The 71,663-nt window shown below is 45.9% G+C and overlaps 2 protein-coding genes and 1 non-coding gene across 3 annotated transcripts in view; all 3 read right to left on the minus strand.

The window, feature by feature from the left end:
• Positions 1-983: 983 nt before the first annotated feature.
• On the minus strand, positions 984-31,252 carry PPP1R8 (protein phosphatase 1 regulatory subunit 8). Its single transcript, XM_044998065.1, has 7 exons — positions 31,105-31,252; positions 20,427-20,487; positions 8,310-8,463; positions 7,297-7,517; positions 6,635-6,779; positions 5,526-5,590; positions 984-3,518 (listed from the first exon to the last, which is right to left on the minus strand). The coding sequence occupies exons 1-7, from the start codon at positions 31,158-31,160 to the stop codon at positions 3,165-3,167; spliced, it is 1,056 nt and encodes a 351-aa protein (XP_044854000.1). The 5' UTR covers positions 31,161-31,252; the 3' UTR covers positions 984-3,164.
• LOC123355613 lies at positions 17,945-18,109 on the minus strand. The gene has a single exon (XR_006575161.1).
• An 18,263-nt stretch (positions 31,253-49,515) lies between the features above and the next one.
• STX12 (syntaxin 12) overlaps positions 49,516-71,663 on the minus strand; it is a 40,272-nt gene continuing 18,124 nt past the window's right edge. Inside the window, exons 2-9 of the mRNA XM_044997978.1 lie at positions 71,639-71,663; positions 63,080-63,179; positions 56,196-56,333; positions 55,118-55,161; positions 54,004-54,106; positions 53,375-53,447; positions 53,063-53,145; positions 49,516-51,101 (exon numbers count right to left, since the gene is read on the minus strand). The exon at positions 71,639-71,663 is cut by the window's right edge and continues 45 nt beyond it. Of these exons, the coding sequence (XP_044853913.1) occupies positions 51,009-51,101; positions 53,063-53,145; positions 53,375-53,447; positions 54,004-54,106; positions 55,118-55,161; positions 56,196-56,333; positions 63,080-63,179; positions 71,639-71,663 (659 nt within the window). The 3' untranslated portion in view covers positions 49,516-51,008. The remainder of the gene's footprint in view (positions 51,102-53,062; positions 53,146-53,374; positions 53,448-54,003; positions 54,107-55,117; positions 55,162-56,195; positions 56,334-63,079; positions 63,180-71,638) is intronic.

The following is a 71,663-nucleotide window of genomic DNA, read 5'->3' on the forward strand; positions in this document are numbered from 1 at the left end:
CCTTCCTTTGGTAGGCACCCCTCCTACAACCATCTCCAACTTCCCCACACCTGCTCTAGCCTGAATCCTCACTTCCCCGCTGTGTCCCCCTTTGATCTGGCTGACCTGCAAAGCCTCACACAGGCTTCCTCCAGCCGCCCCAGTGCCTCAGCCCTGGAGTGCTTGCTGCTTCCTGCCCCGCGGCTGCAGGAGTGCGAGTTGCTCGGCCTTTAAGGATTCCTAGCCAGAGATGCAATAGCAAAGGGCCACGTTTCCAAAGGAATCCAGGACAGGTTTCCAGGTGCTCAGCCCTTACAATTGGGGCCTGCACCTTGGTGGTACTGAGCACATGCTCCTGTTGCTTTAGCTGTAGAGCCATTGCTGCCACTAGAGAGACAGCGTCCACATCCCTTCCCAAGCAGGAGGATTCTTGGGAACAGTTCCTGGAAAGACAGGGTCTAAAACTGCAAGTATCAGATTGAGACTTGGCAGAAGCACTTAGAGCAGCAGGCCCCAAACCGCTCAGTGCATTGGGTGCACACTGACATTCTGATCCCCAGTTGCACAATGGGAGCAGAACGCTCTGGCCTCAGTTGTGAGTGCTGTCCCCTGCTTGGGCACGTAGCCCATAAACTATCGGTCCTCTGGCAGTGAACACTCCCAGGATGGCCTCTCGAAGGCAGCATTGCCCAGGCTTTTGGGAGCCTTTCAGGAAAACAAAGATCCATTTGGCCAGAGGGTCAGAAAATGGAGAAGGGCAATTACTGTTTGAGGACAATCCGTGAGACACCATTCTGCGCGACTGGGTGCAGGCCACGAGCACAAGGCATAGGAGGCAAGATGGGAATCAGACTTACTCTTCTTTTAGGGCAGAGCACAAGCCAGTCTGCTAAGCTTAGGGCCTCCAATGACAAGGGCATTTTGCAGTGACAAAGACCTTCAGGATGTAAACTCCCAACTGCAGCAGGGATCTAGGCTGGGAAGGAACACACTAAACTCCAAAATGACAAAATTTGCATTTAATTTACATAGTAAAGGTTACAGGTAAAAAGCTAAACAGAAAGTGTGAAAAGGCCTATTACACAAATGTACAAACTTCTGTACAAAGCCCATGGATTTCATGCCATCCCCTCCTTCCTGGCCCATAATAGCCACAGAGCTCTGAAATAACGAGAGCTTGTACAAACCCAACGAGGAGAAGAGCTTCAAAACAACAAGCAGGAAAGTTCCCCTTCCCCAGGGAGATCCTGCAAAATAAAGTCTGTTCAACTTTTACTTGCCCCAGCTGGTCACATCCTAAAGAGTTGCCTTCATAACACAGACAGGCAGGAAAGAGAAAAATCCTACAGCCTGGGAAGAAGAAGAACTGAAAATCTAGGAAGTCGTAAGTGGACTTTGGAGGATTTGGAATAGGAACGACTAAAGAGGAACACAAGCCGTTTAGCATGACAACCTAAAACATGGTGTGTTACAATCATACCATGGAGAAATGGCACCAGGAAAAGCTCCAGCATCTAGTAGTTTGAGCCAGACATGATGGAGAGGGGGAGGGAACCAGCCAGGCCATAAGGGAGGTCAACCAATCCTGGCTGGGGTAGTTACTAGCTCATTTTTATACCACAAACATGATAGAATTTGTCATTCTGCGGAAGCAAACATTACACAGATTTTGGAACATCTGTCCAAAGCAGTTCAAGGGTGTATGGCCAGATCTGATACATTACAGGGCAGCATAACTCTGATGGCTGTCAGGTTTTGGCAACACTAGTTTGCCAGGTAACTCCTCACAATGCACTACTAATGACCCACCAAGGATGTTGGGTCATATTTTAGGGCACATTCTGGAGGAATTTCCAGAAATAATATGGTGACTAATTAGATGAACTGTTAATCACACAATATAAAGGCTCCTGAATAAGCCTAGGTCAACGTAGCACTGCTTTCTCTAGGTATTTACTTAAAGCAAAATACTGAATGAACGTAAAATTTCAGTTTTAGAAACTAAAGATGAGGATTTGTAGGAGTATTTCCAGTCAAATTTCTCATTTTGTTCAACTGAAAGAAAACAAAGAGGTCAAACCAGAGCACTGTGTACCCAAGCTCGGAAAAGCTGCTTTTGTTTAGATGAGGCAGGATTTTACATTCCACTGAGAAACTACCATCATTGCAGGAATCTGCTGCTTGTCTTTAACCCCTGCCCTCTGCTGTTAACAGGGGAAAAAGGACAACATACAGAAGACTGCACACAGTTTTATTCTTTAATCATTAAAACCCATGTAGTTTGTAGGTGACCAACTCATGGCTGCTGGCTGACTAGCTGCTCCTAATCACAGACCTATGACACCTTGTATGCTCACAAATCTTGAGGGGTGTGTGTGTGTGTGTTTGTTTTCTTCAATAAAAGATATTTCATTTCAGCTGAAAGATTAAAAACCATATTAAAAAAACCAAGTGTCCCTATTTGTGTCCTCTAACACCTCGAATATTAGAGCAGAAGGGTTTTTAAAAACGAGTTCACATTAACCATTTCTTTGCTGTTTGCCTTTTGTGTTTAACAGAGGGTGATAAGTAGAAATTGACTAGTCAGTTTCACTTTTATTTCTTGTCCATTTCACCTCCAGCTTCTCAAGAGCTACCCAGATGCTGCAATGTTTTAGGTTGCAAGTACAAAGGAATGTTTACAGCCAAACTAAAAGCGTTTATGTGATTTTGTAACGGTAAAACAATAAAGCCATTCCATTTATATTACATTTTGTCATGTTTTAAAGTTACACACAAAAGCCTGATTTAGTACTGAATTTAGGCCTGCTATTCTTGAGGTAGTGCATACTGCCCTGAGCAGTCTAGCTGGAGCGAGGTTACTCATAGTAGTCAGCACTACACCTAGTTGATCTGTTTGCAGGATCAGGCCATAAACGTGGGGCTGAATTACTTGACAGTGTCCTTTTAACTTATGGAGCGTAATGGCTAAGGGAAAAGGCTGCTGGCCTTTTGGATTCAAAAGGAGGTGGGAGGTGTTTTTTTTTTTTTTTACAGACAAAAATGTTTTGAAGACAGATCTTTGAGGGACATTTCACTCCTCCAATCTTGATATTACATGTGGTTAGGACACAAACTTTAAAAGATGATACTGCACGGGAACAGTTTCTCAAGTTCATCGCTCCCACCCCCAAACAAAGCCCATCTCAGATCAGTAGCGAAGGGGTGGGCTTCTTGCCTGGCCAAGCCTCCTTTGCATATTTCTTCTTCTTCGGTTCATTCACAGCTTCAGGATTAAAGACGGCAGGGTTAGGAGCAGGGTTCATGCTAACCGTCGATGGCACAACGGGAGTCAAGTCCACCTCTGGGGCAAGATTGGGGTAGGGCATTGGCAGGCCTCCAATGAGTGCTGTCCCATGAATGCCATGCGATTGGGAACCTGCCTCATTGTGAGTGGGAGGCAGGCCACCATACAATCCTCCACCGTAGGGGAAGTTCTGCATTCGCCGTGTTACAGACTCATCCATGCCCAGCGAGCCTGGGTTTTCCATCCGTTTCTTCTGCAATTGGAGGGAAGAAAGAACTATTTAGTGAATGGTTCACAGCATGGAGGACCAGAACAAGAAGCCACTTTAACTGGATCCCAGCTAATTTTTTCACCTTCTCCTCAAACACCACAAATGGTCACCATGTACACCACGCTTAGCTTTGTCCCATATGAAGCAGTTAGCCTGTCCATGTCTGTGTATCTTCTTCCCCATCACCCCAGTTGGCTTTCCTTTGGGGCTGCCACTGAAGTCACTCCCAAAGCTCTCACTGATGCAGAGTGCAGGACAGACTGAGGGCATGTCTACAGGACAAACTCAAGTCAACTTAAGTTAAGTTGAGACACAGCCACTGCAATAATTAGTTACTGTGGCTTTTCAGGTCCACCACTACCCTCCTTCTGTCAGTGGAGCACATCCTCTCCAGAAGCACTTGCACTGACTAAACGGGGCAGTGTGCGGGGGCTGAGAGCACAGGCTCTCAGTTCCAGGTGGAGCTCCCCTGCTGGGAGCCTGAAGGGCAGCCCGGCCCCAGAGCAGAGAGTGCCCCCACCTGCCCTGGAGTGACAACCCGAGCTGTGAGCCAGGTGTGGGGTTCACGGCAGGGAACCTTCCAGACTTTCTGTCAATTTCACAGCTCCAGCATTGACAAGAATGACAGCCAACAGCTGATGCAAGTAATGCAGTGTCTACATGGACACTGTTGCCTTAACTATGCCGATGCCTCTCATGGACGTGGAGTTAATATGTTGGTGTAGTACGGCACTTACATCGGTGGGAGCAAGGCTGTAGTGTCCACACTGACATAATTCGGTTGATGTAAACTGCCTTACGTCAACTTAACTCTATAGCACAGACCAGTCCTGAGTGCTGGAAGCATTAGGTAGGGTTTAGTTTATGGAATAGACTAAGCTTCCCATCTTTGCCTCCCGAGCTTGCTTGCCCGACCTGCATGTGTCCAGAAGGCATGGCTGAGTGGGCATGGTTTCTGAAGTATATTTCTTTACCTGGATACAAATTAACAAACAGGGCTGTCTCTGGATTATGAGTGGCAGATTTTGTGTCTTGCTTTTGATCACCCAGGTCTTTTTACAGAGCAGTTCTAAATTAATTTAGAACGTAAGTAATCTTATGAGTAACTCAAAGTATTCCTTCCCATGAGCACTGCTTTGTACTTGTCAATATGAGATTTCATCTGCAATCACATTGTTAGGCTATTCTGAAGTTCCTCAGTCTTCTTTAGTCCTGAGTAGCTTACATAATGGTGCCATCTGCAGACTTGCCCACTTCATTGTTCCCTGCCTTCCCACAGAAAAAGTGAATGTATCAAACCTCACCAGTCCTAGTATGCAACTTTCTCTGACACCCACCGTTAACCTTTTCTCATGTAGAAAACAGACCATTGATTCCTATTTGTTGTTTTCTGTTCCTTAGCCAGCTTCTAATCCAGTGGTGGGCAGCCTGCGGCCTGTCAGGGTAATCGGCTGTCAGGCCGCGAGACAGTGTTTACATTGAGCATCCGCAGGCATGGCTGCCCACAGCTTGCTGTTTCTGGTCAATGGGAGCTGCGGGAAGCAGTAGCCAGCACATCCCTGTGGCTTATGTCACTTCCCGCAGCTCCCATTGGCTGGGAACGGCAAACTGCAGCCACTGGGAGCTGTGGGCAGCCGTGCCTGCAGACAGTCAAGGTAAACATTGTTTCGCAGCCTGACAGCCGATTACCCTGATGGGCTGCGTGCGGCCCACCACGGCTCTCGTCCATGACAGTATTTTGTGTCTCACCCTATAACACCAAAAAACACAGCCAAAGAATTTTTAGAAAATTGATCTTCAATTTTGTAAACACTGCCTAAATTATGAACCTGAACAGACCTGCCAGTTTCCCTTTAATCCATCTGAACACAAAAAGAAAACACTGACAATTCCACCACCCTAATGCACAATATTTAAGACAATAATTCACGCTATAGATTACAAATTACAGATGAAGTTTTTTGGTTAGATTTGGAAGTTAATTTGTACCTTAACTGGGACCACTGCTGTCTGTACCATGTTTCTGAAACGCCCAACTGAAGGGTCCACGTCCTCTGTAAGCATGAGAAGGATGAGGCGTTTAGTATGAAGGCTACAAGAGAGGGTGCACACTGCCGTGTGCACATCGCATGCAAGTGCACCTCTATATGGAAGTGTCATATGGACCTTCCCTTCAGAAAGCAGCAGTTCAGGAGCTGTATGTGCACAGTAGAGAAACTAAGATCCTTCATTCTGCTGGGGCCATCTAGTGACAGTGGGCTCCCAATTTATTCAGGCTGGGAAGAGCTGGAAGAACTGTTGACCCTTGGGGATGGGTGTTGATATTGCTTAGGTTACAGTTGTCCCAATGGTTAATTTACCGTACCCACCTTCCTTCCAGACTGACTCTGCCAAGCTTCAACTTCCAGACAAACAAATTCAAATTGGAAATAAGGAACCTGAACAACTCACGCTGGCTGATGCTTGAAGTGGGGATGTAAAAGCTTAAACGGTTTAAGCATTAGGCTTACCGTTAACTGGAATTTAACCGTTAACTCCACCCTCTGGCTGCCAGAGGGCCCCCTCGGCGGGACCCACCCCCCAGCCGCCTATGCAGATTAGCAGGGGAAATTTGAGCTGTGGATCCAAACTCGGATCTGCCATCCCTGCAACTACAGGTGCTCACAGCATCTAGGGCTAGATTTTCAAAAACACTCAGCTCCCATTTAGACACCAAAATACGAGAGCTCAGCACGTATGGTGTTGAGTTCTAAGCCTCTACCACCTCAGGGGCTGCGTCTGGGTGCTCAGCAAGTGGCTCAGGAGCTGTAGGGGTTGAGGGACCTTATGTACTCCTCTTCTCAGGAGACGACAACAGCACGGTTCAGCTGGGAAGTGCCTCGGAGGGCACAACACCGATGTGGGGAAACGTGGGGGCTTCTCTGAAGGGCCAGTCCCCTTGGAGTCTCCAACTCAGATTTCTGTGTTTTCCAACTGACTGGCTCGCTGGCCATGGGGGGAATGAGGGGGGGGGGTGGCTCCAAATATGGGCTATTAGCACGCAGGCTCTCAGAGGGGTGGGGGCGAGGAGATAGGAGGGGCAAGATACACATGCTCACCTGGATTAATGATCTCATCATCGTCGCTGAATGTCACTCTGGAGTTCTTCCGTTTTCTCTTTGGTCTCTGAATATCCAAGTTCCCTTCCTCTATGGTGAGCGTCGAGATTCTCTTGTTGTGGGCTGTGTTAAACTCTGTCAGGTTCTAAGGACACAATCAGGGAGGAAATGGTCAGTGCAGCTATAACGCAGGCAGCAGCCATTGGAGAGCTGTGAGAGTTAACAGCAGAGCACAGCACATGACTTAGCCCCAGCCTTAAACCTCAAGGAAAGAATGGGGCAGAAGTGCCAGCTGCACTTTCTCGGTCCCCGTCCTGGTCTGCCCTTCACTAACTGACTGCAGGTGATGGGGCTACAGCAGGCACGGCTTGTGAACGAGCAACAGGGCTGGGGAACTGCCAGCGACCTGGTGTGGGTCTGCCTGGGGTGGAAGAAAATAGCCCAGTGATTTTTCTGACAGGCACTCAGCCGTTATACAAGAGGTGCTGGAAAGCAGCATGAAGGTAAGCCTATTCTAGTGGCATAAGATGGCTTGTGAGTGCCTGTCTGCAGCAGGCACCCCTAAAACCATCTACAGTGCCAGGGAAATGAGCCCCAAGGACACTCAAGCCAATGGTGGGGAGTGCTATCCAGTAAGAGGCACAATGCTCTGTGGTGCTCACATCAAGCTCGGTCTCCTCCTCCGGCAGGCCCAGCAAGCCCTTCAGCTCCTCATCATCACCACCCATTTTTTCATCTCCTTTAACCGCGGATGGCAGTGTCTGCGGCTTCTCTCGCAGAGTATACGCCCGCGTAGAGGCGCCAAATGAAACTGTGGAGTCAATGGGAATCTGTTGGGGTTTGTGAGGTTCCAAACGGATGTGACCCAAGAACGTGCCATGTGCTGAGGAGAATATCAGAATGAAAAAACAGACGGTCACTGGGGAACTGGAACACTGCCGTAAGGTCAAAACCCAGGCGTGAATGGCTGGATATATACACGTCACTGCAGTAACGCTATCACCCAAACATCCCATGCAGGGGGCTCACTCCCAAACACCAAGGGGTCAGCACTCCCCTAATAACTCGAACAGAAATGACAAGTACACTTCGGTTTCAGGCTTCCTCTAACACTTCTAGCTACCCCTTGCTTGTATCCAGCTGCCTGGAACAGGCTGGAGCTCCCTTGAGTTCCCGATCCTGAGAAAGTGCCCTACACAATGGAGATGTAGCTTAAATAAGCTTTTTTTACTATTTCAAGTTATAACAGTTTTGAAGGGAAGGCCAAGTCCCTCTGTAACCTCACTGCCATGCTACCACTCTGATCTACTCCAGAGCCTGGAAATACTGTCACCAATCACTGAATGAGGGAGGGGCACTGAGTGACGCAAGGAGTCCCTCTACCCCCAGCTTGCGTCAATCTCAGAATGAACATGTTCGTTCATATCCCAGATGCCATAGTTTCCCCACATGGCAAAATGTGACTGGAAAGGAATATAGCTCTGGGGATGTTCAAGAAGGTGTGAGCATTGGGATGTAGAACATTGGAAGTGTTACAAGATCTCAATCAATAAGAAGTTAACACAAACTCAATCCTTATGCATCAAAACATTCTTTCAAACATCTTTAAAATCCAACCAGTCAAATTATCAAGTCACCCTACACCCGCTCCCTGGTTAAATGCCAAGTTACTTACTGCTGTTAAGGTCTATGAGGAAAACCCTCTTAAGATGTTTGTGATACACCAAGGCGGCATGGACCCGAGAGCAGGACTGGTGATCAATGGTAAAATCGCACAGATCAGGGTTTCTCCCAAATAGATAATATTTCTTCTCATCAATGATCAGTTTCTGAGGTAGAATATTAAATGAATACCAGCGTTACCTTATGAGATTCATACAACCTCCCAGATCGTCCTAAAACACGGACTCTAGAACATGAAGCAAACAGATCAAAACCCATCACAATCTCACAAATCTTTAGCAAACTAGTAGAGAAAGGAAAAAACTATGCATGACATAGGAAGTGATACATGGTCTCAGCATATTAAAACCTGTCGGATAACATTTCAATGTTGTCTTGAACTGATCAAAGGAAATTCAAAGAAAGCTCTGCTTTATAAAATCAGAGCAACTGGAGATGGAAGACACCTATTGGGTCCTATCCAGTCCACCACCCTGAGGCCAGTGCAAAACACAGTTTTGGAAGGGATAAAAACACACTATGCTTCAGGGCTTAAACCAATCTAACTATTAGGTATTAGAATGAGGCTGGGGGAGAGGGGAAGAGATTACCCCACATGTGCCTACTGTGGGGTTTCTCACACCTTCCTGTGACATATCTGCTACTGGGCACGGTCAGAGACCGCATACTGGGTTAGATGGACCTTGGGTCCAATGCAGAATGGCGAGTCCTATGTTCCTATGCAGAATTGTGCCTCCATTGTGTTCTCCAGAGCTTTATTTGGCCTAGTTGGTTTCTCCAGTGTGTTTTCACCCACAACCAAATCCACCTATTAGCCCATTTCTTCTGTTACTCATCTTAGCTTTTCCTTCTTACTCTGGCTCTCCACACTTATTGTATAAACAAAGTCGTTTGTTTAAACTGGATTAAGTTGGGCATGCATGACATCCCCTCTATGTAAAACCTAAAAAAGCAAGGTACCAAGTTATGAGACACTATGCCCCAATGCTAATAGAGTATTTCCACTGACAAGTGACACACTCAAAAGGAACTTCCTTCTGCCTGCAGATAGTAAGGAAACACTAGCCACCACCACGTTAATCTTCCTCATGGCATAACAAAACCTTAATTAGAACTGCAGAAACATCAGCTGATATTTAGGGTCGACATATGTGCATTGGTTAGGTATGTAATGTGGCTTATGGGGAAAGTAATTTAGAGGATTAAGGATCTGGATGGATTAAGATTTAAACAAACACAGTGACTCACAAAGTCCCCATGCCCTTCTAAGTCATGGAACTTCAAAACCTCCAACTCAAACACTGGAAGACCAGGAAATGCTTACTTAAGGTGCTGCACACCACACAACTCTGCCTCTGTGTGGACGCATATAGGACCATTACAGCACCCTAGTCAACAAAAGCCGATATTTTCCCTGTGCCTTAGCACCAATGTAGGGCTCCTATTCATACAGTCTGATGGAATGGGCAGTGGGCTGCATGGCAACATCACAGTGAATACAAATTCATAATTTTTTAAAAAGTGTTTTTAATTTAAATGATTAAAATATAGTATCTTTACATAATTTAAAAAATAAAATTAAAGCAGTACTTCTGTTGCAAAGTCTAAAATAACTTGGTGAAACTAAACTGGTGGAAGTCACTGGCTAAGCACCTGGAACCAGAGTTTGCTGAAGTGTTGAACAAGTTTTTGATGGCAGTAGCTTCTTTTGTAGGTGCAAAGATAGTTTCTTCATTTCAGTTTATTCAACTAGTTCAGTTCAACGATTAGTTCTTTCAAAGTTAAGAAGCCAATTGGGAGCTGAAAAAGCAGGAAAGCTTGGTTTCCTCTTACAGTCTATGGATAAAAACTAGGTTTAAGAGGATATCTACTAATTCTAAAGTAATGAAGGAATGGAGTATTTTAAACAAGACAAGAAGAAATTCTTCCGCTCTACTCCACGATGATTAAGCCTCAACTGGAGTACAGTGTCCAGTTCTGGGCGCCACATTTCAAGAAAGATGTGGACAAATTGGAGAAAGTCCAGAGAAGAACAAAAATGATTAAAGGTCTAGAAAACATGACCTATGAGGGAAGATTGAAAAAATTGGGTTTGTTTAGTCTGGAGAAGAGAAGACAGAGGGGACATGATAACAGTTTTCAAGTACATAAAAGATTGTTACAAGGAAGAGCGAGAAAAATTGTTCTTAACCTCTGAGAATAGGACAAGATGCTTAAATTGCAGCCAGGGTGGTTTAGGTTGGACATTAGGAAAAATGTCCTGTCAGTGGTTAAGCACTGGAATAAATTCCCTAGGGAGGTTGTGGAATCTCCATCATTGGGGATTTTTAAGAACAGGTTGGACAAACACCTGTCAGGGATGATCTAGATCAGGGGTCGGCAACCGGTGGCTCGCGGCTCGCCAGGGTAAGCACCCTGGCGGGCCGGCCCGGTTTGTTTATCTGCCGCGTCGGCAAGTTCGGCCGATCGCGGCTCCCACTGGCCGCGGTTCGTGGTCCCAGGCCAATGCGGGAGGCAGGAAGCGGCGCGAGCCGAGGGATGTTCTGGCCGCGGCTTCCTGCCTCCCGCATTGGCCTGGGACCGCGAACCGCGGCCAGTGGGAGCCGCGATCGGCCGAACTTGCCGACGCGGCAGATAAACAAACCGGGCCGGCCCGCCAGGGTGCTTACCCTGGCGAGCTGCGAGCCACCGGTTGCCGACCCCTGATCTAGATAATACTTAGTCCTGACTTGAGTGCAGGAGACAGGACTAGATGACCTCTCAAGGTCCCTTCCAGTTCAATGATTCTATGGTGACCTGAAACAATTAGTTCCATTCAATAACTTCCTTTGTTTAATAAATCAGTTTCATTTGCAAAGCATGTTTTGACAAAACGTTCTGATAAGAAAAAAAGGTTATGTATCCAGCACATTTAAGGTAGTTTTATTGAGCTAATACTTTAAAAAGTCCTGTTTTTAATTAACTTTTTATCCAGATACAGCTTAATGTAAATTAATAATTAATCTAGTAAATAAAAAAATGCATCATTCACCATTTTCTAACAATATAAAATGGGAACATTAAGAATCTGAATACATTTAAATTAAGTTATACAACTACTTAAATGAGCATGCACAGATATAGTTTATCCTACTGGTCAGCAAAAAAAAAAAGGCACTAAATTTAATGCAAAGGCTATATTTAGTAGCAAATCAACATATTTTAGTTGTTACCAACCAATGAGAATCAACCCTTCATTAGGAAAATTAAAAACTACAAAAGGTAAAACATGATTTAAATCATTGATTTGAATCAAGGTTTCCTGTTTGTTGATTTAAAGTCATTTTGACTTAATTTACACTGAGCAGCACTGATGTGGGGACATGTGCTGCTGATTGGTGGTGTGGAAGAAAACAAGTCCTCACTCTGCATTTGTTAGCAACAAGTCAGACAGTTTATTACGAGCAATTGCAAGGGAAGACTGCAGTCGGACAGGGGGCCCCCCGACCTTAGGCAGATCTTCCCCCTACAAGCAGTGTAAGATGAACATTCATACCTTCCCATTACATATATCATACATCAACGGCTAACAGTTATCCTTTGTTTATACAAACTCCCTTCAGACACTACCTTATCTCAAGATTTCTGCTTAAATGAGCATTCTATCCTTATCAACTAAAAGCGAGGCGAGAATTGAGAAGAGAAAACAGCATCTCTTACAACTCTCGTGTTGTTAGGGATACCTTTCATTCTATCCTTAAACTGACTAAACATTTACTCTGCTTTTAATTCTGCTACCACAATAGTGATCACACTGACTTGCCTTTTCTCCTTGCTGCCACCTGCACAACCACAATTAGAGATGCTAGCAATACATTAAGGATCTCTTTTGATTGTTTTTCTGCAATTTAGGAAAATATTCCCCACTGCCCAAAGAATGTTACAAGGGGTGATGTCCCAAAGAGGGGCTGCATTAAGGTTGTATTGTGTGTGAAGCAGCAGCTTAACTTGGGAAGACTTTAACTGAGCAGTTGCTGGTTTTCAAGAGCTTGAGGTTCCAAGAGCTGAAGTCCCATCTAGTGGAAGAGCACAGGGGCTTTAGGCAGAGCCCTCAAAGTTTCTTGTAAATGAATGTTGCTCTTCAAGTCACTCAATTCCTCCAGCTCCTCATCATTTAAGATGCTCTTCCTGCTCTTTTGTTTGTTAATCTTTCTAGTAATATGGATGCCTAGAACTGATCTCAATATTCCATATGCAATCTTCTCAGGTCTATAGTTGGAAGGCCTGGGGAAGGCTGACAACGTCTGTGACTAAGGACCAAGTCATACAGTGAGGGGCAGAGCCAGGAACAGGCATCTCGACTTCTATTCCTGTGCCTCATCAACAGATACAAAATTGCATTGGGCTCATTTTCTTTGCAAACCTGTCTAATTAGCTGTCCATTATCACCTTTAAGTCTCTTTCAGCATTACTGATGTTTTGGTTTTTATTCCCCATTGAATCTGTTTCAGATTAATTTTCCTCACATGGATTAACACACATTTTCCAAACTGAACCTCGTTTTGTTTTCTGCTTTTGTTTTTAAGTGCTCTGCCCATTTGTATTATGTATTTCTCTGCTCACATGGCATTTGCAGCTTCTCACAATTTAATATTCACTAATGAATGTTTAGCAAATTTCATGTGTTTATTCTCTTTTCTAGATCATAACCCAAAGATTTAAAGACAAGGCACAAGTCCTCTGCCAACTCATTATCATTTATCATCATCCCTTACCATCAGGCCTGCAGCCAGTTTTCAATCTACATGATCGTGTTCATATCAGAGTCAATTTGAACAAATGTTCTGAGCATAACTTCATGAGACATTATCAAATGCTTTGCCAAAACCCAGAACATATCACAACTTCTGCATTCTATTCACCCACCAATTGTGTCATCTGGACCTGTTGATTGGTATATGTTCACATTTTTCATATATTCCCATACCTGCTCTTTGTGAACAGCAATTTTTACAAGATCTTCCCTTACTTCCAAATTAACCAAAATATAAAAGTTTGGACAAGACAGTTTTACAAGAATATGGCGATCTTAAGCACCAAATAATACTTCGGAGGTGGCTTTTTCCTCCACCACATGCACTTCCTAAGAAGAGCTCTTCCCATTCACATTAGCCTCTCTGGCTAGTATCTTTTTGCTGCCCTTGTCTTTTTACTGTATGTCTTAATGGATTCCGGTTTGTTTGGTTACATTGGTGTTTCAGAGAGATTTTTCTCAAGAACTCATATTTTATCTGAGCATTTCTTTGCAAAGTCATATTGTCTGTTTCTTGTCCTTTTAATTCTGAGGTCAACTGCACCTTAATCATGGCAGGTTTTAGGATTCTCCAAACTTTTCACCCCAATGGATTTATTGCTTCTTCCAAAAGTGTCTTACTCACTAGATTCAGTTCCCCAGGTGGTTTTCCTGAATTCAATACCTTTCATAGAATATTAGGGTTGGAAGAGACCTCAGGGGGTTGGTCATCTAGCCCAACCCCCTGCTCAAAGCAGGGCCAACACCAAATCTAAATCATCCCAGTCAGGGCTTTATCAAGCCGGGCCTTAAAAACCAATAAGGATGGAGATTCCCCCACTTCCCTAGGTAATCCATTCTAGTGCTTCACCACCCTCCTAGTGAAATAGTGTTTCCTAATATCCAACCTAGACCTCCCCCACTGCAACATGAGAACAAGAAGCAATGGTCTGTCATCTGCCACCACTGAGAAGAGCCTAGCTACATAGTCTTTGAAACCCCCTTCAGGGAGTTGAAGGCTGCTATCAAATCCCCCCTCACTCTTCTCTTCTGCAGACTAAATAACCCCCATTCCCTCAGCCTCTCTTCGTAAGTCATGTGCCCCAGCCCCCTAATAATTTTCATTGCTCTCCACGGGACTTTCTGTAATGGGGCGGGGGGGAGAATGGACAGAATATTCCAGGTTTGGCCTCACTAGTGCCAAACCGGGGGGGTGGGGGGGGGTACTGTAAGAACTTACCTTGGAATTTTTCATTCTTACTTCTAGTCCCAAGGGGCTGGAGAAGAGTCAATGTAATTTCTCATTTACACCAGTACATAAGAACGGCCGTACCGGGTCAGACCAAAGGTCCATGTAGCCCAGTATCCTGTCTATCAATGGTGGCCAATGCCAGGTGCCCCAGGGGGAGCGAACCCAACAGGCAATGATCAAGTGATCTCTCTCCTGCCACCCAGCTCCACCATCTGACAAACAGAGGCTAGGGACACTATTCTTACCCATCCTAGCTAATAGCCATTTTTGGACTTAGCCACCATGAATTTATCCAGTCCCCTTTTAAACACTGTTATAGTCCTAGCCTTCACAACCTCCTCAGGTAAGGAGTTCCACAAGTTGACTGTGCGCTGCGTGAAGAAGAACTTCCTTTTATTTGTTTTAAACCTGCTGCCTATTAATTTCATTTGGTGACCCCTAGTTCTTGTATTATGGGAATAAGTAAATAACTTTTCCTTATCCACTTTCTCCACATCACTCATGATTTTATATACCTCTATCATATCCCCCCTTAGTCTTCTTTTTTCCAAGCTGAAGAGTCCTAGCCTCTAATCTTTCCTCGTATGGGACCCTCTCTAAACCCCTAATCATTTTAGTTGCCCTTTTCTGAACCTTTTCTAGTGCCAGTATATCTTTTTTGAGGTGAGGAGACCACATCTGTACACAGTATTCGAGATGTGGGCGTACCATGGATTTATCTAAGGGCAATAATATATTCTCAGTCTTATTCTCTATCCCTTTTTTAAATGATTCCTAACATCCTGTTTGCTTTTTTGACTGCCGCTGCATACCGCGTGGACATCTTCAGAGAACTATCCTTGATGATTCCAAGATTTCTTTCCTGATTAGTTGTAGCTAAATTAGCCCCCCCCCCCATCATATTGTATGTATAGTTGGGGTTATTTTTTCCAATGTGCATTACTTTACATTTAATCCACATTCAATTTCATTTGCCATTTTGTTGCCCAATCACTTAGTTTTGTGAGATCTTTTTGAAGTTCTTCACAATCTGCTTTGGTCTTAACTATCTTGAGTAGTTTAGTATCATCTGCAAACTTTGCCACCTCACTGTTTACCCCTTTCTCCAGATCATTTATGAATAAATTGAATAGGACTGGTCCTAGGACTGACCCTTGGGGAACACCAATAGTTACCCCTCTCCATTCTGAAAATGGACCATTTATTCCTACCCTTTGTTCCCTGTCTTTTAACCAGTTCTCAGTCCATGAAAGGCTCTTCCCTCTTATTCCATGACAACTTAATTTACGCAAGAGCCTTTAGTGAGGGACCTTGTCAAAGGCTTTCTGGAAATCTAAGTACACTATGTCCACTGGATCCCCCTTGTCCACGTTTGTTGATCCCTTCAAAGAACTCTAATAGATTAGTAAGACACGATTTCCCTTTACAGAAACCATTTTGACTTTTGCCCAACAATTTATTTTCTTCTATGTGTCTGACAAATTTTATTCTTTACGATTGTTTCAACTAATTTGCCCGGTACCAATGTTAGACTTACCGGTCTGTAATTGCCGGGATCACCTCTAGAGCCCTTTTTAAATATTGGTGTTACATTAGCTAACTTCCAGTCATTGGGTACAGAAGCCGATTTAAAGGACAGGTTACAAACCATAATGGTTCCGCAATTTCACATTTGTGCTGTAATGACTTCACAAGGTGCAAGACAGTGGCAAATCAATAACAATAAACACTAATTTTACAGCCTTTATCTGACTATGATGAAGGCTTGGTCTATACTAGGAAGTTGGTCGGTATAACTACGTTGCTCATGGATAAGAAAAATCCACCCCCCTAAGCAGGGCAGTTAAATTAACCTAAGCCCCTGAACCCCTCGTGTAGAAAGCCCTAGGACAAAGGGAGAATTCCCCTGTCAACATGTTGAACAGTGGTGTCCCCATAACTCTATAGCCTGGGGTGCTTTTATAGTGCTCTGCGAACATCTCCAGTTTGTAGCTCCGTTCCTTTTCCTTCTCCTCAGCCTCTTTGGCTTTCAGCTCCATGATTTTCTCACGTAGCTCTGTGGCTTGCCTGTGAGCCTCAGCTTCCAGTTGCTTTAGTCCCAGGGCTCATTCATAGGCTTCTCTCTCTCAGCTCTAATGCCTGCATTTTCAGTTTAATCTCTGCTTCTTTTAACCAATGCTTGCTTTCATTCTCTCTCCTTCAACTTCAATTTGGCCAAATCCATCTTTGTAGCTGCTGCACCTTTGCTCATTTTTTAAGCTTTTCTGTTCCTATTTCCCTTTCCCAAAATAAGCAAACAGAAAACAAAACTGTAACCCTTCTTTGACTGTTTTCAGCCACCACACTTGAATGTCACTTAAAATTGCTACCCCAATGCTTAAAGTGCAAACTTCACTCAGAAGGACAAGCTGTGCATATACCCTGCTCCTCGCAGCACCACAATCTGGAATGTTGAACAGTGGGGTCCCTGGAACTCTCTAGCCTGGGATGCCTTTTACACTGCTTTACTGCCAGAGCAGCCAGTCTTGGTCTGCTCATGAAGGCTTCAGTATGTAAATTTACTCCCAGCTAAATACATGAGCACTCTGACCAGTCACTCATGAATTACATATAGGGCAACACCCGCAAATTCTTTGTCCCAGTCTTGTTCCCCCAGAAATCTGCATCTTGTACTGTCCAGCACACTGCTCAACAATGCAAGCTCATAGAAAGTCCGTCAATTCATCAAAGGAAAATGATAATGTACCAACCTTGTTATGCCAAATGGAGTTTCTCCACACACTTTAATCCAAACACATACTGGTTAAAATAAACTTATTAACTACAGAAAGATTTTAAGTGATTGTAAGTGATAATGCATAAAAGTCAGGATTGGTTACAAAAGAAAATAAAAACGCAAGCTACTTCCTAAACTTTAACAAGTTAACAGAGCTTAAAGCAAGACTCTTTCACCACAAGTTGTAATAGTTCACAGACTGGATTTCCTTTCAGCCAGGGACCACTCTCCCAGTTCAGAGTCAGGTGTTCGTTGATGTCATGAGTAGAGAGATAGGAGGAGAATAGAGTTGGAGGTCTCTCTCTCTCTCATATACCAGCCTCCCCTCTTTGAGGATCTCCCCCGACCCCCCATTGAGGTGTAGATGACACGTAGTCCCCTGTGGACGTGAGGGCTGAAACATTCCAGAGATGCAATGTAAATTTCATATTCACACCTTCCCCCTGCAGGAGAATGGGTGCTTAAGCAGGTGATAGCCCACTTGACTTTACTGATACCTGTCTGGGGGTACCAGTGTGTCTGTCTCTGAAAAATGGTTTGTGGGTGTTACTCAGACTTAAAATATTTCAGTAACAATCATACAGTAGAATTTCAACTTCACATAGTTTTCTACACATATTTCAATGGGATAATAATGTTTAGCAGATTAAGAGTTTTCAAATGATACCTCAAGTCAAATTTTATACAAAGTATATCATAATCTTGTAAAAAGGGGTGACCACAACAGCATAAACTGTCACACCCCTCCTGTTGGCGTAGGAAGCATCTTCACTGAAGCGCTACAGTAGCACCACTGCAGCATTTGAAGTGTAGACAAGCTTGAAACTCCTCTGTGCCCCTGAGTTATAACCCAGTGTGATCCTCTACACACTGAGCTTAATACTTCATGGCTTGTTTTAATATTGCACTTCTCAGACCCAGCAATCACAAGTTATATCTCAGATCTCTACATGAGAGCTGGGATACAGATAGCTCGGTTAGTATCAAGTGCTTAGTAAATTTGTAAAGATTAAAGTGTTCTCTTACCTAGCCACTGCTAACTACAGGAAAACATGCAGAGCTTTTCGACTAGTCTAAACAGCTGACCCTTAAAAAGGACAGTCAACTTAAAGTCATATGTTGGGAACAAACATTTCTTCAGCTTTACCAACAACATTAGATTAGAAAGTGAAAATTTTTGAAATCCACTTTGCCTGTCACTATCTTTGCTCTTTTTACAGTCCTATGAAGTTGACCAATGAAAATCAGTGAAGTCAATTGCATTTTCAGGTTCTTGATGTCACAACACATTCAAGCCTTTACTCATGGTACAGCCAGATGTTTTACAAACTAGTGAGTGTTGGAATATAGGCCCTGCAGGATGAGTGAAAGATGAAGATTTTTTACCCTGAAGTTGATGGCTGTGACATGTGGCATATGGAAGAAGGGCAGGATAGGCGATTGCAAGACAAGAAACAATCAGAGCAGGGATGCCAGGGCATCAGAGTAGCACGTCAGAATCCCAATGAGGGAAATCACTTACTAAAGTGTTAAATATCTGCTATTTGACTATCGTCGCGCTCTGCACTCTACAACGCACACAAGACATAGTCCCTGTCCCAAGGAGCTTACATTCTAAACAGACAAACAATGTATTGCAGACAATACTAGGTGATAGGAGATGCATCAACAAAGTACTTAAAATAAGCCTGAAGACTTACTAGGTTCTCCCCCCCCCACAAATTGGGGTGGTTATGTTGTGTAGTAGAAAAAAAAATTGTGAATTAAAACTAGACTGTGGCTTGGGAAGAATACAATTAAATAAGTTCCAGAACATGAATTGTTAAAAGGGAAGAGAGAGGATTTTTGGAACCATAACCAAAATATGTACTTGATCTGCTGGTCCAATCTCCTGTGAGACAGGGGCAATTTTCCCTTCCTGGCCAAAGATCCTACAATATTGCTCACTGCAAGCCAGTGAACAGTGACTCCCAGCTCCTCAGGTTCGCTTCACCAGGCCTCAGATTCCTAATACTCCAATTTCTCCCTTAGCAGCATTACTTTGGCTGCCCCTACTTTGTAACCTTTCGCTCCCTGAACGGTTTTGTTCCCACTGCTGGACTCTAGGCAAGTGAGAAGCATTAACCTTTATTGTAAAAACATTACAACGCAAACTATAGCAACAAACCCCTGCAATAAGCAGCTCAGAATCAGTCGAATACTACTTACTTTGCATTGGACATTTGGGCTCCCCAGGCATTAGTTAAATGAGCTTCTGCTTACAAAACCAGGCTCCTGGAGCACTTCTGACAAGGAGGGCGGCTGGTCAGAATCCGAGACCAGCTACATGAAAACCTTCAATAGCATATATACTTTTAGGGGATAGGCAGACAATTCTGACCCAACATTTCAGTTTGGTAAAATAAGGCTTTGCACAAAGCAACAGTTTTGGAAATACTTGCTTTTTTTTTTTTGTTTGTTTAAATTGTGTTTTGTTTGAGATTTACCCATGTTCTAGAAAGATGAATTCAAACTCACCAGATGCAGAGAAGTGCTGCTAGGATGATAAGAGGAAGGGAGAACTCATCTTATGAGGGGAGATAAACTAGCCAAGTTCTTTTAAGCCTAGCAAAATGAAGGCTTAGAGGGAATAAGGCTGCTCTCTATAAATACAATGCAGGGTAAACACAAGGGATGGAGAAGAGCTCTCAAAGCTAAAGGAGAATTCTGGCGCAAACTGGCCATGAATGTATTTAGGTTGGAAATTAAAAGAAGGTTTCTAACCATCAAAGGAGTCAGGTTCTGGAACAGCCTGTCAGTAGGAAGAGTGGGGGCAAACCACCTCCTAACCAGTTTTAAGATGGAGAATGCAACATTTATTTACACGACTATATGAATGGCTACCTCTGAGAGCAAGAGACTAGACTTGCTGATCTGGAAGATCCCTTCCAGTCCTACATTCCTAAACCCAATCACCATGCCACCATGTAGCTGATGGATTCACAGCACAGCTTCCTGACTGGGACCCAGTGCACGTACACAACGGGGACTTTGCACTTCATCAAAATAAATTAACAATATTAAGCCTGGCTGACTGTGGTGAAAGGTTGGGGGCTGGATCACTGTTAATAAAAATAATAATTAAAAAAAAAGTGTGTCAGGGGAAGAAAGGGTCACTTTGAGGTGCGCATAGAGAGGGAAGGGTCACTTTGGGGTGTACATGGGAGGGGAAGACTAGGAAATAAAGCAATGGAATTCAATTCCCCATCAACAGATGGGTTAAATCCCATCTCCTTCTGCATCTAAATGCTTATTACATCTATTTTCATACCTCAATTAGTTTGTCTCCTTTGACTACATCCAGATGCAAGCCAGGAGGAGGTTTTCCTGCCCTGGAAAATAAGGAGAGAAATAAATATTGATGTGTAGTATTGTTAACATTGTACCATCATTCTATCAGTCCCAAACAAATCCAATCCAAATCCAGGTTTACTGCGAAAAATAATAGCCCCACAAGTGTCCTGTATGTGAGGTCCCAGATTTCTTTTGTGTACAGACAAAAATCTCTCTGTACTTACCAAGTTATTCAGTTGCCACAGCACACTGAGGTTAGATGGGCTTGAAACACTCACCAGAAACCTGCTAGCCATCAAAGGAAATCAACCAGCAAGAGATACACAAAGATAAGGGGGATAGTGCTGCCATTAACAACTTCCTTGGATAATGCCAGGTGAGAGAAACAGCCAACTCCCAGCTTCTGGAACTGGAGAAGGGCTGGGGTTGCTAACAAGGGCTGACCCTGCACCCTGCTTGGGGACTCCCATCTCTTGTATTAACTACTAGCTAGTAGATATCTGATAAACCTGAAGCCCCCTGCATATCTCTTCAGCTACCAGAAGCGAGACAGTGGTTTCCCCCACTGCTGCATTTTAGAACCTCCTGATTGTTGGGGAAACAGTGAGGACACATCTCTTGTACTTGTACATCTTTGGTACTCTACTCCTTCACTAGAAATACCCCCATTGCTTGCTTCTGGTGCTGCTCAAACGTTCTACGCAACTACATGATTCTCAGCTACACGCTGCCCACCAATTTCTGAATAGCTGGAGTGTAAGAGACCAGAGTCTCTGCTACTGTTGGGAAGCTCTGTACAATAGTAGTGACACTGAAGCATTGGGAAAGAAATTTGTAATTGAAGTTCACCTCATTGATTACCTGCAGAGGTCAATGTTTTGGGGATATGCTTCAGAACCATGTGGAAAACAGCATGTTGGGGGCTGTGCATGTGCTTTTCCAGATCTAAAATGTTTGAACAAAGGACACAGAAGAAATCACAGCCCTTATCCCTCATTTCCTTTCCTCCTCCAAAATTTAGCAGAAAATCTTTGTATCAAAGACCTCTCTTTGTATACAGTCTCACCAGCCACTACCTTAGCCTCCTAAAGACTCACTTCTGCTGTGATGCCTACAAAACACTGGCTGCTGCTCATAGCTAGGCAGATGAGAAGCCCCAGATTGTCTTTCTACTCCTTCCTTCCCCTACTCTTTGCACTTACTAACGTTACACTTCCTACCATTCCCCATCCTCTTTCTACCTGTAAGTTTAAACAAAAAACCAAAAACAAACAAAACCCCAAAACCCAAACACACACAAGAAAACACGCAGCTAACAAAATTGTGCCAATTCATTGTCTATGAATTTATTGCATGTTATATTTCCCTCCTCTACCCTTTGCATCTCAGGCTTTGTCTACACTACACTTTCTTCATTAAAACTTTTGCCGCTCAGGGATGTGAAAAAAAAAAAACACCATGAAAGTTTTAATGACGAGAAGTGCTGGTGTGGGCAGCACTTCAATCGCAGGAGCTGCTCTCCTGTCGATGAAGTTACTGCCCCTCGTGGGGGGTGGCTTTATTGTCACCAGGAGAGCTCTCTGGCCACGCTGCTTACCTTACAATGGCGCAGCTGCAATAGCACAGCCACACTGTTGTAAGGTGTGCAGTGTAGACTTGGGCTTAGAATCCAAGGCTTTCAGCGCAGGAACCATCTCTTCCCTATGTTTCTATAATGCCCAGCACGATGAAGCCCTATTCCTGGCTGAGGCCTTTTGGCACCACCAGAATAAAGGTGTTTATTGTTAACAGCAACATGTGGAAACCTTATGATTCTAGCAGAATCTGACACTCACTGGAAAAGGCTAGATCAGAACTCAGTGGCTCAATCCAGGCTGCCATGTTCAGGTTCCTAGGGAGACAAGGTGGGTGAGGCAATATCTTTTATTGAACCAACTTCTGCTGGTGAGAAAGAGAAGCTCTGGAGCACCAAAAGCTCTTCTTCAGGTCTGGGAAAGGTACCCCCAGAGTCACAGCTAAATGCAAGGTGGAATAGGTGGAAAGAGGAGGTTAGTGGGTTATGAAATTAAACTATATAAATAACAGGTAGACACTAAAAATCATGGTCTGAACAGACATTGGATTATAGCTTATTACAACAATCTAACCCACTAACCCCCTCTTTTTGTTTTAAGACTGCAGAGGTGTTAATGGGCCACTCTATCTTGAATGGTCCCTCGCAATATGTTTAGTTTAAGTAGCACAATCTGTTCCACTTTGCATTTAGCTGTGACTCGAGTACCTCTCCCAGATTTAAAGAAGAGTTCAGTGTGGCTCGAAAGCTTGTCTGTCTCACAAATCGAAGTTGGTCCAATAAAAGATATGTCTCTTTAATATCCTGGGATTAACATGGTTATTCACATGGCTGAAGTTGTGTAACTTCTATCAATCCCCCCCCAGTGTAGATCAGGCCTGAGTGTAGGAAACTGTCATCCCAAGCCCCAGGGTGGCAGGGTTCCGGCTGTCAGACACCTGGGGCTCACAGCCAGAACCGTCTGATGTGAGCAATGCAGGGTCTACACTGAGGTTGTGTTGACCTAACTATATTGACCTAAGCACTACGCCTCTTGTGCAGGTGGGGTTATTAAATCGGTGAAGTGGGTGACTTACATCAGCAGGAGCAACACTGTAGTGTAGGCCAGGCCTGTTGGGCCATTTCTCATTTTCCTCTGTAGCAAAGAAGTCTAGCTGGAGCATGCCATTTGTACTGAATGATGTTTCTACTACTGAGACTGTTTGCTAGAATAGTGTCTTTTCCAAGGAGATGGCCAGCCAGGCTTTCTGATACAAATACACCACTCAAAGCAGAACTCTCTCTTTGAAAAAGCAGCATGGGAAAGCTCCCCTTGATGACTGATGTAGTATATCAGTGTGGTGCTCTCCACCAGGATTTATACGGTTTTGAATGTGGGGAGGAAGTGACTTGAGGGTCAAGTGAATTTTTCTCCAACCTAGAACATTTATGGGAGGTCTGGTTTCCTTGGTTTTCCACTGCTCTGAGACTTTCCAAACCTGTGCACAATTATTTTTGGTTGAACAAACAAAAGATACTTTCTTACAGGCATTCTTTGGAACTGTACCCCCTTTTAAGAAGTCTTGTTCATCTTGGGCCATAATCATCACTGAGTGAATGCTGTCTAGCTGGGAAGAATAGACCTGTTTTAGACATTGTTCTAGTAGTCTCAGAGTCTAGCAAATGGATTGACAAGTGCAGGAGGTCATTAGCCCCAGAAACCTCAGATGGAACCATACTTTGTCTAAGTTGGGATATGGGTACTTTGATTGCTTACTGCGTCTCCTAAAACTTGCTTGAAAGAATATAAGCAGTTGTCAACTTGAAATCAAGAACGCCCCCCGTGGAAAGTAGAGTTGGGTAAAAGAACAGCTTTTTATTGTTGATCTTGAGCTCCAATTAATACTTCCTCAAAGCACAATGCACCCTGTGGAGGCTGATCCTTAAGTAGCTAGCCACCAAGAGAGCCAAGTGTTAATTTTTGGTATCTCAAATAAACAGATACTGGAAATAAGCAGATCAGAGAACTATCCATGATAGGTCTGTTTAAGATGTCCACACAGTGTGCAGAGGCAGTCAAAAAAGCAAACAGGATGTTAGGAATCATTAAAAAGGGGATAGAGAATAAGACTGAGAATATATTATTGCCCTTATATAAATCCATGGTACGCCCACATCTCGAATACTGTGTACAGATGTGGTCTCCTCACCTCATAAAAAATATACTGGCACTAGAAAAGGTTCAGAAAAGGGCAACTAAAATGATTAGGGGGTTGGAGAGGGTCCCATATGAGGAGAGATTAAACAGGCTAGGACTCTTCAGCTTGGAAAAGGGGAGACTAAGGTGGGGATATGATAGAGGTCTATAAAATCATGAGTGATGTGGAGAAAGTGGATAAGGAAAAGTTATTTACTTATTCCCATAATACAAGAACTAGGGGTCACCAAATGAAATTAATAGGCAGCAGGTTTAAAACAAATAAAAGGAAGTTTTTCTTCACGCAGCGCACAGTCAACTTGTGGAACTCCTTACCTGAGGAGGTTGTGAAGGCTAGGACTATAGCAGCGTTTAAAAGAGAACTGGATAAATTCATGGTGGTTAAGTCCATAAATGGCTATTAGCCAGAATGGGTAAGGAATGGTGTCCCTAGCCTCTGTTTGTCAGAGGATGGAGATGGAGGCAGGAGAGAGATCACTTGATCACTGTCTGTCAGGTTCACTCCCTCTGGGGCACCTGGCATTGGCCACTGTCAGTAGACAGATACTGGGCTAGATGAACCTTTGGTCTGACCCGGTACAGCCATTCTTATGTTCTTATTATGTTCTTATGCAGCAAGACTTTTTGTAAACCCTCTCAGACCTGTAGCAAGACTGCAAAGAATGATCCTTTTATAGCAGAGGTGGGTAGACTACGGCCTGTGGGCCACATCCGGCCTGCAGGACTGTCCTGCCTGGCCCCTGAGCTCCTGGCCCAGGGGGGCTAGCCCTGGCCCCTCTCCCACTTTTCCCCCCCTCCCCGCAGCCACGATCCTCCTTCCCTAACTGGCCCTCCATACAATTTACGAAACCCTCAGGCCACAAAGTTTGGCCACCCCTGTATTATAGTAATGGTTGTACCTCACACAATCTTAGTTTCTTCCTGAGGAGAGGCTGAATAGGCATCTGGAAGTAAATCCTACAATGTTTGGAGGAATTCTGGTGGCTTGGGGTCACCAGATGAAATCGAAATTTCAGATGCATCTGTTCAGAACTCAGATCTGGAATGGGATAGAGATTTCCTCGTTTTTGAGAATGAAAGTCATGGGAATAAAATCCTTTCCACAGAACTTGTTGTAGGAAACACTGGATTAAATTTCATGGCCTGTGTTATGCATGCCAGACTAGATGACCATAATGGTCTCTTTTGGCCTTTATATCTATCAATGTACAGCTCCCAGTTGAAGATGGGAAATGATTTTGTCCTTTATAACTGTTCTAAAAAGAGGATTCTTGAAGAAGGATGAAGTAGCAGTTTCAATTGGATAGGGTTCTTTGTCTCCCATCAGGATTCATTTTCACTGTTAAGTAGTTGCCTAATTTTACACTGACACTCCTGGTGGGTGAAGAGATTCCTGTGTGTAGCCTGGCTTGGTTGGTTCAACCTGTAAAGCATTTTGGCATTCTCCATGAAGAAAACGTCTATTGTCAAAGCCCAGTGTGCTCCATGGTAAACTTAATTTAAATCATGAGGCTAGGCCTGTGGATTCTGTGATATTTCAGTGCAATAGAGTGAAGCGTTTACAACAGCATCAAAAATGAAATTTGAGTTTGTATTGTATTGTATTATTTTCCTATAATTCAGTCAGTACAATATTCCTTGTTAACTTGATTGGTTCCATTTATTTATACTACCCTTGCATTTTCAATAGGCTTCAGGTTTCTGTACTGAAGATACATTACTACACTGTAGCAGCCAGGGGAAGGCGTCAGGCTTGGCAACGGGGCAAGGCACAGTGCAAGTTTTCGGCACCAAGGGAGGCAGTTTGGGATTACTGGCTGGAAAGTGATCAGCAGTGAAATGGTTAAAAGGACACCATCAATTTTAAAATCAGATTTCCATCTGAAAATTTTGTATCTAGAAATGTTAGAAGTAATCCCCAACATCACTCTAGCAAAAATTACTGATTTGTCTGTTTCACCGTTTGTTGCATTACTCATAAAACATGGAGAGTTCACGTGGATTCTCTCTCAGGTTCAGCAACAAGGTGTTTTATCAGTATTAGCAGCAGCAGCAAAGCTGAAACTGAAACAGGAGAAGACAGGAGTGTGCGCACAGAGAAAGGTGAGGGAAAAAGGTCGGAGCCCTTACACATTTGAGGTTGGTGCTTTCAGGCCCAAACAGAACACAGAAATTCTCAAAAAAAATCGAAGTGATGCTAATTATAGCATACTTTACAGCTGAATTTTTAAATTGACCTTTAAAAAATTCAAGTTGACAGTATTCCTTTCACAATATTCAGATTGTCATCTTTAGGTTTGAGTGTTAACACACCATTAAGACAAATGGGACAGTTCACACTTCTCAGTGCTATTATCTGAGGGTAACAACAGTACATTGTTACCTTCAGTTCACCTTTGGAGAACTCTTTGCAACAATAAGGTCTTGTCTAGATTAGATATTTTAAAAAGTATTTTTAAAATGTGTTAGCTGTTAAAGATATGGGCTGAACAAGTTTTATTTTAATGTGTTAATTTCAAATCAGGCCACTTACTTAGGTTTCTAAATGTGGATTTAGGAGCCTAAATTTAGTCACCTCTTTCATAAAATCTTGGCCTACATTCCTATTATATACATCCCAGCGCCTGGCTTGTAGGGCAAGGTGGAATTTCCTGAACTCTGAAGGCATTCATCCTCTCCAGATAACAAACACTGTGACTTCTCCACCAGTGAGAGCTTGACCTTGGTTCAAAGATACTTGTGAAGTGCAATTTGTATCTTTAAAATGTTCCAGTTTACACCAAATTTTTATGTAGATCCTTGAGACCCAACTACTCGCTTCTCCAGACTTGCTTGCTGAAACCAACTATTCCCTTGCCAACTGCCTCCTGATGAACAAATGTTTCAAGTCTTGTATCACGTTATATTTCATACACAGATAATTGAGGGTCACCCTGCATGATATAAACATCTCAGGGATCACCTGAAACTTTTGGTGAATGAAGGATTCAGATAACCAGGAGTTCAGGAACACTGTACAGCTGAAGCCTGCTCCTGCGAATCCTCTCCAGCCCAGGGAGGCATAACTGGAGGACAGTTTGCCATGTTCCCTCTGTATACATATGATTTTCATACCCAGGTTTTATAAACCCACCACTGGGCTTATGTCAAGACCTTGTAGTCCATGTTTCAGTTCAGAAGAAATTAAAACTAAGTTTATGAACAAGAATTTATAAACAAACAGGTGCCAGCATAGTTTATAACAGTAAAGCTTTTAAACAAAGCATGAAATTCTTAATCTTTACTGGGATGATACTTCAAGATCAGAAGAAATAAAAATAATAAAGTCCACCTGCAAGCAGCTCCCCACAACTGTTTAAAACACAAACACCAATGGCAGAGCGTGTCTGACACTTTCTATTACAAAGCTGAGTTACTTATAACATGGCCAAACTTTAAACATTGGGGTTGATATTTTCCATTCTAGGAGCCTGCCGCATGCTGAATTTTTTTTGAGAGTGTTAGTAAAAAGCTGTTTTCAAGAGGAAAAGTTGGGCAAGCCAACATTTTCCTGGTGCTAGAATATTCTTTCAATGATTTAACTGAGAAGTTTTATCACCTGCATGCTTTGACGGAGGAACTTGAAATTTGGCAGGGATGTTGCTCTTGTGTCAGAGATGCAGCTTTTGCTGTTCTAGTGTAAATCCAGCAAATTTGGACGAGTTAAAAGCCTCTGAAAAATTGCAGTTTGCACATGCTTCTGTAGAGGTTTGTTAAAAGCCAGCAGCATTCTTCCCTGAAGATTCTGTCTGCACCAAGTATGCTCCATTCCCACACAGGTCCTGCGTGGTAACTGGACTGAGCATGCGCCATAAGGAAGGCATTTCCTACAATTGCTTCTCTCACCCATTGCAGGCTTCTATGATGCCAGGTATCAGAACTAAGAACAGGGACACTGTCCCTCTTGTGCTCGCAATGCCATGGAGAAGGAGGAAGCAGTCTGACTCGAATGCAAAGAGGTGAGGAGTGTAGCGGAGTGAGTAGGTGTAGGCTGGGAACAACATGAGTAAAGGGGACAGAAGCCAGGGACAGGGATAGAAGATGATGTATTAATGACTAGGGCACATTCCATTCCAGAATCTGGAAGTCCTCAGTTCCTTTTCATGTCTCAACATTCCTATCCAGAAAATATCCGAGAATCCCACTGATAAAATGTGCAGCTCTTCCTCCCCTAGTGGCTGGTCCACATAGAGGATACGAGACTACTACTACCACAGATACTCAGTTCTCAAATTATAGAAGTCGGTGGCCTACAGGTCCCAATCCTGCCGATGACCCACAGGATGGTCAATATAATTTCACCTTACCGATTTTTTTTTTTTAAAGCCAGGAATTTACATTTAAAAACCTACATTAAAAAAAACAAAACACAGGTTGTAAGCTCTCAAAAGTTAAAGTGCCAGAATGAAGGTTACACATACAACTTTAATAAAACCCATGTGTGTGTATACATTATAAGCCTTTAACATACTATTTATTCTGTCTCATTCTGTGCACATGACTAGGGCCCTACCAAATTCACTGTCCATTTTGGTCAATTTCACGGCCATAGGATTTTAAAAAGTGAAAATTTCATGATTTCAGCTATTTAAATGTGAAATTTCACAGTGTTTGTAATTATAGGGGTCCTGACCCAAAAAGGAGTTGTATTGCAAGGTTATTGTAGGGAGGGTTGTGGAACTGCTACCCTTACTGCTGAGCTGGCCCTCTGTCAGCAGACTCTGCTCTCCAGCCACCCAGCTCTGAAGGCAGCGCAGAAGTAAAGGTGACAATACCACAACCCCCCTAAAATAACCTTGTGACACCCCCCCACACAACACTCCCTTTTGGGTCAGGATCCCAATTTGAGAAACACTAGTCTCCCCTGTGAAATACGTATAGTGTGTGCTTTTACCCTATACAAGACCAGATTTCACAGGAGGAGACCAGATTTCATAGTCCGTGATGCGTTTTTCATGACCATGAATTTGGGAGGGCCCTACACATGATGGATGGTGCTCAGGGAATGAATCATGGTTCAGTAGTGAATGAGACTGTCACCTGTAGGATCCCTACCTTGTTTATTGCAAATGGGATGGTGTGTCGCAAAAGAGGCAGGGGATCGAAGGAAGAGAAAGAATGGTCTCTCCTGGTTAAGACGGCTGAATGACACTCTGGACAATTGGATTCTACACTTGCCTGTGTCACACAGTTCCTATGTGATGCTTGGCAAGTCACTTAAACAAAACTTTTCACAAGTGGTCACTAATTGGGTTTTTCCATTTTCTGGGTGCCTGACTTGAGACATTTGGGGATGGATTTGCAGAAGCGTTGAGCACTCATGACTGCAAGTGAAGTCAATGATAGCTCTCTGCTTTGAGCATATGACGTGCTATAAATGTGCTAAGTACACTGAAACATCAGGCCCAAACCATCTGAATTTAAGTATCAGCTAATCATGGATGCCTAACAATTTTGGCCTTAATCTCGTGGAAAACTAACACCATCTTGCCTCACAGGAGTGTTCTTTAGTGTTTGTGAATCTCTCAGATACTATGACAACGAGAACGCTAAAAAAGCGCATAAGTAAATTAGTAGTTTTGTATTAAGTGCAAGGTTTACATGGTGTGCAGTAAATAAAGCATGGGACAATACAAAGGGATGAGACAGATAAAAAGCAATATAGAACAGAGACATATTTGGTGAGCACTATTCACTGACTACAGCTGGGGTCTTGTGGAAGAAATAATAGGTGATCATGCCAGCAAAGACTTGATCACATGCATACAAACAAGGGCTGGAATTAGGCTACCTCTGGCATCTCCTGATTTTTGAGTGCTTGACTTTGCCACTTCAATGTTTTTACTGTAGTTTTTTTCCTAGGCAATTTAAAGTTAGACCAAGCACAGAACTTGAATACATTGAAGAAAACAATCCTGCACTGTGCAAGGATGATGGTGTGGATGACCAAATAGGCCTTCGGTCTTGTTCTCCTTGAAGCTACAGATAGGAACCAAGCCCATCATACTTTTACATTCTACCTGTGCATTCTCTCTGACAGTCTCCCCCTCAGCATAATGGCGGGGGGGGGGGGGGAGGGGAAAGAGAGAATCACAGCCAATTTCAAGTTAACAGGCTTCTCACACATTTGAAGTGCATGTCAGGCTTTTGCTTACTCTGCCCCAACTCGCTATTTCACTAAAATCTTGGGGAAACATTTATGGGGAAAAAAAATGTAACACCACTTCTGAAACATGCTTGTTATTTCAGCAGCTGCATTCAATAGAAAACAGAACTCATATCTGAAGTTGCTATGAAAGACATTCTTTCATCTGCACTTTGCACAAGTTCAAGCAGGCGAGCACCACTGCGTAACAATCGCACTCCCAAAGTGCGCTGCTTCACTGTGCAGATTCATAATACTTCCTAAACAGTTCACCCAGTCTAAATACCCAGGAGAAAAAAAGTGTTTATTAATCCCCGTTTTACAGATAAGGAAACTGAGGCACAGGGAAGGAAAGTAATTTGTCCCAAGCCACAGCAGGAATCAGTGGCAGACCCTGGATAGAACTCAGGAGTCCTGCTCTCACCCCAGCACACAAGCCCTACCTCTGACTGAGCAGACGTTTACACTCATTGAGGACACACACGGCATATCAAGTTCTGCACCTTGGCCAATAATTTGCTGAATGGGAGTTTCTGCCATACCACGGCCAAGCCACCAACCCCAGCGCACGAGTGCCAGCCCTGCCCCACACCGCCCAGCCCCACGGCATGCGCCCCGTGCCAGCCCAGCCCCACGGCATGCGCCCCGTGCCCGCCCAGCCCTCCCAGCCCCGCCCGCGGGGCAGCCCCAGCCGCGCTCACCAGCTTGGGCAGTCGAATAGCGACAGGCCGCCACAAGAATTCGCGTTCGCCGCCATCTTGTATATACCCCATTCAAGCGGGCCCGAGGCAGGCTGGGAATCAGGAGGACCGGCCGGGAGGCGATCCCGGCATGCATCGCGCGCCGCTCCCGTCATAGTGAGAGTGATTGGTTGGGGGTGGAGTGTCCGTGCCCGCGCTGGGGGGCGGAGTGTCAGTGCCTGGCATGGGCGAATGGGAGGGGGCGGAGTGTCCGTGCCCGGGCCGGGGGGTGGGAGGGGGTGGCGTGTCCGTGCCGGGGGGTGGGAGGGGGCGGAGTGTCCGTGCCCGGGCCGGGGGGTGGGAGGGGGCGGAGTGTCCGTGCCCGGGCCGGGGGGGTGGGAGGGGGTGGAGTGTCCGTGCCCGGGCCGGGGGGATGGAGGGGGTGGAGTGTCCGTGCCCGGGCCGGGGGGCGGGAGGGGGGGGAGTGTCCGTGCCCGGGCCGGGGGGCGGGAGGGGGTGGAGTGTCCGTGCCCGGGCCGGGGGGTGGGAGGGGGTGGAGTGTCCGTGCCCGGGGGTGGCAGGGGGTGGAGTGTCCGTGCCCGGGTTGAGGGGTGGGAGGGGGCGGTGGAGTGTCCGTGCCCGGGCCGGGGGGGTGGCAGGGGGTGGAGTGTCCGTGCCCGGGCGGGGGGGGGGGGTGGGGGTGGAGTGTCCGTGCCCGGGCCGGGGGGTGGGAGGGGGTGGAGTGTCAGTGCCCGGCCGGGGGGTGGGAGGGGGTGGAGTGTCCGTGCCCGGGCCGGGGGGGTGGCAGGGGGTGGAGTGTCCGTGCCCGGGCCGGGGGGTGGGAGGGGGTGGAGTGTCCGTGCCCGGGCCGGGGGGGTGGCGGGGGGTGGCGTGACCGTGCCCGGGCCGGGGGGTGGGAGCGGGTGGAGTGTCCGTGCCCGGGCCGGGGGGTGGGAGGGGGTGGCGTGTCCGTGCCCGGGGGTGGCAGGGGGTGGAGTGTCCGTGCCCGGGTTGAGGGGCGGAGTGTCAGTGCCTGGCATGGGCGAATGGGAGGGGGCGGAGTGTCCGTGCCCGGGGGTGGCAGGGGGTGGAGTGTCCGTGCCCGCGCTGGGGGGCGGAGTGTCAGTGCCTGGCATGGGCGAATGGGAGGGGGCGGAGTGTCCGTGCCCGGGCCGGGGGGTGGGAGGGGGTGGCGTGTCCGTGCCGGGGGGTGGGAGGGGGCGGAGTGTCCGTGCCCGTGCCGGGGGGTGGGAGGGGGCGGAGTGTCCGTGCCCGGGCCGGGGGGGGGGGGGGGGTCGAGTGTCCGTGCCCGGGCCGGGGGGCGGGAGGGGGTGGAGTGTCCGTGCCCGGGCCGGGGGGTGGGAGGGGGTGGAGTGTCCGTGCCCGGGGGTGGGAGGGGGGGGGGGGTGCGTGCCCGGGGTGCGGGGGGGGGGGGGGCGGTGGAGTGTCCGTGCCCGGGCCGGGGGGGTGGCAGGGGGTGGAGTGTCCGTGCCCGGGGTGAGGGGTGGGAGGGGGCGGTGGAGTGTCCGTGCCCGGGCCGGGGGGCGGGAGGGGGTGGAGTGTCCGTGCCCGGGCCGGGGGGCGGGAGGGGGTGGAGTGTCCGTGCCCGGGCCGGGGGGGGGGAGGGGGTGGAGTGTCCGTGCCCGGGGGTGGCAGGGGGTGGAGTGTCCGTGCCCGGGTTGAGGGGTGGGAGGGGCGGTGGAGTGTCCGGGCCCGGGCCGGGGGGGTGGCAGGGGGTGGAGTGTCCGTGCCCGGGTTGAGGGGTGGGAGGGGGCGGTGGAGTGTCCGTGCCCGGGCCGGGGGGGTGGCAGGGGGTGGAGTGTCCGTGCCCGGGCCGGGGGGTGGGAGGGGGTGGAGTGTCCGTGCCCGGGCCGGGGGGTGGGAGGGGGTGGAGTGTCCGTGCCCGGGGGTGGCAGGGGGTGGAGTGTCCGTGCCCGGGTTGAGGGGTGGGAGGGGGCGGTGGAGTGTCCGTGCCCGGGCCGGGGGGGTGGCAGGGGGTGGAGTGTCCGTGCCCGGGCCGGGGGGTGGGAGGGGGTGGAGTGTCCGTGCCCGGGGCGGGGGGTGGGAGGGGGCGGTGGAGTGTCCGTGCCCGGGCCGGGGGGGTGGCAGGGGGTGGAGTGTCCGTGCCCGGGCCGGGGGGTGGGAGGGGGTGGAGTGTCCGTGCCCGGGTTGAGGGGTGGGAGGGGGCGGTGGAGTGTCCGTGGGGGTGGGGTGTCAGTGCTCCGGCTGGGGGGCGGGAGGGGGTGGAGTGTCCGTGCCCGGGCCGGGGGGTGGGAGGGGGTGGAGTGTCCGTGCCCGGGTTGAGGGGTGGGAGGGGGCGGTGGAGTGTCCGTGCCCGGGCCAGGGGGGTGGCAGGGGGTGGAGTGTCCGTGCCCGGGTTGAGGGGTGGGAGGGGGTGGAGTGTCCGTGCCCGGGCTGAAGGGCGGGAGGGGGCGGAGTGTCCGTGCCCGGGTTGAGAACCATAGGCAGTGACTTCCCCTCTTCCCTTGTCCCGCCCTCACTCCACCCCTGCCTCTTCCTACCCCTGCTTCGCCCCCATTTCAACTCCTTCCCCAAAGTCCCCGCCCCAACTCTGCCCCATTCCAACTCCTTCCCCAGTCCCTGTCTCAGCCTGCCTCTTCCCCACCTCCTCCACTGAGCGCACCATGTTCCCGTCCCTCCTGGAGCATGCTAACGCTGCCAAATAGCTGTTTGGCTGCAGTCGGGCGGGAAGGGCTGGGAGGTAGGCGGAGAAGTGGGGATGTGGCCTGCTCAGAGAAGGAAGAGGTGGGGCGTGGGGGGTGGCAGAGCACCCACTAATTTTTCCTCATGGGTGCTCCAGGGTTGGCGCACCCATGGAGGCGGCACCTATGGTGAGAACCCCCATTCCCGTGCTGCTCACAGACAGCCTTTAGCATGTAAGCTGCTCCTTGGATTGTGCAACCAAATGGCACTAGCTAATATCTCTGGTCTCAGACACAACCTTAGGAACCTCCGTCTTCAGTGTCCAGTTATGCCTGCTGGATGATGCAAGCTTATATGAGTTCATCAATTTAACAAATTGATATGTACTAGGTAGGCTTGTTATCCCAAGGGGAGTCTCTGACATGCTTCAAACCAAATGCATTGCTTCAGGTAGAATAAACAAACATATTTATTAACTACAAAGATTTTAAGTGATAAGTCAAAGCACAAGTCAGATTTGGTCAAACGAAATAAAAGCAAAACGCATTCTAATCTGACCTTAACACTTTCAGTGTCCTTACAAACTTAGATGCTTCTCACCACAGACTGGCTGGTTGCCCTTCAGCCAGGCTCTCTCCTTTGATCAGTGCTTCAGTTGCTTGGTGGTAATGTCTGTAGATCATATAATCATAGAAGATTAGGGCTGGAAGAGATCTCAGGAGGTCATCTAGTCCAACCCCCTGCTCAAAGCAGAACCAAGACCAACTAAATCATCCCAGACAAGGCTTTGTCAAGCCAGGCCTTAAAAACCTCTAAGGATGGAGATTCCACCACCTCCCTAGCTAACCCATTCCGGTGCTTCACCACCCTCCTAGTGAAACAGTGTTTCCTAATATCCAACCTAAACCTCCCCCACTGCAACTTGAGACCATTGCTTCTTGTTCTGTCATCTGCCACCACCGAGAAGAGCCAAGCTCCATCATCTTCAGAACCCCCCTTCAGGTAGTTGAAGGCTTCTATCAAATTCCCCCTCACTCTTCTCTTCTGTGGGCTAAACAATCTCAGTTCCCTCAGCCTCTCCTTGTAAGTCATGTGCCCCAGACCCCTGATCATTTTTGTTGCCCTCCGCTGGACTATCTCCAATTTGTCCACTTCCTTTCTGTACTGGGGGGCCCAAAACTGGATGCAGTACTACAGATGTGGCCTCACCAGTGCCAAATAGAAGGGAATAATCACTTCCCTCGATCTGCTGGCAATGCTCCTACTAATGCAGCCCAATATGCCATTGGCCTTCTTGGCAACAAGGTCACACTGCTGACTCATATCCAGCTTCTCATCCACTGTAATCCCCAGGTCCTTTTCTGCAGAACTGCCAGTTAGCCAGTCGGTTCCCCAGCCTGTGGCAGTGCATGGGATACTTCCTAAGTGCAGGACTCTGCACTTGTCCTTGTTGAACCTCATCAGATTTCTTTTGGCCCAATCCTCCAATTTGTCTAGGTCACTCTGGACCCTATCCCCACCCTCCAGTGTATCTACTCCCCCCCCACCTTAATGTCATCTGCAAATTTGCTGAGGGTGCAATCCATCCCATCATCCAGATCATTAATCAAGATGTTGAACAAAACCGGTCCCAGGACCAACCCCTGGGGCACTCTGCTTGATACCGGCTGCCAACTAGACATCAAACCGTTGATCACTACCCATTGAGTCCGATAATCTAGCCAGATTTCTAGCCACCTTATAGTCTGTTCATCCAATCCATACTTTTTTAACTTGCTGGCAAGAATACTGTGGGAGACTGTATCAATAGCTTTGCTAAAGTCAGGATATATCACATCCTCTGCTTTCCCCATATCTACCCAGCCAGTTATCTCATCATAGAAGGCAATTAGGTTAGTCAGGCATGACTTGCCCTTGGTGAATCCATGCTGACTGTTCCCGATCACTTTCCTCTCCTCGAAGTGCTTCAAAATTGATTCCATGAGGACCTGCTCCATGATTTTTCCAGGTACTGAGGTGAGGCTGACCAGTCTGTAGTTCCCTGGATCCTGCTCCTTCCCTTTTTAAAAGATGGGCATTATATTTGCCTTTTTCCAATCGTTCTGGACCTCTCCCGATTGCCATGAGTTTTCAAGGAGAATGGCCAATGGCTCTGCAATCACATCATCCAATTCCCTCAGCACCCTCGGATGCATTATATCTGGACCCATGGACTTGTGCATGTCCAGTTTTTCTAAATAGTCCTTAACCTGTTCTTTCATCACTGAGGACTGCTCACTTCTTCCTCATACTGTGTTGCCTAGGACAGCATGATGCCAAGGACAGATGTAGGTGGAAGAGAGAGGAGGAGCCTGGCAAACGTCTCTCCCTTTCATCATGTTCTTTCTTCCCTCTTGGTTTTGCCCCCCCTCCCTCCTTGAGAGTCAGGTGAGCATTACCTCATCGTAGTCCCAAAGTGACCAAGGGAAGGGGAGTGACTCACTCAAGAATCCAACAGATTCTTTGTTGCTGCCTAGGCCAGTGTCCTTTGTTCCTGTGAGGCTGGGCTGGGTTTGTCCCATACATGCCCTGATGAGGTGTGAACTGCCCCTCTGCTCTTGAAGAGTTTTTGCCTGAGCTTGTTTTAAGCCATGAGGATACATTTTCAGCCTCATAAAGATGTAAGCAGAGTCTAGATGAGCTCTCCCCTGACATCTAGTGGTGAGCTGTGGAAAATGACTTCAGAAACTGATCTCATTTGCATGGACACACCCACCCTGCCTAGGTGCTTAGCATGATGGGATTGCTTGCCCAAATGATCACTTGTGGCTGGTGTTGGAGCCCCAGTCTCCTTGTTATTGGGGCAGGAGTAATAAAGGATTGTTATCCTTGTGTGAACCGAGGGCAGCAGAACTGTACCTGGCAGGGACTCACACTCAACTGAAGAGCACTCACTAGGCAGGGGACAAGGGTTCCAAAGCCCAATGAGTTGAGAGAGGGTGGATCTTGTTTAAGGGCCCTAGACACCATATAGCCTTTCCTCTCTTTATGGTATAATAAAAGAGCTAATTTAGACAATTAGGAGTCTCATTACATGCTGTAGAGCGGAAATCACTGATACCTAGATTTAAGTATTAGACTGGGGGAGGCTACCTATGGCACAAATGCCAAAGGCAGCATATGAGCTGATTTTCAGTGGCACTCATACTGGCTGGGTCCTGGCCACCAGTCCAGGGGGCTCTGCATTTTAATTTAATTTTAAATGAAGCTTCTTAAACATTTTAAAAACCTTATTTACTTTACATACAACAACAGTTTAGTTATATATTATAGACATAGAAAGAGACCTTCTAAAAAGTTAAAATGTCTGACTGGCACGCAAAACCTTAAATTAGAGTGAATAAATGAAGACTCGGCACAGCACTTCTGAAAGGTTACCAACCCCTGTATTAGACCTACTTTGGGACAGTGTCTATATTGCAAGAGACTGCCCAGTGTGCACCAGCAGTGAGGCTCCCCTGCTAACAGCTGAAATCAGTGAGAGCTGTGCCGGGGGGGCTGAAGACATCTTGGTGAGTGGGCAGCTAGCAGAGAGATGCGGCAAGGGGCCAGCAGGGTGGCTGGTGGAGAGGGCCAGAGCACAGCTCCACAGAGGTGTGGCTATTGGGGTGATGAGCAAGTGCCCGAGCAGTGCAGTGTGTAAGGTGCCTCCTTACCGCTCCCCCGGCCTTCCACACAGGCTGGGAGGTGAACTCTGGGGCTGCACTAGCCAAGGACAGCAACTCCTTACCACTAGGGTGACCAGACAGCAAGTGTGAAAAATCAGGATGGGGGGTAATAGGAACCTATATAAGAAAAAGAGCCCAAAATTGGGTCATCTGGTCACCCTACTTACCACTCCCCACACCTTCCACACAGGCTGGGAGGTGAACTCTGGGGCTGCACTGGCCAGGGACAGCAACTGTGAGTGGGGTACAGAGAAGGGATGGGTACGTTAAAGAGACTTTTGGGTTGCTGGACTGAAGACTCTGAGGGGAAAAGGACACTGCCCAACTTACTTGGGGGTGGGTCTTTTGCTCATGGTTTGTGTTTATGAACCCTAGTTGCAGTGTTTTCCCAAATGAATGCTGAGTTAATTCTCTCCTTTTATTAAAAGCTTTTGCTACATTCAGACTCTGTGCTTCCAAGAGGGGAAGTATTGTCTCTTAGAGGTGCCCAGGGTTGGTGTGTAATTGTCCCAGGTCACTGGGTGGGGGCTCAAGCTGGTTTTGTGTTGTATTGTTGAAAAGGAATCCCTAGATACTGAACCTGGCCCTTGTTGCTGCTGCCTCCACCTGGCAGAAGGGTTACAACTATATACATGAAATTACAACCTATAACGTTGTTATAGTGAGGTTATAGTAATTGTTACAGTAATTTTCAGTGCATCATGAGCCTCCTGAAGATACCCAACATGACAAATTTTGCATTGGATATCACACAATCATTTTACAAGAATGCTGGGTATTCCCCTGAGGTACAGAGCATCTCAGGAGGTTTGTTTGCTTTTTTGCTTTTTGAAGTATCATTGAGGTGGCACAGGCAATGCTCCTTCTAGATGCCTATCTGGCTCACTTGGTCAGGGTATGATTGCCAGATTTGGGGTTGAGAAGGAATTTCCCCCATGGCTGACTGGTTGAGACTTTTTTGGGGGGAGGAGGGGGGGAGGGGGCAGAGGTAGCCTAGCCCAGCAGCAGGCAGTGGGGTTGGCCTGCTGGAATCATCTGGGCATATCTTGACTAATCAATTCCTGTCATTGCAGTGGGTTGAGGCAGTGGTGGCAGCTCAGTCTCTCTTGTTCTCTATTTGTAGCACATTATTTAGTCTCCTGAAGACAGACATGCTTTAGTCTAACTCAGGGGTAGGCAACCTATGGCCTGGGTGCCAAATGCGGCACGCAAGCTGATTTTCAGTGGTGCTCACACTGCCTGGGTCCTGGCCACTGGTCCGGGGGACTCTTCATTTTAATTTAATTTTAAATGAAGCTTCTTAAACATTTAAAAAACCTTATTTACTTTATAATTTATAACTAAACTATTGTTGTATGTAGACTTATAGAAAGAGACCCTCTAAAAAAGTTTAAATGTATTACTGGCACATGAAACCTTAAATTAGAGTGAATAAATGAAGACTCGGCACAGCACTTCTGAAAGGTTGCTGACCCCTGGTCTAACTGATGTGATTAGGCACTGGGTGAAAATTAATAGCTTGTGATATACAGGAAGACAGGCCAGATGATCTGTGGTCTCTTCTGGCCTTAAAATTCTACAAGACTGCAAATCATTCTAATTTAGTGTAAGTCTTAATCCTGCTCCAAGGGCCAAGTGCAGTTCTCGTGGAAAAGTGACTGTAGTGGTATTGTAGAGTTCCATGATGTGTTGCAGGTAATATTTGCTGAATTCACAAGCAAAAAGGTGATTTTTTTTCCCCCTAACTACCAGCCTTTCAAGTTCAGCCTGGGTTCTTCCAAGTTCATCATTAATTCAAGGGGTGGTGTCTCTGATCACAAGCCAGTGGGACTATCTGTGGTTGGGAAGATGCTCAAGGCCTGTTTTTCACAACTGGGTACCCACTTCATACATGCATTTACTGCAGCTGTGAGCACAAATCGGTCCTGTCCATCCTGGTACCAGGAACTGTCAAGAGTTAAACTCAAGGGTTAGAAAGAACCCTCAGATGGTCACACATGTACCTCAAGGGGCACAGTGCTGCCCCTCATGACTCTCTCTCTATCCATCTCTCACCCAGGCTCAGACTTTCCACCATAGCAGCAATTCCTCTCCCCTGTCCTGTTCTGCTTAAGGACTCACCACACTGTCAGTACTAACTCCACTGCTGCAGCCCTCAAAAAATTACTATCCCAGTAGGCTCACCAGCCTGTCAGTCCCCTGTGCTGCCCATTACCCACCAAATCAAACCAACAGCTCTGATCTCACTGCTGCCCTTAACCAGCTTGTCCCATTTCTGCATGTGGCTCTCAGGGCAAACGGCTGAAGGGCAGAGTTCAGTTGAAGGTTTGCTGAATTGAAAACTATAACTGACCCCGATTGCATAGCCCTGAAGGTAGGAAACAGCAACAAATATTTTAGGAACTGCCATACTGGACCAGCTCCTGCAACCCTGTTTCCTATACCAAATGCTTCTAATGGTGTTGATATAGTGTAGCTGGATTTCTCTAAGGTACTAGTTCTAGTACCATATGACATTTTGATTTAAAAAACTTGCATTATAGGGACTTAACAGGGCACAGAGATGGATTAAAATCTGGCTCATTGACTGATCTCAAAATGTAGTTAATAGGGAGATACAGTGAGCTGGGCTGTTTCTAGCAGGGTCCCCCAGGGATAGGTTCTTGGTTTGAGGATGCTAGTTAATATTTTTTATTAGCAACCTCAATGGTATGAAATCTGTGCTGGTAAAGACTGCAGATGAAACAAAGAATGGTGGGGTAGTAAACAATCAGGGTAGGTTACTGCTACACAGTGATCTGACTCAGTTGGTTAAATGGTCACAGGCCAGCACCATGTGTTTTTAATATAGCCAAATCCAAGGTAGTACATTTGGGAACCACAAATACAAGCTATACCTACAGGAGGGAGATTGTATTGAAAAACAGTGACTCAGAGAAGGATGTAAGGGTCAGCATAGATCATCACCCTGAGCTCACAGTGCAGTGCTGAAGTAAAAAGGGCTAATGTGATCCTTGGATGTATAAACAGGAATATCAAATAGAAGTAGGGAGTAATCTAGCCTCTACGCAGCACTGATAAATCCTCTACTAGAATGCTGTGTCCAGTTCTGGTGTGCATGCTTCAAGAAGGATGTGCAGTGAGTTCAAAAGAGGGCCACAAAAATGATCCAGGAGCTGGAAAACAAGCCCTATGGTGTGAGGCTAAAGCAGTTCACTCTATTCAGCTTATCGAGAGAAGGTTGAGAGGTACTTACACATGGCCTGGAGATCTGACTGTGCAGGGCTTTTGACTTTGCTGTCAAAGGCATAACAAGACCCAGTTGCTGGAAGTTGAAGTTAGACAAATTCTGCCTTAAAATAATATAATTTTTTTTGCTGTGAGAGTGATTAAACATCAGAACAGCTTTCTGGGGAGGTGTTGGAGTCTCTCAATGTCACTGTTCACAATTTTACCGTTTGCACCTAGCACAACACTCATACCTGACATGAAGAACAAGAAGAGCCTGATATGTTCTTAAGCTGTCTTCTGTGATCAGTAATCCTGTTGGCCACTGATAGTTCAATAGTTCTTTTGGCTTTCCTTATCAGTTGCCTGCATTTTTTAGCTTGCAATTTATATTCACTGCCATTTACTTTCCCTTTCCCCCCATTATACATTTAAAACATGTAAATACAATTTTATGCTTTATTACTATTTCCACATCTCCTTTTAACCAGGATGGCTTTGCCCAGCCTAACTTCGTATGTGTCATAGCCACAACCTGCAGGCTCTGAACTGCAGCAGGGCTGATTCAGATCAGTCCTTAGGCTAAGGGGAGAGACAGACTGGTGGTGTGAACTAGATTCCGTGGCCTGCGGTGCCCTCCTTTCCATTTCCTCTCAACTCCTTGGTCCCACTCATCCCTCGAAGCAGCAAAGAACTACTCTACCTTCAGCCTCTGCTGGTGCTGCCGGTGGGCCACTCCTGCTTCTCTCCAGCAGGCAAAGGACGTGATCCCTTCTCAGGCAAGTTTCAGTATTACTGTGGAGAGGCTATCATCCCTCAGTAGGAGTGTGACCGGATCTCTTCTCCCCCAGGACTCCCTATGGATCAAGTGACTCCTGAGGGGCTTTACAAGAAGTTTGGGCTCTGCCCTAAGGGTTCCAGGCCTGTGCTCAGGCCAGCGCCTGAATGTTGGGGGTGTGTGGGGGTTCACTACTCTAATGGGCAGATGTCAGGCTTGCCTGCATAGGTGGCAACCTGTGAGGTGAGAGATCAGGATTGCATGCCTGGTTTAAGTCAGCCCTGCTGTCGTTCAGAGTCTTTTGGCTGTGCTGGATCCAGGAGGGCTGACATTGCTGGGCAAAGCTTCTCTGTAGACCAGGATTCAAAATGCCCTTTCAGCTCTTCCAGTCAGAGCTGGGCACATCGCAAAAGGGTGAGGGGGCTAACAGCCCTGGGTTCTGCAGCTTACTTTGCAAGACACTGGTGATTATACAATGCCATAACTTTAGGCCCTGTTTTGCAAACAGGGTATGAGCTATTGCCTGTGCTGAAGAGGAATTGTGGCAATTAGTCTCACTTCTGGGCTCTAAACCATCTAAACTAATGCTCTCAGCTTGCTTTCTGCCAATGGAATATTTTTAAGTGCTGCCCTTTTTCCTTCAGTTTTCCTGCAAGCCCAGTGAAACAACTCTCTCTTTTCTACAATAGCAGAATCCAGTCCTGAGAAGCTGCCGCCTTAGCAGCCTCTTTCTCATGCAACCAAGCTGGAGAAGAGAGGACGCTTTCATTTTACACCAGCTGCTGTTAAAAACAAACCCAAAGGAAAATCTCTTGCATCCAAGAGATCTTGACAATAAATGACTGACTGCAGGTGGATAGCAGGCAGCATGTAGATCAGGGATCTCAACTCAAATCACCAAGAAGGCTCAGGGCCGCCTGGGGGGGGGGCGGGGAAGTGGGGCAATTTGCCCCAGCCCCTGGGCTCTGCAGAAGCCCCCAAGAGAACGGCTGAGGCTCCTGCTCTGGCCTGAGCCCGCCCCTCAGCGCATCCAGGAGCATCCCTGGACAGCGGTGCAGTGTGGCTCCGGTGGGCAGGGCCGCCCAGAGGTGGGGGCAAGTGGGGCAATTTGCCCCAGGCTCCGCAGGGGCCCCCAAGAGAACAGCTGAGGCTCCCTCCCCGGCCCGCCCCCGCCCCTCACCCGGAGCCTCAGCGCATCCAGGGGTGTCCCTCAACAGCTGCAGCATGTCTCCGGCGGGGCCCCCTGAGCCCCTCCCCGCTCAGAGCCACGTAGTCAGGGGCCGGGGCTGCGAGCTCCAGGCCGAGCGGAGAGAACTCAGGCCCCCGCTGGAGCTCACAGCCCCACCCCCTCACCACGCGGCTCTGAGAGGGGCGGAGCTCAGGGGCCCTGCCAGAGACACACTGCAGCTGTTCAGCGTCGCGCTGAGGCTCCGGATGAGGGGGGAGCCGGGGGTAAGAGGCTGGGGCCGGGGGGGTTGGTTAAGGGGCAGAGAGTCCCGGGGACAGTCAGGGCACAGGGAGGGGGCAGAGGTTGGGGTGGTGGTCAGGGGACAGGGAATGGGAGGCTTGGATTGTGGGTGTTCCGGGGTCTGTCAGGACTCAGCGGGGTGGGGGGGTGGATAGAGGTCAGGGCAGTCAGGGCACAGGGAGCAGGGGTGGGGTCCAAGGGTGGTGGTTGGGGGGGGGTCTCTGGGGGATGGTGAGGGGACAAGGAGCAGGATGGGTCAGGGATTTTGAGGGGGGTGGGTAGTTGGGGGGCAGGAAGTGGGTGGGGGTCAGATAGGGGGCAGGGCCAGGCTGGTTGGGAGGCACAGCCTTCCCTACCCTAAAGCTCATTCAGCAGTTTGAGGCTTGCAGAAGAGCCGAGCTGTTAGTTTTTCCATTAGGGCTCCCATCCCTTCCACTTCTCAAATGCCAAATTATAGTCTATATTTAATTTCAGTGCCATAGGGAGATTCATGTCAGGGGAGGGTAGCTTCATTTAAAATTAGCCACTGGGGGAGGGAATCACATGAGAAGGGCAATATCCTACACCACCTACCCCCTCCCCTCCCCTGCATTCCTGAGGCTTCAGAGGGGTTAATTCAGTGGTTCTCAAACTTTTGTCCTGGTGACTCCTTTCACATAGCAAACCTCTATGACTCCCCCCCCCATTATAAATTGAAAACACTTTCTGATATATTTAACACTATTATAAATGCTGGAGGCAAAGCAGGGTTTGAGGTGGAGGCTGACAGCTCGCGACCCCCAGTAATAACCTCATGACCCCCCTGAGGGGTCCCGACCCCCCAGTTTGAGAACCCCTGGGTTAATTTAATTTTAGCACCCTGTGTCCATTCACATGCATGTGCTATTTTGAGCATTTCAGTTTTCACAACATAGGCTCATCCCAGATTCTGGAACAAGCTCAAATGCTCAGTTCGTGGAGTATGTACATAAGCTATACTAAAGACAAACCCACAGTAACCGTCTCCAGTTTGTGAGGGACCCCATGGAGCCAGTCTCTAGGAAACTGATAAACTCATGGAGGTTAAGTCCATTAATGGCTATTAGCCAGGATGGGTAACGAATGGTGTCCCTAGCCTCTGTTTGTCAGAGAGTGGAGATGGATGGCAGGAGAGAGATCACTTGATCATTACCTGTTAGGTTCACTCCCTCTGGGGCATTTGGCATTGGCCATTGTCGGTAGACAGGATACTGGGATGGATGGACCTTTGGTCTGACCTAGTACGTCTGTTCTTATGTTCTAACCTAAATGAACCCAAAGTTATGGAGACAGATACGAGTCAAGGTAGCCAGCAGAGTATCAGAAACCTGGAAAAATCTCTTGAGTGGATGGGCTCAGGCGTTTGGTCAGAAGCTGAGGTGGTTCAAAAGTTCTGGATTTTTTTAAAAGCAGAATTTTTTTTATTGTTTCTTTAAACAATCAAACACAGCAAGCAGCAAATATTGGCCACACACTTCTGAAACCCCAAACCATATTCAGATTTTGGCAGACTAATTTCAGCTTTTCAATTAAAAAAACCACAACACATTTTGAAGGAAAGCAGACATTGTCTGTGATTTTTTTCTGCTTTTTAAAACCCCTAGTTTTCGATCCAAAAAAAAGTTTTGATGGAAAATATTTGTCCAACCCTTTTACTGAGCTTTAGTGCCTTTTAGCACTAGCTGATGCTGAGAACCAGTGATAACTTCTTGACAAGGTTTCTCAAAACTGGCTTTGTGCTGAGAAGCGGAAGGTTTATTTTTCCCAGGGCTGCCCGTGGGGGTGGGGGGGAGCAAGTGGGGCAATTTGCCCTGGGCCCCGCAGGGGCCCCCCTATGAGAATATAGTATTGCAATTTTTTTTATGGAAGGGGCCCCCAAAATTGCCTTGCCCCAGGCCCCCTGAATCCTCTGGGCGGCCCCGCGAGGGCCACGTGAGGACTGATGCAGTTCCCAGGCCAATGTATCACTGAAACCTTTTCATACAGTGATACAAAAGTATAGTCAAATATGAAAAAAATGAAGAGTAATGGAGTATGCTATTAAAAGTCAACGTATTAACTTTTTAAAAACTGTAATGCGAAGAGGGGTTTTAATAAAATATAAACACCTGTAGCTATTCCTTATGTGGTCAGTAACACTGATGATCTACACCAGGGATCTCAAACACGTAGCCCCACATGCGGCCCGTGGCGTTATTTCCTTCAGCCTGCCATTGGCGCCGACTTTCTCCTGCACTGCGTCACCCTTTCCACCACCCGCCTCCGTCACAGCGCAAAGTTGAGAGGGAAACTGAGGCTCACCTAAGAATTATAAAAATGTTACAGAAAATTTCCACTTTGTCACACTGTCCAGCACCCCTAACAGAGAGACCCCTGGGCGATGGTGCCTGATGCCCCCAACAGTCTATCTAACAGGGGTCTCAAACACACAGCCCTACCCCTGCCCCACCTCTTCCCACCACTTTCCTGCTCCCATTCCAGCCCCTTCCCCAAAGTCCCTGCCCCAACTCCACCCCCTCCCTGTCCCACCCGCCTTCCTCGCCTCTTCTCCGCCTCCTTCCCTGAGCGTGGCGTCCCCACTCCTCCCCCCTCCCTCCTGGAAAGTCTTAAGTGTCACCAAACAGCTGTTTGGCAGTGGGAAGTGCTGGGAGATAGGTGGAGGAGCAGGGATGCAGCGCACTTGGGGGGGGAGGAGAGGGGAGCTTGGCTGTTGGTGGAGTCTGTGCCTATGGTGGGCTGCAGGAAATAACTCCATGGGCTGCATGTGGCCTGCGTGTTTGAGACCCCGATGTAGATCCTGGGTAGCCAGGTGATAACGTAATAGTATTTCACGTGATCAAGTTCACTAACCCCAGGATTGCCAGGAAACTCAGGGCAGTGGGCAGCCCTAACTGGCCTGTAGGGGAAGAGTGATAGGCTCCTGCCTCCATACTAGTCTTGGGGTCACACGTTGGGAAAGTGAGTAACCCCCAAACCCTCTGCCAGGGTCACAGCAAAGTCTTCATTGGCAGATGGCAGGGAAGAACATTAGTGACAACGGAGAGGATGGCCTATAAGGGAAACCTGCATTATAGACAGTCATTGGCTAATCACTACGTCCATGGGTAAATGAGGCTCAGGTTGGCAGCTCATCTAGGAGAAAGACAACTCTGAATACAAATCCTGCACCCATGTCAGCTGCTGTGCTTGTGACCTCTATTGCACCAGCATGGCAACAGCTGCCTGGGTGGCAGAGTGGGAAAGACACTGCACAAATCTCTCTCGCTGAAATCCCATTCATAGTGCAAGTTGTTCAGTCAGCTCACGAGCACCATGATCCAATTGTCACAACTGACAACACACCCCTCAATTTGGTCAGGAAATTCTGCTGCCGGGGTAGCACACTTTCCAGCAACACCATATTAGCTGATGAGATCATTCAGCACCTGGCAAAGGCCAGCTTGAGCCTGCCAAATGCCATCCACAGACTCTGGAGGGAGAACCCAGGTAAAAATCTATCGTGCTGCTGTTGTACTCACCTCACTCCTCTACGGCTGCAAGACACGGACACTCTACCAACACCACATCAATCAGTGGGAGTGCTTCCACCTCCACTGCCTAAGATCCATCTGCAGCATCAAGTGGCAGGACAGGAGATCCAAACACTTAAGTCCTGGAGAGGTGCCAAATCCCTGGTATCAAGAGCAGGCTCATCAGGGCTCAACTTTACTGGGTCAGACATGTCCGCATGGAGGTTTCCCGTCTGCCGATAGCAGTGCTCTACAGCCAACCAAGCGTGGGAACCTGCTCTAAGGATCGACCCGTCCTCAGATAAAGACACCTTAAAAGCCAACCTCAAAGCATGCAAGAGAGACATTAAACCTGGGAAGACATTGCATTGGACACACCTAGATGGAAAGGTCTGTGCCATGATGCTGTGGCCACTTTTTAAAAGTGGCCTGTGAGATCTCTGCTCTATTGTACGTCATAAGGCCAAATCCTCAAACCCTCCCCTCAACAATGACTACACTTGGAATAATAATCTGTAATTTTCACTCCATGCATCTGAAGAAGTAGGTTTTTACCCAGGAAAGCTCATGCCCAAATAAATCTGTTAGTCTTTAAGGTGCCACTGGACTCCTCGTTACACTTGGAAGACATACAATTGGCATTTGCAAATCCAGGATTGGACTCACTTCCTATGTGAGAAGCTATTAAAAAAAATGTAAAAAGAAAACCAGACACATACCCATAACACATCTGTTATGAACACTCATTTGTCGAAGCAACAGGAGAATCCAACAACCAACAGCTTGGAAGATGCATTAGCATGGCCTCCAGCACTCACTGTAAGCCATGCTGGCCTACTTACTATAAATAGGAACAACTCAGCAAGTGAGCATGCTAGGAGGCGTATGAACCCTGTCTGGTTTGAGTACTTTTTCATTCAAATGGCAGGTGGTGGGGGGAGGAAGAGGAGAGATAGGGAGTTAAGTATGGGAGTGATTTCTCTATTTGAAATAAACAGGGCCTAGTCTATCTTAATCATATGTCTGAAGTTTGATTTTGATTTTTAACCAGCGAGTTGAGCCCACAGGCCTGCTGCCTTGCGATGAAAAGGTATAAAAGTCAATGGAAAAGTCTGACTGAAAACTCAGAAGATCGGTTCTTGGAGCAAGATTTAAAAACAAAACAACCTCGTCTCTCTCCACCCTGAGTAAGTGTAACAGACTAATTGCTGGAGCTCAGGAAGCTCAAACATGGTTAGTTTAAGAATAAAGACCACAGGCTGCTGCAATACTGTCTATGATTGGAGCATTAACATTACAGGCAAATAAAAAATTAATTCCCTGCAACTTAAACACCAACCTAATTAAAACCACAATGGAAAGAGCTTGGAGACAAAAATAAATAATTTCTCTAGCACTTGTTCCCTTTCCCTTCTGCGGTGGGGCCTGCTGTATTTTTAATGAATGTTGCATATAGCCAGAGCACGTGTTTGTGTGCAAGTGTTAAGAACGGTAACAGTGCTGTTACGTCATATTAACTGCTCCTGAGAAAGGAGTAAACACATTGTAGATCCTCCAAAATGGATTAAAGAGTGGAGAGGAGTAAATGTACTCGGGCTGTAGCATAGTACAGGGAAGCTAATGGCTCTAGCAGGAGCGGGAGGGTTTTTTCCATTCCCTTGAAGGATAGCAAGTTGGTGGTAGAGGTTGGGCTATGCACCGCTTCCATTGTAGAATCTGTTCTCTCTGCTCTGTTAGAAAGCAGTTTTTAAAAAAGAGCCATCCATTGTCCCAGCACAGAATGGAAACCATGCAAGGATCACACTGGGGTTGGGTAGTAAGGAAGAGGCATATCACTGCAAATGGAACTGCAGCTACGCTTACCCGTAGTTGGAGTATGAGAATGCATTGCCTTTGCCTATTCGCTCTGGTGGGAGGAGAACTTCAGAACCTTCTAGAGTAGGGGTCCTCCCCACTCTTGCTAATGGAAGGAAGGAAGAGGTCATCTAGGAAAGCGAATAGGGTGGAATGGTACAGAGAAGAGACCACCTGTTCTAGGTGGCAGCTGAGCTCTTGTTTTGAGCCCTATCCCTTCACTTCAGAAAAAGAGGCCCTGTGTTCCAACTGCCCCTGCTCCATTTGTTAAAAACTCAGGCTGGAGTTTAGGCTAGGAGTCAAAGGTGCGTGGGAAGTAACTTCTGCCACAGTCCCACTGGTCAAAGCTTAGCAAGCAGTAGTCTCCTGGAAGATGGGCTGATAAGAACTGTTCTCCTAAAGAACAAAAACAACAGGGAGAAGGCAACCAACCACAGAAAAAAGGAAGCTTCAATACTGAACATTTAGTGCTATACAAGATGCACTTAAGTAGTAGCAAAGGCCACAGCTTTCTAGACTATTCTGAAACTGTGGCAACCATGGCATATCCCCCAATGTGGAAACATACAGAGACCACTTTGTTTTCATACATGGGCCCACCACAATGAAGAGTTACTTCCCAATCATCAATACAGCACTGACAACACACTGTCCATGGAGGAGGCGAAGTCTTGGATCATTTAGTAGCAATACCTGATGTCAGAAGCAGCATGCACTGATGTCTCTTGCCCTTAAGTCAGATCGGGTGAGATGAGCTCTCCAAAGCGTATTTAGACGACAGTGATGTTAGGTGAATCTTTCAATGTACATGATCCAGTCACAGAACTGGAAGGGACCTTGAGAGGTCATATAGTCCAGTCCCCTGCACTCAAGGCAGGATTATTATCTAGACAATGTTCAGTAAGAGACCAAGTTTAGTTTACTTTTAACTGAAGTGTAACCCACAGAGTTTCAGCATGGAAACCTTGTACACCTCCACGTAAAGGTGAGTTAGTGCTCATTTTACTTTACCTTTAACTACACTACAGAAATGAACACTGTAAATGCCATGAGCAAGAGTGGTTGGAATGAAGACAGTCTTCCACCCTACCTAGAGAGGTCAGCTTCAAGAAATATGTTTTGCAGCTTTAGAGACTAAGTATCATTTTCTCCAGCACAAGGAGTTTGTTAACACTTCAAATTGTATGAGAAAGACGATTGATAAAAGACTTTTTAAAATGTTTATTGGCAGTTATTGGATGGAATGATGGTGCAATAGTGCAAAAAAATTGTGCAATTATGACAACACATCCCCTCTGCAGTTTTCACATTTAGTTTAGTATTTTAACTAAGACAGACATGGAATAAAGATTAAATACAAAATGGGCCAGTATGCTGCAGTTAACCACACAATTATGAGCTTTAGCTAGAATCTTATTTTTCCATCAATGCGTTTCAGTTCAGAACCACATTGAGGAATGGGGGTGGCAGGTAAGTGCTATGCAGCGCCATTACAGAACACTAAGTAGAACCAGAGATCTCTTCCATAGAAAGACTTAGTCAAGCAATACCCTCTGCCATTCTAAAACTACTATTGATTTACTAAACCAAATTTTTATCTCTTATGAACAGAAGATTAAGAGTATTAGATGTTCATAACTGGTATTTGTTCACAAAATGCACACCATCTGTTCTAGTGCCAGTTCCACATTGCTAACTAGTCATAGAGCTTCTCAAGGGTCATTTCTAAACAATTTGGTTTGGGCTAATGCAAACCAGAAAGTCCAATAAACCCTTGGGCTCAGGTTCCAACCTTGCCTGGCTCTCTCACCACCAATCAACATGTGACGTTGTCACATTAACTAGTTAAAAACTAAATGTGTCGTTACAGATGTTGGGGTTGCCTAGGCCACAGGGCGGGTTTCAATAGCAATTTTTGAATTCTACACCAGTGGTGGCTGTGCCGAGTGGGAAGATTGAAGTGTTTGGTAACAGTAAGCCACCAGCTAGTGTCTCACTAGAAAAGAAGATATTGTTAGAGAACGTTCTGTTAAATGCTGCATTGTCACCACAAACACTGATGTGAAACATTAATAAAAACAGTTACTGTTATCCATAGACTAAACTGGTCACCAAGCCCACTAGTGGTTCCAACTTCAGCACTCGTGCATTTTAATCCTTACCATTCAAAAATGTAATGGTAAAGTTTCTCTAGAAGAGTTAAGAGCTATGGCCACCTGGAGACTAATCAAACCATGGGGCAGATATTAGAGAACTGGTGAGTCAAGGTAAAGTGAGAATCAGTATTGTGCACTCTTTGGAAGTAATTCCTATTTGCATCATTCCTACAAAGTATAACTATACATATAAACATGTTAGAAGAATTGTAGTGCCACTTGTCCAAAACAAGACATCTCCAATTACTAATCACATTCTTCAAGATACAGTTGGGACAGGGAGTAATCATAATACAATACAGAAAGCAAAAAAATACAAGATAGTTTAGTTACATAAAGCAATAGAATTTGTACATAAACTGATAAATACTGTCTCCATTGTTCACTAATTCCAAGTAGTTATCTGCATGTTAGTTTCTAAATCTATTACTAGAGGACATTCTGGTTTGTGCTCCCTCAAGGTGGTCAATTCATTTCCAAGACTAGTCAGCCTGTTTTCCCAGGGGAAAACTCTGCAATGAAATTAGACTTCTTATGAGGACTTCATTTTGTTGCCTGCCAGATAACGATTCCTAAGATTACAGAAGCCACAGCAAGGCCAAGAATCAGGATGCAGATCTTCTTACGAGATTTCTTCTAATGAAAAAAATAGAACAAAAAATATTGACACAAACAGGAGATGACAGAAGACTCAATGAGTTCAGCTAATTACAGAGTTCTGGACAGGAGACAGCAGCAAAAGTAGAAGCACAGCACATCTATCCTGACTCAGGAGGAGAATGGAAAAAATTCTCAGAGAACAGTTTACACTTTGTTTAAATCAGTGTGCTTTATGGACTCAAACCAAAAATGCTCAGTGTTAACAGCATAAAGAACTAGGAGGTGATGCAGTCAGAACACGGTTGGACTCAACTCCTGCTGCTGTCAAAAAAGAGTGAGCAATACTTGAAGCTGGCTGAAACAGTAGTGGAGAGCGAGCAAGCTTGCGTTTTAAAATGCCTAGCAGACCATGCTATGATAGAACACACCGGCATGACTTGTACAGAAGTCACTCTCTTTGAGGGCATCCATAAGGCATGATCAAAGAATAACCAATTTACCTGTGTATTGCGTCTCCCCTTGTGTGCCTGAACTGGCTGTTACAAGAAGCTTCTTGCAACTATGCAAATGATATGTGGGTGAATTCATCAGCCACGATTTCTGCTCTTTGATGTAATGGTCTCTGCTTTCTGCATTGTATTTTATCCCCATCCTGACCTGGAGGCTTGTAATATACCCGGTCGTGAACACAGACATGCAGCTGTTTTAAAGTTTACCCACTTCAGCTTTATAGAGTCTCACTTGCCTTGGGAAACTTCCTACTGTGTCTAGGTAAGTATGATCAATGCCTACAACGCATGCAGATTCTAAACTGTTGGAGAGTCCAGCCCTGGTGTTTGTGAAATTGTGAAGTCGTCCCAGGACACAATGATATCGCAAGCTGCTGGATGGCGAGAGCAGCTGCTATTCTGTTCCGTTGGAGTGGGAGCTCCAACACCTTAGTTCCGGTCGAGAGCAAGCAGAGGAACAGCTACCACCACTAGCATGGGCCCTTTTCCTTCCTCACAGCTGAAGCCAGGATCAGACCACTGCTGCTCTACTGCACCGTAGCCTCCTCTTACCCATCTCCATGTCTCTCCTCCCCTGGACCAAGCATGCCCAGTTCCTTAGCCATAGCCCTTTCTACACAAGGGAGCAGCTGAAGCAGAACCTTAGTCCTGCCACAGGCTCTTGAACTGCAAGCGCGGCAGGCAGGAGGAGAGGTGCATGCCATCAAGCCAACACTAGAGATCTAATCAAAGTGGCCAAAATGAGGGGCTTTGAAACGTTGCTGAGAGAGAGATTTAGGAGGTCAGGAAAAAGAACTGATGACTGCTGAGGTGCAAGAGGGAAGAATGGATGAGTGGGTGGTGACCAAGTAGGCTGGTGGGAACTGAGCAGCAAATGGCAAGATGATGCAAGTTGAGCATGTGGTGGGACACTATGTCAAAGAGTGGGTGGGAGAGAAATCATCTGTTAAGTTTTTTGTGAATGGGGTTGTGTGCATTGGTATCTATGTTAAGTATTGGGTAGTACATTTTTGCCTGGGCTGGTAAACTCACAGATTTACTGTATCAGTCTGAAGATCAGCCTTGTAATGTTTCCACTGTAACACAATAACCTGCCTCTGCTAAGGAGTTCTCTGTTATCTTTCAATATCTGTTTTTATTTTAAAATGCAGTAGTGAAGACAAAACCCAGCAGCTACCTTCAACTATTCTCCAGGTCCATGCACCCCACATCATATCCCCTGCATGATGGAGCAGGCTGAGTAGAGGGGTCCCAAAGGGAACCCGTGGTTAATTTCTAGTATCTTATCGATAAGCCAAGTAGCACACATGGGAGCATCTTTTCCTGGAGATGGAGTTCATTAGAAGAGTTAGTCCCACCTCAGCCCCTGCTAGTTGTGTGAGAACTTGCCTGACTGATTGCAGAAGTGGGTACGTTTGCCTTGTTCTGTGCAATATGGCGATAGCACTGGTCAATATGTATGACAGTACAAAGTGCACAAGAGTTTACCTGATAATAAGCAGCTCTCTGTAACTGTTCAGTGGCTCTTTCCACGTGCACCTCTGAACTTTCCACATTTGCTTCTATGCTATCTACACAAGTGTAAGGTGAGAGAACTCAAGTTATATTAAAAGCCAATTCAGAACTGCAGAATTAAAGATGAACAGAATATGCTATCATATGGCATTTACATAGAATAGCGGCAATGGTTTAAATCAGTTTTTCCATATACATTGAATTTAAAATGTGGAATAGGTGTAGAATAAAGCCAGATAAAAGAGAGGAATTATTTCAGAGCATCTATTATCCAAGTGTACTTACCAATCATGTCTCCTTGATCGTGAATCATCATAGCTAAATCCTTAAATATCTGATTGACATCCAAAATGTCTGCCTGAAGACAACAGTTTAGTCAATAACAGTTTGACAAGTTACAACAGGGATAGATTATATTTTTCCAAAGCTAGTTTCTTCTTTGCTTAAAGGTCCATCTCAGGAATACTGCCCAAGGCTTAACGGACTAAACACCCCTCTATAAAAAAATTCCCATCCTACATGGATGTTGATTTTCAGTGGTTGTGGTAACAGTTTTTTCTACCTCATGAGAGACGAAAGCTTTCAAGACTTATACACCAAATACAGCAGAGAGCAAGCTTCATGGGTATTCAGTGGTTGTCCCAGGGCACTAGTAATTATCATAGTGCAGGATTCATATGAACATTTTTTATTAAAGCGTCACTCCTACCATCTGATGGGTGCTGGAGGGACCTGCACACAGCCCTCTTCAGCTAGGAGGTTACTCACCTAAGCATCAGCATCTCTAGAAGGAGCTCTGGGCCTACTGAACTCCTAGCTCTCTTGATCCCTCCGCACAAATAGACGAGCCTAGAGCACATTACCTGGCCCTTTTATTTAGGTCAGGGCTGCGAATGATAGGTTCTAGAACTCACCTCCAACTGCCTGATTGCCGTTTCCCTCTCTTTAATGAGTTCAAGGTCCTGTTCAGTTACTGCTACATCTTCTTGAGACTGCATTTGATTCCAGTCTTCATTACTGCAGAAAGAACACAGACTAAGGGCCTGTTCCTCCTGAGCGGCAGATACTTCCACTCCCCATTCATGCCACAATGCCAGTGAATTATAGAAAGCTTCCCCCGGGGATGAAAAAAACCAAATCAGGAGTGGATTTAAACCTTTAGTACAAGTAGATAGATTCTGGTATTATAGTTGTACTTAGAGACAAATTGGGCTAGTGATGACAGGTTACTGAAGGGATGAAGAGTGTGTTTTGCATAAGGATACTTCAAAATCTCCGTAAAGAAACTAAAAGTTGGTCTGTGTAGGATGCATTGTTCTAGATGAAAGTGTTCCTTATGGCTACATACTGGGAAACTTTGTATTTCCTATTGTGCTTGGGGCTGTGTGTTGTTTATAGGGCACCCAAAGAACAAAAGGCACAGATGGAGTCTTTATGGAAGGCAACCTGCAAGCATGTTGTTTTGAGTACTAGGCAGAGCATGCCATGCATGGGTCTGGGTTGAATGATACCTACTGGATGCATGGCATTGGAGGTCAAAATAAAGCCCATGATATTTTAGTCCACTATCCTATCAAGAACAACTGCAAATGAAAACAAACACCAGCAGAGATGTTAAAGCAAGCCTGTCTCCCCACCCCCAAATCACCTGCATCCTGGAGAGAGCATTGGGCAGGCTAGGCACTATTATGGACAACCAGTTTTCGCTAGCTAGTAAGTTTTAAGACCTTAGAGTGCCAAAATACATTAAGAGATGCACATTATCTCTGGGAGGGCCAACCGCCAACATGTGAAGTAGCCTAGTTTTGAAATAGTTTAATGTTTGGAAGCTGTGTACCACCACAATAAGGTTTACAAACTAACTACATACGGAAATGTTTTCTATTGTGTAGGAATTGGGTTTATTGGACTCTATGCACCAAGTTCAGTGATAATGCTGCATTAATGCAGTTTCTTGTAGTAACGTGTTAATTACACATAGATGGAAGTGATAAAATGCACCCCAGGAATGCAAGGAGTAGTTGTTACCTATCAAACGAGACCAGCTGCTCCTCTTTGAGTCTCTCATCAGTCTGGAAGAGAGGAATGGTTCATTACTGTCAAACTGCAGGCATCATGGGCACAACCAACCACAGCAAGGTAGGACTCTTACTATGTGGAGCTGAAGAGTTGGAACGTACTAGTCTGAGTACCGTTAAGATGCTTGCGTTACTTTGGTTTTTAGACATAAGCTACAGGGGCACTGCAAATCAGAGGCCACTGAAAGAGGCCCCCTAAACAGTCTGCTTAAGTCCTTTGTGATTGCTTGTCAATTCCTTTATCCACATACAATAAGTGTTTTGGTGCATTTACTTCTAAAGCCATCAACCCATGGATTATGATGAACTTCAGCAAGGGAACAGAATTACGAATAAATATTCCAAGGGGATTAGATGAAGCAGGGGAGAAAATGGGCAAGAGGGATTGAAAAAATGCTTTGGTGGTCCATTTTATTAGGAATGCTTCTTAGTAATCACAGGGACTTACAAGAGACAGAGACAACATCACCAGAAAAGGTTTTAACCAACCATGGATAGGAAGAACATTGGAAGCTGCACTAAGAAAGCAGTTCTCCTTCTCAAGGGAAGGAGAAAAGGGATATGGAGAGAGAGTGTCTGCCAAGAGGCAGCTCAAGGACGGACAAAATTTAAGGTCTTTTTGGAGAGCTATAGGCCAGTGCTGACAGTCTTATTGCAGGCCTACCAGCTGTGCTTTGGTTCCCCTCTCCACATATACCTGCACATGCCTGACTTTCCTCTTCCTCCTCCACTACTGTGAGCAGGCAACGCACTGAGAGACTTTTGGCCTGCTGTGCTTCAGAATACAAAGAGCTAGTACACAGACACTGCTCAGTGACAGTGCAGAATGACAGTTATGAAGTCTTCAGCCATGCATACATATGAGCTGATAGATCTCAGTAGTTTGGTGTCCACCTCCCACAAACATGCACATTTTCATTTGTTCATGGTTTGTCACAGAAGTCCAAATATTTGAGTGAAAGGTGCCTTTGTAATAAAGACTTCAGAGCTCACTGAGCTCATTATACAACTCCTCTTAAAATACTTACCGAGAGACGAGAGCCAGCCCGTGCCCTGGCTACAGTCTCCTTCTCCTTCTCCGACACTTTTCTCTGCACTGTCTGGAAGTTATTTAAGGCCGCAGAGAAGTCATTCATTAAACGCTCCTTCTGCAATTTCTGTTGGCGCTAAAGAATTGAAATAAGATAACTAGTTATTCAAATATCTACTGATGAGACAATCCACACAGCTCGGAGCTTCAGGAGGCCCCTATCTCCAGTGTTCAGCCAGATTACCCAGTCCAGCCCCTGCCAATGCCAGATCATTCCCTACCATGGGGTTCTCTAGTTTAGCTTTAAATTTAGAGAGTGAGGAAACTTTCCTGCAGACACTTCCAGAATCTAGTACATTGCAACCCATTATTCCTAGTCATACCACATGGACTGTACTAAATAATCAGCCAGTCTCCTTAGGTTAACAAGATTCAGATACCTACAGGCCTAAATCCCCTGCAGATCCCTCAGTAACTCATTTAGTCAAGTTAGAAGAATTTAACCCTATCTTTTCCTGGCAAGTGAATCCTACAAAAGCTGGAGGATAGTCAGTGACTTTCTTCAAGTTCCCTCTACTTTGTCAATATTTCCCTTAATACGGAATAGTGTGTTCCCTATGTGATTACGACAGAGCTGTACACGGGAACCGACCTTCCTGTTCCATAAACAGCCTCTGTATGCAGCCCTGAGCCTGGTCTACTTGGCTACTTCCTACATCATTCAGGAGTGTGAAAATGTCACAACATTAAGCACCATAGCTACACCAACTTAACCCCTGCTGTAGATGTGGCTAGGTTGATGGAAGAATGCTTCCGTTTATTTAGCAATCACTGTTTGGGGAGGTAGATTTAATACAGTGATGGAAAACCCTTTCATCGCTGTAGGAAGTGTCCACACTTCAACGCCATAGCTGTGCTACTGTTGCATCCATAGTGTAGACAAGCCCCTAGAGTGCTGCATTTTCCACAATTCAAAATTGCATTTAGTTTGCGGTCTATTATCCCTTAATCTCGTGGGATAACTGCTTTCCTGGTCTGTGTTTCAGCTTGTTTTTCTCCAGATTTATTAGCTACATTTCCCTCCAAGGCGAGTCTCATTTTACCTTTTCCATATTTCTCATATTTGTTTAGTTTGGTTGAATTCTGTCCTCATTAGGGTTGAACTCTTCCCTTTTTGTGTGTCATGTACTAGTTTCATTAAATGTGCCACGCACACCCCTCTTCCAGCTCATTAAGGATGTTAACTAAGATGAGGGCAGATTTGTGTGGTACCTACTATACAGGTTTCCTACAACTTGAGACAGTACTGTTTATTACCCAGTTTATGATCCTTTAGTCAGTTCTTGTCCACATTTCAACATTCTTATTAAGCAAATATGAATAATTTTTCAAACAGTTTTATGAGAAGGCATTTGATGCAGTAGCATAATCCAATGAAGCCGATTCAGATAGGACTGCAACTTTTAACTTTCTTCTGGGAAGAATCTTGCCATACTGATTCAGGCTTTCATGAACTCTTGGCTGGGATGCTGAAAAGTAATTATTGGCACTTCTAGCAAGAGACATTCACATATTGCAACTATTACTCCATATGTAAGGCCCTACCAAATTCACAGTCCATTTTGGTCAATTTCACGGCCATAGGATTTTAAAAATAGTAAATTTCATTATTTCAGCTATCTAAATCTGAAATTTCACAGTGTTATTTTAAGGATCCTGACCCATAAAGAAGTTGTGGGGAGGGGATCACAAGGTTATTAGGGGTGGGAGGGGAGTGGGGGGTTGCAGTACTGCTACAGTGGCGCAGCCTTCAGAACTGGAGAGCTGGAGAGCGGCGGCTGCTGGCCAGGAGCCCAGCTCTGATGACAGAGCCACCGCGACCAACAGCACGGAAGTAAGGATGGCATGGTATGGTATTGCCACCCTTACTTCGGCACTGCTGCTGGCAGGGTGCTGCCTTCAGAGCTGGGTGCCCGGCCAGCAGCTGCCACTCTCTGGCCACCCAGCTCCAAAAGAGCAGAAATAAGGGAGGCAATACTGCAGCCCCCCTAAAATAACTTGCGATCTCCCTGCAACTCCCTTTTGGGTCAGGACCCTCAATTTGAGAAACATTGGTCTCCCCCATGAAATCTGTATAGTACAGGGTAAAAGCACACAAGAGACCAGATTTAATGGTGGGAGACCAGATTTCATGGGCCATGACGTGTTTTTCATGGCCATGAATTTGGTAGGGCCCTATCCATATGGCAGCATAACTTGTCAAGGACTTCTTGTCCACTAGAGGGAAACTGAATTGCACATGTTGAACGACTATACAGAGCATGGAATTTCAGTCTTACTTACAACTGGTATTTAAGCCTTTAAATTTACGATCAGGTTGAGGCAAGATCTGCTGCTGCAGATCCCGTAACGGTATTTTGAAGACGATGACTGACAAGATTTTCCTTCACCAAGCACTCTTCCCATCCCATGGATATGCCTCAGCACATGAGCATCACTCTTTCAAGTCAAGGCTCAAAACTGCATCCTTTATCCCAAAATTTAGCAGGAGTGCGCTTGGGGCTTATCTATTTAAGGTTTATATTTTGTTTATGCCCGGCCTGTCTCCTTAGTTCCCATGGAGATGTGTTACCTTTTGTTGTGTGTTAGATAGAATCATAGAATATCAGGGTTGGAAGGGACCTCAGGAGGTCATCTAGTCCAACCCCCTGCTCAAAGCAGGATCAATCCCCAACTAAATCATCCCAGCCAGGGCTTGTCAAGCCTGACCTTAAAAACCTCTAAGGAAGGAGATTCCTCCACCTCCCTAGGTAACCCATTCCAGTGCTTCACCACCCTCCTAGTGAAAAAGTTTTTCCTAATATCCAACCTAAACCTCCCCCACTGCAACTTGAGACCATTACTCCTTGTTCTGTCATTTGCTACCACTGAGAACAGTCTAGATCCATCCTCTTTGGAACCCCCTTTCAGATAGTTGAAAGCAACTATCAAATCCCCCCTCATTCTTCTCTTCTGCAGACTAAACAATCCCAGTTCCCTCAGCCTCTCCTCATAAACCATGTGCTCAAGGCCTTTGGGCAGGGAACCTCATAAGATGACTAGAGCTTCCCACTACCTTCCCATGGAAAGGCAAGGGCATTCAAATGCACATTAGAATGATAAAGAGACTTGATGTTGGCCAACAAATGCTCCACTATGCAGCATTTTGGTACAATTTTGCATTGCCTATAATTTAGCTTCTTCACCACAGTCAGCTATCCCTTACAGCAAATAGTATCTTAAAAGGCATTTAGAAGCTACTAAGTAACAGTTCTGAATACACAGCCCAATTGTATTTTAATGCTATAGCACTGCCATAAGGCCAGGGGAGAGTGGGTGAAGGACAGAGCCACTATACAGCAACAGCGAGCCCCTTCTCCAAGCAGCTCTGCAGATTTCTGGTAAGAAGCTGGAGAAATCTGGAGCTGGAATGGTCCTTCTCTTTCCTCTGGATATGTCAGCTTGCTACAAAACCAGCACCCATGGCTTTCTACAGCTTGCAGAATCCAGATAGCTAGGGAAAGTTTCCATGCAGGGTTTACCAAACCAGCAGTCTGCAGAGCACTTCCTGGTGGTCTGCAGAGAGTTGGCTGGTCACACAGTACTGTTTCCTCCTCCTTTTTTCCCCCATCTACTAAACTGCAATGGGACAGCAAATGATGCATTACATGGAAACTGTGAGGAAAACCATGTACACAATTGCTGTTTTTATCACTGGGATGTTAGCTTGCTCAATGGGAGGGAGAAGTGGTCTGTACAGTGGTATACAAGGGAAGGGAGTCTCTTAAGATGTGTAAAAGCAGCAAAGAGTCCTGTGGCACCTTATAGACTAACAGACCTATTGAAGCATGAGCTTTCGTGGGTGAATACCCACTTCGTCAGATGCATGTCCATATTCACCCACGAAAGCTCATGCTTCAATAGGTCTGTTAGTCTATAAGGTGCCACAGGACTCTCTGCTGCTTTTACAGATCCAGACTAACACGGCTACCCCGCTGATTCTTAAGATGTGCTCCACACGACAGACTTTGAAAAATCCCAGTTCTAATAATATCTCCTGTATGGGGAGGGGAAAGTGTGGGGTCAGCAGACATTCTCTAGGGAAAGGCACAACCTGGAAATTCATTTTTGTATTTTAAATACATAGCCAAGGGCTGCCAGCTCATTTCTCTAACTGGGTCATTTACACTTCTGAATTATTAAACACAGGGCTCTTATTTTACAAATGAGTTATCAAGCCCTTGTTGTTCTGCAAAGGATCAGTGCCCCTGTTTTTGAGAAGCAGCCCTGTTCTACTGCACTCAGGAAGTGAGGAGAGTTCTCATTCTACTCTCCTTATACAGCTTGTAGGATACAACAGCATCGATTTGTGCAGTTAGTTGCATTAGGAAGCAGAATTCCTCAGTGCCCAAGTTCATAGTTAAATGCACATTTTCCTAAGCCTCATCACATGCTTAATGTATTCTTAGAAACATGACACTCCTGTGAAAGTAGAATTAACTCTGCATTTCTTGCAATAAGAAATTAACCCACAGGAACACAGTACAGACCTAAATGTCTGTTTATATAGTCAGACATTGCACATGGCTGCAATAACCAGCCACTTAAGTCTTTTACTTCAGTGATGCAAAAGTTTAAATTGTTGTCTTCTCAGATTACAAGCCTTTCTGATGAACAGCTGAGCCCTCCATGTATGGAGGAGCACAATGGGTACTTGCAAGTCCTGAAAAAACCAGAAAAAATTCTCATTTGGAACCATGCAGCTTTTTCAAGGGCATTCCACATAAATCTCCCAACCTTCCTGTTGGTAAGGAAGATCTAGTCTGGGGCACTCAACCTTCTGTCACTCGCACAATAGTGAAGGATGCACAGAAGATATCTTTGAAACAATGTCCATGAACTCCCAAGCAACTTTCCTGCAGCAAGGTTTTTGTGGTTTTTTTTTCCTTCTGTGCGTAGGTAGGCTGAGAAGGCAGCCTAGAAAGAATCTTTATCACCAGTTTTTCAGTCTGAAGCAATTACTTTTTGTTCCAATCCCACACTAACCCCCAAGTCTCTTCCTTTTGGTGGGTTAGCCATCCTTGCCACACTCCTCCCAGTCTTCATCTCAGAACTCAAACCTGCTATGCAAACTCACCACCAGGAGTCACTGGTAACAAATGACAAACCTTGCCCCACCCACAGAAGCAGATAAGCTAAAGCCTCATCTAGCAAGACAAGCACCTGTAATCACTGCCTGGCTGTATCTGTTCCAATATGACCGGGGAGTCAGTTTTGCTATAGCGGTGTCTCTCGCATTCATAGGAGTTGAGAGACAGAGAGAGATGGACAAGTTTATGAGTGCAACTGTACGATGGGGTTGCTTGTTATGCTGCGGAGGGGGAGGGGTTCAACAGCCCAAGAGCTCACTTCTAGTGTGTGTCTTATGTTCCTAAAAGCTCAGGGTTCAGCTGGCCAGCTGCAGGGGTGAGGACGGGATTCCCAAAAATGTACTTGAGGGCCTGGTACACCTCAGTCCCTCTTATTCTCTGCCTGTGGCACATAAATCTAGTTGCCTGTGGGCCAGTGTTCCCTCTAATTTTCCCCACCCATGTGCAAAGTGAAATTTGTTATGTGCACCAACATGGAGGTGATGGCTGGGACAGAGGGTTGGGGTATAGGGGGTGAGGGCTCTGGCTGGGGGTGCGGGCTCTAGTGTGGGGCCAAGGATGAGGGGTTTGGGGTGCAGGCTGCCCCGGGGCTATGGTGCATGACTCCCCCAGCTCTCTCTCCCCACAGTAGCACCTGGGCTTGGAGAAAGAGGTGCCTCTCCCTGGCCGTGGCAGCTCCAGCGGACCTGGGCCGGTCCGGGCCAGGGGATGGGCTCCTCTCCCCGGCCATGGCAGTTCTAGCAGGCCAGGGCCGGGGGAGGGGCTCCTCTCCCCTGCCATTCTGGAGGGGCTGGGCCGGGGGACCTGCATGTCTCTAAACAGCCTGTTGCACGGCTGTGCAGCTTACAGGGAACCTAGCTGTGGGCTGTAATACTTTGGTCTAATTTCCGTTGTCAGGTTTAATCAATGGATGCCCTCTGACATACTGCTATTTGAAGTGCTGGTACACTATGAGTGCACTGTGGAATTCCCATTGCACTGCAACAGTGTCCACATGGAATACAAGTGTGCAGCAAGCTTCTCACACCCTGGCTTGCTGTGAAGTAATGTCCATTGTAGGCAAGCTCTCAATGGCAGAGCCAGAATTAGAACTCGGAGGTTCCAGGATCATTCACCCATGGTAAACCCATGAGACAGCAGCTGATCAGGATGCCAATGAATTAAAGACCCTCTTCGTTACAAGAAGACTTCCTAGTTTACACTATACCAAGAAGCCTGTCACATCACTGTGACAGAATGATCATAGATCTAGGTTGTGTTCCAATCTCTTTTGGGATAAAATCTCAGCACAGAAATCCACGCAAGCTGAAAGTAAAACTTTGTGTTCTACAAACACAAGTGACATGGGGCACTGAGGACTCCCTGGCTTCACTCACCATTTTAAAGCATCCCTATACAATTCTGTATTGGGGGGGGGGGGGGGGGGATAGCCGTGTTAGTCTGTATCCACAAAAACCACGAAGAGTCTAGTGGCACCTTAACTAACGGATATATTTGGACATAAGCTTTCATGGGTAAAAAACCTCACTTCCTCAGGTGCTCTCTGCTCTCTTTAGACAGAGGTCACCCTATCAGATGACCTAGATTTGCTAGTTCATACTTGTCCTGTAATGACACAAGTTATTGTGTTTGTTTCTTAAGAAAATATTATGATAATTTTTCTTCCTTTCCACTGAAGCTTCACCCCACAAACCTGTTCAGAAGCAGATAAGGGAAGTGGCAGAGATCCCAGCTCCTTTAGGTACTCATTTGTCTCCTTGGCGAGATGGTTTGCAGAATGCTGTAACTGTTGTCTAAAATAAAAATACAAGCTTATGTAGTTTCCTCTGAACTAATTTGTTAGTATAGTTTCCAAACAATTAACATTTGTCATCGTACCACATAAGGGTTCCAAAAGCATGCACATTTAAGTGGCACATTATGACAATTCAAATGATTGCAGCTCTATGTTTACAACTGTCAGGTTATCCCAGGAAGTTCCACTTGCACTTATGGCACTAAATAATATTAGGAGTTCCCATGCCAAGAGGGAAGAGAATTCTTAAGAGTCTGCAGAAGCTTACTACTATCTGAATCAAATAACAAGAATAGTCTTTACCTGACAAGTCCCAAGGACCATTTCCTCAGTAAGGAGTTGCAGGCGTTATAAAACACTGCATAGCAGACAGCATCTTCCTTTGCTCAAGGTGACAGGAGGAACTGACTTCTAACTTTTGTATTAGGGTGCATTTGTAGCTTCAGTTTGCACATATTTTGTTGACATGTTACTTAAAGGCGACACAGCCTAGCTACATTAAAAATAGTATTTAAGGTCGTTTCTGGTTCTACATCTGCTCTAGACCTCCTACCAAACCTTGTGGTTCAGCAGTCACTTTAAGATGTTTCTTTCCCCCTTATTGCTGTAAGGCAGCGGTTCTTAACCAGGGATCCAAGGTCCCCTGGGGGGCTGTGAGGAGGTTTTAGGGGGGCCACCAAGCAGGGCCAGCATTAGCCTCACTGGGGCCCAGAGCAGAAAGCCGAAGCCCTGCTGCATGGGGTTGAAGCCCAGGCCCTGAGCCCTTCCATCTGAGGCTGAAGCCGAAACCTGAGCAATGTAGCTTTGTGGGGGCTCCTGTGGCATGAGGCCCCCCAAGGCAAGTGGCCTGCTTGCTACCCCCTAACGCCAGCCCTCGCTCTTATACACAGAAACCCCATTATTGTGGCACAAGTGGGCCATGGAGTTTTAAATAGCATTTTGGGAGGGGGGTCTCAGAAAGAAAAAGGTTGAGAACCCCTGCAGTAAGGGACACAAAAAACCTGGGAAAATGGCACACATCATAAAACAGCAAGAATGAGAATATCAAGTGCACAGAACAGCTGCTTATTCAAATCTTTCCACTAGTCATCCAAGGAAAACATTTTTAGACAGAAGTGTAATTCTTTAAATGCTGACTGGGTCCCCAATTTTTGCTTAGTGGTTTTGCTTTCATTTTGGTGACCATGAACAATGATTACCATGCCCATCATAATGTGACACACATAAGCCATGGAAATTGGCGGGTGGGGGGAGGAAATTGGCTCTTTAGTTAGTGGTTACATTGGGTGTACCATAGACAGGTTTCTGGAACCTATGAATACTATTGTCCCAGCAAGTTAGGATGGTCCCAGAATGCTTTGCTATAAGAAGTCATGATCTTCTATAATAGACAGCCAACCATAACCTATGAAAAGTCCTTAGTTGCACACACACAGTTCTGCTTTAGCGTACCCAGACAGTTCACCACTGGAAACTGTACATATCATTAGTATGCCTACCGTATGATCTACATTAAATTCATGTCACAAAGTTTCCAGACACCTTGCTGTAATTTGTAGTGTTTTCTGCCCTAGGAAGGAGGATTTGGAAGGAATTAATTCATTAACCAAGAGTGCTATCACTGCATAGATTAAGCTTCTTACGAGTTTCACTCTCCTGCCATGTGCACACAGAACCTAGTGGCGGGTCAGAGCATAAGATGGGGGAAAGGAAGGAAAGGGATATAAAAAAAAAGCACTAGGCAATAAGTTCTTTGCATGCCCATAAGACACCAAGAAGAAAGCTATCAACCATATAGCCCAATGGATGTACAGGACTAGGCAGTCAGGTTTAGTAGAGTTTGTGTTGCCTCATTGCATACTCTAGCCCACAGCAGGTAAACTATAGTGATGCTTGAGAAGTTAATTTGATGGTTGTGTTGACTATGATTTCCCTGCATTTCTGTACCAATACACTTGGAAGTGTCACCCTAGAAAGCACTATTTGTTAAGTACCAATAATCCCTTCAAGTGAAAGCTGAGGGTTTTTCTATAACAGAACTATATTAACTGGAAACTAGATTCATTAGACTGACACCAGTGATTAGTTATTTAATCCAGCCATTAAATCCAGATCAAATCAGCTAAAATCTAGTTGAAGCACTCAAGCATTAGCAGTGTCCTGCTTACATTCCGAAAAAGTTTAGAATGTTCTGCACTTCATATAGAATGTTATAAACATGTTCCATATCCACCCAGGTGTCTATTATACATAGCAGCCCTCAGATTTGTACTGAGCAGCTCGGAATGACAAAACAGAGACTACAGGAAGAGAGGGGGCTCCCTTTTATAAGTAGGAACCTTGTCACTGGAAATGGAAATCTCATCCTGTAACAGATTTCATCTGACAAATTTTTCATCCCAAAAAGAGAGAAAGTCAAAACCATCAGATTTTTCATGGGAAGGGATTTCCAGAAAATTCTGTTCGGTGAGAGCCAAACCAGAAGCTTTTGGCTTGCTGGCTGGCCACCCAGAAGGCTCTTTACCTATAGGTAGAAACTGAAACTGACTAAAGCCTTCCAGGCAGGCAGCCAGAGAGCCTTCATTTAGATTTGGACACAACACGGAAGGTGGCAGTTATGGGTTATAAGCTCTAACTTGTCTGGTGAAGAGGAGGGTGCCACAGATCACCGTCAACGGTGGGAGGAATCACAGCGTTCTATTGGTCAGTCACTGCCTGCCACAAAGCCGGCAGACCCCGGACAGTCAAGTGCTGACCCGCCATGGTCTGTCCGCCTCCTGGGGTGCTTGGGCTAAACGAAAAGTTTAAATGCAGATTGAAACCTTGCACCTGGCAAAAATAAGAAACCAAGAACTTTCCAGCTTGGAAGCTGGAATGTCAGGACCACTTGTCTGGGATTGACCAATGATGACCTACAATACAAAAACAGCATACAGAAATCAGCTTTGATAGACTGTGAGCTGTACAAACTCAATGTTGACATTGCAGCACTTCAGGAAACAAGACTTACAGATGCTGGTTCTGTCAAGAGACCTTATTTTGGCAAGGTAAAAGCAGTGAAGAAAATCGTCTGCACGGTATCAGTTTCGCTGTGAGAAACAAGTAGGTAAAGCTCCTAGAAACACCCATTGGGAAGTCAGAGCGTATCATTTCACTTAAATTTCACATGACCATCGGCTCTGTGAACATCATTAGTGCCTATGCACCAACACTGAAATCTAACCCCAAGGAGAAGGATATATTTTACGACTCTTTGCATTAAGTCATCAAAAGAATACCATCAACTGAGCAACTTTTTCCTCCTTGGTGTCTTTAATGTAAGAGTTGGTGCAGACAACTCACGGCCAGATTGCCTAGGACATTTTGGCATTGGCAAGATGAATGAGAACAGCCAACGACGTCTTGAATGCTGCACCCAAAACCAAATATGCATTACCAATTCATATTTTACAGGAAAAGAGTGCCACAAAGTGTCATGGCGACATCCACGACCAGGCCACTGGCACAAATTAGACCTTGTAATTGTCAGGAGGAAAGACCTACCCTTAGTGCAGAACACTCACACGTTCCACAGCACTGATTGTGACACTGACCACTCCTTGATTAGTAGCAAAGTGAAGATTACAGCCAAGAAACGACAGAGCAAAACCTAGGAGCAAGCCCCAAATCAATGCTATTAACACTGAAAACCACAGGAATTGCCAGGACTTTGTGAAGACTTTTGAACTTAGCATGCATGGGAAGTCATTACCTGAGAAGGCAGAGGAATTTTGGGAAGATTTAAGAACAACAATCCACAAAGTATATAAAAGGTTGTTACAAGGAGGAGGGAGAAAAATTGTTGTTCTTAATCCCTGAGGATAGAACAAGAAGCAATGCGCTTAAGTTGCAGCAAGGGCAGTTTAGGTTGGACATTAGGAAAACAAACTTTCTGTCAGATATGTTAAGCATTGGAATAAATTGCCTAGGGAGCTTGTGGAATCTCCATCATTGGGGATTTTTAAGAACAGGTTGGACAAACACCTGTCTGGGATAGCGTACATAATAAAAGCAGCAAAGAATCCTGTGGCACCTTATAGACTAACAGACGTATTGGAGCGTGAGCTTTCGTGGGTGAATACCCACTTCGTCGGATGCAGACGGAATACCGACGAAGTGGGTATTCACCCACGAAAGCTCATGCTCCAAATACGTCTGTTAGTCTATAAGGTGCCACAGGACTCTTTGCTACTTTTACAGATCCAGAATAACATGGCTACACCTCTGATACTGTAGATAATACTTAGTCCTGTCTTGAGTGCAGAAAATTGGACTAGATGACCTCTCACCCCTTTCAGTTCTATGATTCTATGAAACAGCTTTAGCTACATTTGAGGGAAAGAGACCACCAAAAAAGGACTGGTTTGAAGAAAACGAAGCAGAACTATTACCTCTCATCAACATTAAGAACACAGCCTCTATCTGGAACACAACAAGAAATCAACAAAGTACCAAAGTGAGACTTTGACATGCAAACGTTGTGCAAATCATTACTGGATCAAGGTCTGTGAAGAGATACAGACAGCCTTAGACACAGGAACCCTCACAGTCATGTATGACGGCCTGAAGAAAGCTCTAGGCCCCACTGTCAACAAGGTTGCCCCTCTCAAATCATACAGCAGTGAAATGATTATAGATAAAAGCAAGCAGTTGTCTTGTTGGGTTGAACACTATTCAGAGCTATACGCACAAGAAAGAAACATCATCAGCAAATCACTAGACCAAATGCCAACTCTACAGGTGGAGCCCACTGTAGAAGTGGGCAAGTGGCAAGACTCCTGGAAAATATGGCATCCGAGCGGAAATCCTCAAGTGTGAGAAAGACAGCCTATTACCATATCTTCATCAGCTGCTACTTAAATGCTGGAAAGAGGGTGAAGTACCACAAGAGTTGCGCGATGCAAACATCATCACTTTGTATAAAAATAAAGGCGAAAAGGACAATTGCAACAACTTCAGGGGCATCCTGCTACTAAGCGTAGCAGGAAAGGCTTTAGCAAAAAGTCATCTTAGTGCACTTACAACAGCTGGTGAATTGTGCCAACCCTTAATCATAGTGTGGATTCAGGGCTGGAAGATCAACTATAGACATGATATTTTCTCTGTGTCAACTCCAAGAAAAGTGCAAAAAGCAACACTGACCATTGTACATCACTTTGTGGACCTAACCAAAGCATTCGACACAGTCAGCAGAGCAGGTCTATTTGAAATACTAGAAAAGATAGGATGCCCACCAACCCTATTAAGTCATACATTCATTCCACAACAACATGAGAGCAACTGTCCATTTGATGGGTCCACTTCAGACAGCTTTGAGATGAAAAGTGGAGTAAAGCAAGGATATGTTCTTGCTTCTACACTCTTTTGAATCTTTTTCCCGGTACTCTTGAATTGTGCGTTTAAGGACGTGAAAGATGGAGTGCATCTCCATACGAGATCAGATGGGAAACTCTTCAACCTGTCCCAACTTAAGTCCAAGACCAAAGTAAAAAAGGAGCTAATCAGGGAACTTCTATTCGCTGATGATGCTGCCCTCATAGCCCACAATAAAGACTCACTACAAGAACTCATGGACTACCTTTCAAGTGCCTGTCAGGCATTTGCTCTCACCATCAGCATCAAGAAAATGGTTGTATTAGGATAGGCGGGTTCCACAAGATCCTTCAATTATCCTATATGCAAACCAGCTAGTAATTGTCCAAAAGTTCAGCTATTTAGGGTCTACAGTGACCACCAACCTCTCACTGGATGAAGAACTAAATGTTCGCATTGCAAAGGCTGCCACCACCTTTAGCAGACTGACTAAAAGTGCATGGAACAACTCAAAGCTTATCATCAAGACCAAAATGCTAGTGTACCAAGCCTGCGTACTCAGCACTCTCACGTATGGTGGGGAAACATGGATAACTTATGCTCATCAGGAGAAAAGGTTAAATAGTTTCCAACTATGTTGTTTACACCGTATACTCAACACCAAATGGCAGGATAAAGTCACCAATGCAGAGGTTCTTCAAAAGGCAAATTTACCAAGTGTGACAGCTCTGCTCAAGCAAAGACGTCTGCATACCCAAGAACATGCTATACAGGGAGCTATCGGAGGGAACAAGAACAACAGGACGTCCCAAGTTTCGCTATAAAGAGATGTGCAAGCGAGATATGAAGGAATCTGGAATTGATCCTGACCAATGGGAAATCTTGGCAAGTAACTGTAACAAGTGGCGTCATTGATACCCTGATGGAGACAAAGTCCATGACAGAAGCTGGCTCCTACAGCTTGAAGAGAAAAGAGCTCAGAGGAAGCAAGCAACTCCCAACCCAAATATATACATTTGCAATAACTGCCAAGAGATTTGCACGTTCAGTCACACGAGACATTGCAAACCATCTACATCACAGACTGCAATTCCCAGAGTCTCTTGTAGACGTAAGGTTGCCAACAAGCCTTACCCAAGAGATTTCTTTGCACTGGAATAAACCCAATGCAAATAAATTGGATGTTTCTTTTCAAAGAATCTGTAACATGAGATTCTATGGCCATTTAGTTCACCTCTGGGTGTCAAAGAAAGATTCTTCACTGCACATTTTCTAGATTTGATCAACTCTAATTTTAATATTCAGAGAAACTGAGCTTCTTCCATTTCCTTTGGGAGATCATTCCATCATCAGGAGACCTCACAGTTGGGAAGGTTTTCTGGGTTTTAATTTGATTTTTCCTTTTAATAATTTCCTCTTATTATTCCTAAGTTATTTCTCTACCACTCTGCTGCTTACACCCTTCAATTATTTGTACGCTTGCATACAACTGTAGTCCTTGCTTAGGACTACAGAGTTTTGCTGACAAAAGTTACGCCGCTTTAATTAAAGCACTGTTGCATGTCTACACTATGCTCCCTGTGTTGGCAGAGCACAGGCACACTAGCAGCTCTTGCACTGACACAGAGAGCAGTGCACTGAGGGTAGCTATCCCAGCGTACAACTGGCCGCAGGCTGCTTTGGGAAGGTTTTGCAATGCCTCATGGGCAGGCACAGCATCACATGATGCAGGTTTCTTAAGCCCATTGTTCCATGGGCATCCTACTAGATTGCCAGCCACTTTTCAACTGAAGGGGGGGGAGGGCGTGTGTGTGTAGAGACAGAGACGGACTGTATTGGGGGAGTATATGAGAGTGGAGGAGGAGTGTGTATGTGAGAGAGAGAGAGAGTATGCGTTAGGGGAAGAGTGAGTGTGTCAGCGTGCTGTCTCTAAATTCATACAGCAACCAGAAGCATCCAGTCCTGAGGCAGGGAAAAGGAGATGCCTCCATTCCCAGCTCTGCACAGCAGTCTCCCTCCCACCTCCCACCCCCTGCAGCAGCAGTCTGTCTGCTGCTGTGTTCCCAGTGCAGGGGAGAGGAGGATTCCACATTAAATGATTTGCTCTTTGCTGCCAGAATGGAGCAGCATGCTCAGCTGTCAGAACTTCCCAGAGCTTTGGAAGGCGAAGGGCTATGCCTTTGTAGCTGGAATCCAGGGCAGCAGAGTGATCACGGTGGGTATTGTAGGATACTGGGGGAGGCCAGTTATGGCGACAGAATGAACAGCTGCATCTACACTGACACTGTGTCATTTTAAATTTGCTGCAAAAAGCATTATGCCTCGTCGAGGCGGTTTTATTCTGTCGCAAAACAGGAGAGTTTTGCCGACAAAACTAGCTTTGCAATGTATACACCCCCACTGTTTTGTGTAGTGTAGACAAGGCCTTAGACAATCTATGCGTAATTGCCTTAGGTCAGTCCTTCCAGACCTTTTGAGAATGTTGGTTGTTCTATCTGAACTCCCTGCGGTTTGTCATCCAGTGGCATATTCTTCTCTAGTGTTTAAAGTTACATTAGGCATTTTGATTGCCATAACTTATTGCTGCTGATCATTCTCTTGCCTAGTCTTTTGGCATTACAGGTGTTTCTCCCTCTTCAGAATATTATCTTCTCATTACGTCTCCTAATTTAGGATCCAAGAATTTTGTTAGTGTGACATTTACTCTCTTCTAAATCATAAGTGAAGCTTAAAATAGTATCAGCTCCATCACAGATCCTGCTCTAACCTGCAGAAGCCTGAACACAGCTTGATACATGGCTGTTAATCCCCCTTGTTTATGACCCTTCAACCAGTTTTTGATCCACATGACAGTGTCCACTGCAAGCAGATATTAATGGCTTTTGACTCCAGTACAACTACCAAATTCCCTTCATCCACCAACTTAGCCTTTTTGAGAGAACTAGAGTCATGTTTATGCCCTGCCACACCACACACACTCCCCCTCTGCCGCCACCCTCCCACCCTGCGGAGTTTCGCTCAGGATACTGCTCACTAACCAGAAGAGACCCAGGCTATTTCCATCATACACATGCACACTTACGTGTTTGTTCAGGTAATACTTACAGGTTTTCCTGCAATTTGCTGGAGT

The sequence above is a fragment of the Mauremys mutica genome, chromosome 23 (assembly GCF_020497125.1).
Source record: "Mauremys mutica isolate MM-2020 ecotype Southern chromosome 23, ASM2049712v1, whole genome shotgun sequence".
In the NCBI taxonomy this organism is placed as follows: domain Eukaryota; kingdom Metazoa; phylum Chordata; order Testudines; family Geoemydidae; genus Mauremys; species Mauremys mutica.

What these genes read in the sequence shown, in the direction of transcription:
- PPP1R8 (XM_044998065.1), bottom strand. Translation starts at nt 31,160, where the DNA reads ATGGCGGCGAACGCGAATTCTTGTGGCGGCCTGTCGCTATTCGACTGC. An exon ending in AAGGAGACAAACTAATTGAG is followed by an intron (nt 8,464 to 20,426) that starts GTATGAAAATAG and finishes ATTCTACCTCAG; the next exon opens with AAACTGATCATTGATGAGAA. An exon ending in CAGCAGTGGTCCCAGTTAAG is followed by an intron (nt 3,519 to 5,525) that starts GTACAAATTAAC and finishes CTCCAATTGCAG; the next exon opens with AAGAAACGGATGGAAAACCC.